Below are 72,089 nucleotides of genomic sequence, written 5' to 3'. Positions count from 1 at the left end.
ATATTTGGATTACTGCTACTGGTGTATATGCCTTGCCGTGGCGTAGCAGCTTGCGTGCCCTGATGATCCAAAGAGCTATGCCGGCCGGAGCCTTCATAGTGCTCCTGGCAGGTGTAACCACGCCGGACAGGTCTGAGGTGAATGGGGCCAGACTAAGTATACACCCTGGCCCTCCAGGTTGGGGGTTGTGCGAAGGGCTAACAACTCATCCATGGAAAAAAGTACTCGTTACAGAAACGTCAACAAGAGATACAAGGAACATGTCGGCCCTGGGAGAAGATGGATCTCCAGCTGGAGAGCTTATGAAGCACGGTGGCGAAAGCCAGATGCCTGTGGAAACCACCGAGCCGACGACCATCATGTCGACCAGGACCACCACCACTCTCGGGACATGGAACGTCCGGACCATGTTGAAACCGGCAAGACTGCGCAAGTGGCAGCCGAGATGAGGAACTACAACCTGTCCATCCTGGAAATCAGCGAGTCACAATGGACAGGCTCCGGACAGAGAAAACTCGTTACTGGAGAGATGCTGCTGTTTTCGGGCCACGTGGAAGAGGGTGCTCCACACACCAGAGGAGTGGCCCTGGATGTTGTCCAAGACGGCACAGAGAGCGCTCATTTGATGGGAAGCCCACGGACCACGGATTCTCACCGCTACCTTCAGAACCAAGAAGCGGAGGATTAACCTGCCCATCATCCAGTGTTACGCACCCACCAACGACACCGAGGAGGAAGACAAGGAGGAGTTTTACAACCGAATGGCCACCATAATCCAGAAATGCCCAAGTCGTAACATCATCATTGTCATGGGAGACTTGAATGCAAAGATCGGCAGTGACAACAGAGGCTATGAGGAGATCATGGGGCAACAGGGTTTAGGAGAGATGAATGACAACCTGGTCATGGAGGGAGTCTCTTCCAACACAAAAGAATCCACAAGGCCACTTGGATATCACCGGACCTGTCGACGGAAAACCAAATCGACCACGTGTGTATCGGGACGAAGTTCAGACGATCACTTCAGGATGTCCGCGTGAGGAGAGGAGCAGATGTTGCTTCCGACCATCAGCTCCTAGTTGCCAGACTGAGGCTGAAGCTGAGAAGGAATTGGACAGAGGGTTCCAGCCAACGTCAGCGATACAACACCACGGCCCTCAAAGACAACACTAAGATGCAGGATTTTAAGATCACTCTCTTCAAGAAGTTTGAGGTCCTGCAGGAGATACTTGAGGAAGAGACTATAGACAAGCAGTGGCAGGGAGTGAAGGAGGCCGTCACATCAACCTGCAGAGAGGTGCTAGGTCCCTTAAAACGCAGCCACAACGAGTGGATCACAGAAGAGACAATGAGAAAGATTGAGGATAGAAAGCTGAAGAAATCAGAAATCAACAACAGCCGCACCAGAACGGGAAAAGCAGAAGCACAGAAGAAATACACAAGCGCAAACAAAACCGCCAAAAAGAGCATCAAGGCCGACAAGAAAATCTACATGGATACGATGGCAACAGAAGAAGAGGAAGCCGCCTACCATGGAAACATGCGGGACCTTTATGCCACCATCAAGAAGCTGTCCGGAAAGTTCAGCAAGCCTGAGAGACCTGTGAAGGACAAGGAGGGCAAGTCAATATCTGATGAAGCAGGACAAAGGAAAAGATGGATGGAACATTTTGAGGAGCTGTTAAATAGGCCAGCTCCACGGGATCCACCAGACATCCCACCAGCCAACGGCGACCTCTTCATCAACTGCAACGCGCCGACAAAAGAGGAGATCAGCCAGGCCATCAAACAGTTGCGAAACGGCAAGGCGGCAGGACCTGACGGTATCCCAGCGGAGGCGCTAAAGGCTGATTTGGCGACCAGCGTGGAGATGCTCTATCCCCTTTTCTTTCAGATCTGGGAAGAAGAACAAGTTCCATCAGAATGGAAGGAGGGGTACCTTATCAAACTGCCCAAGAAAGGAGACCTGAGCGCCTGTTCAAACTACAGAAGGATAACATGGTTGTCTATCCCAGGCAAAGTGTTCAATCGGGTGCTACTGAACAGACTGAAAGATGCTGTCGATCCACAGCTGCGGGACCATCAAGCAGGATTCCGAAAAGACAGGTCATGAACGGACCAGATAGCAACGCTGCGCATCATCCTCGAACAGTCACAGGAATGGAACTTGTCTCTTTATGTCAACTTTATTGACTACGAGAAAGCGTTTGACAGCGTTGACCTACAAAGCCTCTGGAAACTGCTGAGACATCATGGAGTGCCGAAAAAGATCACCAACATCATCAGGAACTCATACGAGGGTTTGACCTGCAGAGTAGTCCACGGCTGTCAACTAACAGATGCCTTCCAAGTCAGAACAGGCGTGTTTTTCCTGTTCCTTCTTGTGATTGACTGGGTGATGAAGGCATCCACAGCCCAGAAGCGAAACGGAATCCAGTGGACACTCTGGACACAGTTGGATGACCTGGACTTTGCAGATGACGTGGCCCTTCTTTCCCATACCCAACAACAAATGCAGGAGAAGACCAGCACTGTGGCCAACAACTCCGCTAAATTTGGTCTCAACATCCACAAGGGGAAGAGCAAGGTCCTTAGGACCAACGCAACAGCCAACACGACCCCCATCACGCTGGATGGTGAAGCACTGCAAGAGGTAGACAATTTCACCTATCTCGGAAGCATTGTCGACAAGCAGGGTGGCACGGACGTTGATGTTAGAGTCCGGATTGGCAAAGCAAGAGCAGCTTTCCTTCGACTGAAGAACGTATGGGCATCAGCAGACCTGAGCATCAACACCAAGCTCAGGATTTTCAACACCACGGTGAAGTCAGTCTTGCTGTATGGAGCCAAAACCTGGAGAACTACAGTTGCCATCACCAGAAAAATCCAGACCTTCATAACAGCTGCCTCAGAAGAATCCTCCGAATTTGCTGGCCTGACACCATCAGCAACAAAGACCTTTGGCAGCGAACAAAACAGTTATCCGTAGAGCAGGACATTCTGCAAAGACGCTTCCGGTGGATTGGCCACACACTCCGCAAGACGACAACCAGCATCACGCGACAGGCCCTCACATGGAACCCGCAGGGCAAGAGGAGACGAGGCCGGCCGAGAAACACCTGGCGTCGTGACTTGGAGGCAGAGGTGAAACACATCGGCTTTCTTTTCTTACACATCGGCTACACCTGGAGACAACTGGAGAGATTGGCCAGGATCGGAGTGCCTGGCGAGCTCTTGTTGGCGGCCTAAGCCCCGGATGGGGGTCAAAGGCATAAATGAAATGAAATGAATATTTGGATTACAAACAAGCTCTGAAAATAAAAAAAATATGAAAATTATGATTAAAATTAATTTTCCGAAATCGAGTTTAAAACAATTTCATCTTATTCCTTGTCGGTCCCTGATTCCAAAAACATATAGATATGATATGTTTGGATGAAAAACAAACTCAGTAAGCTAAAAAGAATAGACATACAGAAAAGCGTGTAATCCTGCTCAGCGCGACCACTACCGCACTATTCTGCATGGCTTGTCGATTTGACTGCCTTTGCCACGAGCGGTGGACTGACGAAACTACGAGTATGTGGTCTTGGTGAAAAAAGCAGTGCGTTCAGTTTCATTCTGTGAGTTCCACAGCTTGACTAAATGTTGTTATTTCGCCTTACGCGACTTGTTTTCAATTCTTGTATTCTTGAACGTTTCAGCATCGCACTTACACACACACACACACACACATACACACACACACACACACACACACACACACACACACACACACACACACACACACACACACACACACACACACACAGCAATTTCATCATCATCACCATCATCATTTATTTATTATTTAACCCGTCCAGATGACCCGTGGTTTCCAAAACTCAGTGTAATATAACAACCATGGCTAGGCTTCGAACACTAACTTCACTGGCGGAATGACCGCACTGAACTTTTGACTCGAACACTAATTAAAATGTACCGCCTCTGCAGATCCAAACACTAAAAACCTAGGTGTCACTTTATCTCGGTCCCAAGGACCCCCTGGACTTGAAAGGTGTGCACTCACCAAGAACTAAACTATCCTGTGTCGTGAGCACAGGCATCACAGAGGTGAACGTCGTTTTGCACGTGTATTTAATTCACAGAAAGAAATAAGTCTCTGCAGCTGTGTATTTTCCACACACAAAATGACGGTGGTAGCATTTGTATTTAAGTACCATGAAACAATAATTAGCAAAAGAATTAGAGCACTGACTCTTCAAAGCAAGAGCGTTATCATACGTGGCCAAATACAAAATCGCACGAATGAACATGATGGTGTATGTAACAACATTAGTGTGCCATACAAATAGAGTAAAAGTTGTTAAACGTATGGTTACATTTGATACGCGTCATTCCATCCCTTCTTAGGTTTCGTTGATGATCAGATGCACGCAGACGTGGTAGAAACACTTGCATAACCAAGATTAAAGACTGTCCTTACCAGTGACATGATGTTTCAATAAACGACAACAGGGGCAAAAGCCGACACTATGACTAAAATTTGGCCAATGCTTCCACTACCTGTCATGTAGAATGAGAGCCTCTTGAAACATCTGGAAAGACGCTCGTATGCTAACAAACAGCGACTTTTGGAAGGAACTCCTCTTTTTCTATTAAATAGGTCCTACAATTTCGTTTTAACTTTCAGTGTCCCCTAGTTTTCAACGGAGGATGTAAAGGGGAACAACATTGGTCAGAACATTTTTTTCCGAGAGTAAATTCCCTTGACGACGTCCACAGCTATTTCTATTCACCCGGGAAAATTACATTCACTTCGTTTCGTGAGGGAGAGATTATTCTTGGCACTGATCACACTTTGGCATCAAAACTGCCAGGATGTACCAAGAAATACTTTTTGTCGCTATGCACAATGAAAACGCGCGCCTTTTACTTTGACAGGTGGGAAAGCAGTTTTACAAGGAATCTAATTCAAAAAGCAGAACTCTGCAACAATTATTTTGAAAGCTTTTGTGGTGCATTTCATCCATGCGAATAAAGCTTGGTGAGATTGGATACAATAGCTTTGGTACTCGAAAAAATACAATGGAAAATTGTGTAAGAAAAAAATCTAAGGTGAACTGTAAAATGGGTGTATACAAAATGTGTACAGACGTACATCGAAAGAGATTTGACCTCGATATTTTGCGAAAAAACAAAGCAGCATATCCGTAGATGGTGAGGACAATTATGACGATAACGCTTAAGAGGAGGAAGAAGGAAAGAAGAACCACGGCGACGACGATGTGCGACGACGACGACGACGACGATGATGATGATGATGATGATGATGATGATGATGATGATGATGATGATGAGGATGATGATGATGAGGATGATGATGATGATGACGATGACGATGATGATGATGATGACGAATAATGATGATGATGATGACGACGACGATCATGATCACGATCATGACCATCATGATCATGATCATGATAAGGAGGAGGAGCAGGAGCAGGAGGAGTATGCCGATGATGAGTTCATCGGTTGCCTTTATTATCGCGGTATTTTGCTAACGGCACTGTGTAAGTACGATACATGCAGTAGAAACACCATCATCATAATATCGAGACTCACAGATGGGCCAGACATTTACGCCAGCAGGTACCTCTCTCAGGAACCACGCGTGGTTTCCAAAACTCATTGTTCTCTAAACGATGCCTGCAAAAGCTGCCACTGCTACAACACAGTACAAAACGGAACAAACAACGACCTTGACGGAATGAAAATTCCAAATGGGCGGAATGCATGGGATGGGTGTCTTGAACGAACAAACAACGGCCTTGACGGAATGAAAATTCCAAATGGGCGGGGTGGCATGGAACGCGTGTCTAGAACGAACAAACAACGAGAACCTATCAAGATAGTTTTTCGTTAGGCATGTTCCTGTATCAAGAGGAAATACCTAGTGTTGCCGCAGACAGAGCGTTTCACGGTTACTTGTAAATTTAAAAGCCTTTCAGTAGATGTACACTGAGATACTTCGATAAACATTATGATAATACTGCGATACTTCAACAAACACTGACATGAACTGAACTCTTTGGGCTGTGCTTCGACAAGGACGATCTTTTTAAAGCGGTTTTCGAGTTCACACTGATTTCTTAGTGATAGCAGGTGCTTAACTCTTTTTTACATTTAGTCAAGTTTTGACTAAATGTTTTAACGTAGACTGGGAATCGAGACGAGGGTGGTAGGGTGTGTGTGTGTGTGTGTGTGTGTGTGTGTGTGTGTGTGTGTGTGTGTGTGTGTGTGTGTGTGTGTGTGTGTGTGTGTGTGTGTGTGCACGGTGTGTGTGTGCGCGCGCGCGCGCGTGTAGAGCGATTCTGAGAAAACTACTTGAATCGATCTTTGTCAATTTTGGACACTCTGCTTCTTCTGGTATCCATGTTCAGATCGTCAACCGTCTACTATCACGTTAATTTCACTGTAAGTAAAGCGCTACAGGTATGGGTTTATTGCTTGTTTTGTACAAAGGCTCTGTCACAGACTACAGAATATTATACCCAACTTGACGTTGGAAATTCATCCTGATATTGACGTTAAAAGGCGTCCACACATACTATGCGCATCCCACACATACACACAAAGAGGCGACAAAATCTATTATAGTACATGTACTGCGGCATTACTCAAAAACGAGCCGGAATAGGTTGCATACGGGCAACAATCATCTTTTATCCTTAGAAAGTTGTCTATACTGACCTCAGCACCCTAAACCCCTCCCTTGACTCCGGGCTGCTTGGACCACTATCAACACTGCTTTGAAAGTGGATAAAATGCACGTTGGGAAGACCTGTTGGTGGCACTCTTTCTCTCTCATCACACGCACAGGGAACAAAAGAACACATCCAAGCATCTATTCTCTCCTGTTACGTCTCCTTCTTTACTGAAAAGACAGAGGGTTCTAACTTGAGGCACGGCACATGTTTTCATCCTGCATCACCAAAGCAAATCCATGGCGCCACAATCACAGAACAAGCTGTCATCACCGAGACGATCACGTGACTGACTTACAGGTTGTTGTGGCAGCCATCTTTGTTCTCTAGCTTATACTCTAGCTATCGCTGTTAGCTTTTGTTTTCGCAGCTGTCGACGACAAGGTGGGTTCTTGTGATTCTTGCAGTGACCGTGCGCCCCAACACTACTGCAGAAACCTTTCGCACGTGCGAGAAAGTTACACTCAGTTTGACAGCATCAAAGAAAACGGTGTCTGGCGCGAGCTCAAAACTGACTGCTACAAGTATATAGTTCAGGGTGGATTTTTTTCTTCTGAGATCTGTCTCGAGATCACATTGCTCCAAAACGTTTTCGGAAGATGTTCTACGCCATAGACGTGCAACTGTACTGACTACGTTGCACACCCGTGTTTTTCTTCACAAATGTGTCATCACTGTCTGTGTGAAATAGTCATTGCACTCAGTAATGGTGCAGTTTTCTGTCTGGTATATCGTCAGCTAGAGACTGAGAACATGTTTTTTTGTTTGTTAGTCTGTAGAATTCCTGTACCAACCCCTGCAACATAGTGCCCTGATTAGCCCAATTTCCTTACATCGAACAATTTTTAAACACACAAAAGTCAGTTTGATGTGGGTATCTGACATGAAAGGTGTATTTTAAACGTTGAAAAATGTCATAGTCTCATATTTTAGAATTCTTCATAACTCATTTATATTTATAATTATGTATGTCTTTCACAAGTTTAGACACAGTTGGCAGTTGGTGGCATGTGAGTACATATGCATACAGGTCTTCCCAACGTGCATTTTATCCACTTTCAAAGCAGTATTGATAATGGTCCAAGCTGCACGGAGTCAAGGGAGGGGTTTAGGGTGTTGAGATCAGTATACACAACTCTCCATGGATGGGAGATGTTTGTTGCCTGTATGCAACCTATTCCAGAAGGTACAAGAAGATATGCACAGCACAGCTCTCGCTGACTAGCGTTGTAAGCTGCAAAGAGCTTCCCTCGAGTTTCTTATCAAATTTGAGAACAATGTTTTCCCCAACATGAGCCGGCATGCAGTAATCCAGGGGAAGCCTGCAAGCTTGCACTCTCGAGGCTCGTCGCCTTGGGAGGTTCTGCTTCTGGAGTCTGGAGAAGACCCAGCTAGATAGCTTGTTTGCTTTCCCCCGAATTTTTACTTCAGTATCACTAGTAAACTCTTATGTCTGTTAGTCAACGGAATGAAATAGAATATCGTATACAGCAATCTCCTTTTTATAATGCATATTTATGTGTCTTTTTTTTTACGTCACTTTACTTTTGTTTTTGTTTCTTTTCTGATGAAGCTGCGGAACGCCACCGAAGCAAAATGTGAACTGCCTGGCGGAAACGAACAAGAAAGTTAAAAAGGTTTTTTGACGGATGCGCCCATGGGGACTTCATGGCTGCCGCTCACATGAAGACATACTTTTTTGGCTGTGTAGCAAAACCGCCAGGTCCCATCGCAACAACAAATACAACAAAACGCACAAAAATCAAAATAACCCCTCCCCCCTCACCCCATACCCAACCTCAACCCTTGTTACCTGCGGATCGATCAAACAAGTCTTTTTATAATCATTATTCACGGACCTGCTTGTTGGGTATTTCGTATTGTTTTATTTTCACCAAATGGGTTGTCTAGCTCTATGTTGTTTTTCATTGCTGTTTCTGTGATTTCTGCCATTGTTAATTCATTGTGGCTTCGAAGCTCACTAAGTCACGAAGTAAGACGATTCATGTGTTCATTCTACTGACGTATAATGGACTTTCGTCACATATAGCCTTAAATGACGTCATCCTGCATCACGTGAAAAACAAATTCACCGAAGATCTTATCACACTTTCGAAAGTCATAAACAGCATGGTATGAACAGAATCTGAATACTGTTGGACATCTTTCACGGGGGCGTTTTCTACAGTGTAATCTTCCGTTTTGTTTAGAAGACATGGGCGGACCAGCATGGACGATGGTCAAGAAAGCTCTGCGCGTCCGACGCAAAATGTTCGCGCTGGCCAGAACGAAAGAGAACACCCTCCGAGAACTGGCCGGCTATCCTCCTCTCAAGTCGTGGTGGGAGAACTGCTACGGAGGTTGCATGGCGACCTTTCGCGTCACCATCTGCAGGGGATTCTGCCCGTGCTTCGTGGGAAGGTTCCGCTTCAAGTCCTTTTTCTGCCCGAGGACGACCTGCTGTGGGCGGTGCTTCTATGAAGGTACACACAACCGGCATTAGACTCGAGGGGGGGGGGGGTGGTGGTTGGAGGGGCGGGGGGAGCAGGCTGTGTGGTGTGAGCTTTCCTAATTGCTCAGTCATGGAGGCGCAACTCACCCCAGCTTCTACCCACCCTGTGTCAAGTGCCGGTGCAGTGGTAGTCCTACACATTTTGGGTAAAATTCAAGTTTAGTGTCTCAGATTAACTGTCTTTTAACAGTTAGCCGTTGCAGTACCGTCCGCTAAGCAAGAAATGCACTCAGACAGACAGACACACACAAGAACAGATTGACTGACAGAGTGATTTGCAGATGCAAACTTAAAGCATAAGGCCAAATAAAAATATATTTTGGTAACCCGCGGACCCTAACACTTTTTTTTCATTTATCAAAAAACAAAACTGTTGGCATATTTTGCGAACCATACCAAGACTAAGGAAAGTAACCTCCTTTAAAATCGACTAAATTTAAAAATTATAAATAAGAAAAGAAAAGAAAAAAGCCGACCTACCGACCCTATCTTTTTTGGTCGCGTTACCCTAAACCAACATATATTTTTGTTTGGCCTAAAGAGGAAGACGGGTGCAGAGGGAGAGATAAAGAAGATATCAGTCAAGCAGACAGACAGATAGACAGACAGACAAACAGACAGACAGACAAACAGACAGACAGACAAACAGACAGACAGACAGACAGACAGACAATCAGGTGGAAAATAAGACCTACTCACAGCTGTAATCCGTTAACTGTCTGTTGGGAAAAGATCATCGAAGATTTGAAAGGCTCATCTAAGGTTTAAGAAGTCGACCTTGGGGGATTTAAAGAGATCGTGTGGACAGTTTAAGGCAGAGTGGTTGTCAGTAGAAGCACAGTTAATTGCTGCTAATTGCAGAAAGCAGTCGACAGTCACAGCTGCGTCGTCCAGAAATATACTCCGCGTTGCACTTTTCCATACAAGTCCTACCCTCTTCCTTGTTCGCAGGTGCTTTCTTTATTTTGCCTTACTAATTTGCATTTTGTATGTTTTTTTCCGTACTTATTTCGATTGTAATTTGTATGCACCAAATTCATTTGTCTGAAAATTGTCAAAATCATTCCATTGATTAGTACAATAAAACATCCATCAATCCGTCCATCAATGTCTCTCAAATCAAACTCTGCACTGACCACAGTGTAATGATGCTCTTATTCCACGTGGAAGCATGAAAAGATCAGCGTTGGGCAACATGACTGCTTGCACGAGAAGTTATGTAGCTTTAACGAGTCTATATAAATTATGATTGTGTATTTCAGGTGATTACGAGAATGAGGTGTTGAAGAATTTTCTTGGGTTCTTATTGGGTGTGGTTCTCACTGTGCTGTTCTACGCCTGGCTGTGCCTACAGAAAGACTACCCCAAATTGCAGGCCGCGATCATCAGGTAGAGGATGAAACATATTAAGCAGATTATTTAACTGTTTTTCTTAAACCGACAGGTAGTGTGAATCGTGTGTGTGTGTGTGTGTGTGTGTGTGTGTGTGTGTGTGTGTGTGTGTGTGTTTGCGTGCCAGCCTGCCTGCCTGCTTGGGTGCGTGAGTGTTTACAAATATCAACATAAATTGAACACGCCATAGTATTAGTAAACATAATATATGGCCAAACAGGCATTAATAGCATGTCGGTGTTGCTAAGTTCTCTTAGGCCTAAGGCCTTTGATCATTCATGTTGAGGGTTAGCAGCATTAATTTGATATAGTTTCTGGTCTAAGGAAGATAATCAGTCATTGCAGGCATAAATGTTCTTATGGTGAAGTTACTTCCCTTGCACCAACACTCCATCTCTCTCTTTCTCTCTCTCTCTCTCTCTCTCTCTCTCTCTCTCTCTCTCTCTCTCTCTCCCTCTCTCTCTCTCTCTCTCTCTCTCTCTCTCTCTCTCTCTCTCTCCACGGATAGAAAAACAATGGTTTCGAATGTTAATGTGGTAAATTCTGGCATTAGTGATCATTACGTGACTTGCTGCTCATGGAACTATATAATCCCAAAATGTCATAAAAAAAGAACACCATCGAATATCGGAACTTTAAAAAATTTCACGAGTCTAAGTTTTTCATAGACTTATCTTCAGCTCCGTTTCATGATGTGTTAAATTGTACTGAGGCTGAGGAGGCGCTTAATTGTTTCTCAAGTATTCTCTACCCGATTATTGATAAGCATGCCCCTCTCAGCAACACCGAGTAAAATCCCCTACATTACCACCATGGCTTACTCCTGAGATTGTAGAAGCTATGGCATTACGTGATTTTTTTAAGGAAAATCAAAGGAAATCAGAATTTAAAGCACAACGCAATAGAGTTACCGAGTTAGTACGCCAGGCAAAAAGTAATCATTTTCATAAATTGGTTGAAGACAAAAAGGATGTTGCCACGCTTTTGCAAGCCATAAATGAAGTGTTAGGTAAATCCCAAAGAAGAAATAGCAGATTAAATAGCGAATTCAATGAGCACTTTCTGTGTTTGGCTGATCGATTGAAACAATCTAAAAATGTAAATGAAGAAGTCGAGGGTGGGGACTCCCTGTTGTTTAGATTAAAAGAATTTTGTATTCATAAATTGAAATCACAAGATTCATTCTCTATCCCAACTATTGCCGTACATGAAGTTGGAAAATTTATAGAAAACCTTCAGAATAATAAATCCATGGGGCCTGACAAAATCCCCCCGTCGTTGCTTAAATTAGCCCTACCGTACATAGTGGAATCCCTAACGTATGTGTATAATCTTTGCATTGAACAAAATATTTTTCCTGATGCATTTAAAACCGCAAAGGTCGTTCCACTTCCTAAATATAAAGATGTGTCTGACCCTAATAACGTCATGCCAATTTCATTGCTTCCTATTTTATCAAAGCCTGTAGAGAAGCACATCCAGAAGAATCTTCTGAACTACATGGAAAGGTGCAAATTATTTCACAACTTTCAATCTGGGTTTCGTCCGAAACATTCCTGTAGTACAGCTCTTTCATCACTATGTGATAACTGACTATCGGCAATTAATCGTTCGGACATATCAGGGGCTGTATTTCTGTATTTTAAGAAAACTTTTGATCTTGTAGATCACACATTACTTTTACATAAACTCGCATTGTACGTGAACAATCCCGCAACGTGTTCATTCTTTAAATCATATCTTGTCAACAGAACACAGTATGTTTCTATAAACGGTAAAACCTCTCCCAAAGGATGTTTAAAGAGTGGAGTCCCCCAGGGGTCAGTTTTAGGGCCTATTTTGTTTTGTGTATTAATTAATGACCTCCCCCTTCATATATCTAATTCAAAAGTTAAAACGGAATTTTTTGCAGATGATTCGACGCTTCACACACGCTATATGACTGTTCAAGAAATTGAAGTTTCCTTACAGTCTAGTCTGAATGAAGTCAACAATTGGTGTAACCAGAATTTTATGATAGTGCACCCAGGGAAGACAAAAAGCATGATTATTACAACAAGACAAAACACCAATCACGACCTCTTAATTTAAATATTTCTCTTGAATCACAACCTGTTCAGCAGGTAACGGAACATCGTGTTTTGGGTGTGATAGTCGATCAAGAATTAAAATGGCAATCTCTTGTACATTATATTTGTCAAAAAGTATCCAAGAATTTGTTTCTGCTATCAAAGTTAAAGCAATATGTCGATATCGCAACACTAAAACTATTTTATCATGCCCACATCTTATCCCATATTAATTACGCATCAACTCTTTGGGATGGCGTCTCTGATATTCACATGAAAAAATTAAACTCTCTACATCGTCGGGCAGCTAAAATCATGTTAAATGGTCCACAATTATCAGCGGATTTGAAGTTAAAGAATCTAAACTACCTACCGCTAGTTAAACAGTTACAGTTTAATAAGACTGTAATGATGTACAAAGTATATCATGGCGAAGTGCCCAACTATATTCAGGACCTATTTCACAGAGTCACTGAAAGGTACGGGTCTATCAATTTTCTACCACCAATACCCAGGATTGATCTGTTTAAAACTAAAGCCTTCTCTGGCTCTATGGTGTGGAACTCCATTCCGTCTGTAATAAGATCATTAACCTCACTAAAGAGTTTTAAACAAGCTCTGCATAATCATTATATGTCTACCTAGATGGCTACTAGTCTTAACATGTGCAAGTAGCTGTCAACAATTGGCAAAGCTATATGAATTACAAAAATATGTTCTTTATTACATGTATTATGTGGAATTTATGTTGCGATTTTCCATCATCATCATCATCATCATCATCTTCATCATCTTCATCATTTACACCATATAATCATTGTAAGCATTAGTGTAAACGTTGGTATTGTGTGAATTTTACCGTCGATCACTTTACATGTGTAACCTCAATTAACATGTTGCATGTTTCGCTTTTGATTTGTATGTTGCTTACTTTGTCATTTTGTTGTTTGTGTTTATTTGCTTGTTTGCTTACTTGTCGATTGTTTGCTGGGTCGTTCGTTTAATTTGTTTATTTGTCATGTTGCTTTACTTGTTTATCATTTATTAGACATTTGTATTAGAAGTAAGGACCGGTTGTAAGAAAAGGCGTCGCCTTAAACCTCTATCCTTGAAAAATAAAGTTCCATCATCATCATCATCATCATCATCATCATCATCATCTCTCACACGTGCTGAAGTTTTCCGACCTCCTTTTGTTGTTAACTTTTTAACTTTTTAATTTTAATTTTTTTTAATTTTATCATTGTGTGTCTGTGCGTCCCAAGGACAGATTGTAAGAAAAGGCGTAGCCTTTAATCTTAATCCTTGTTAAATAAAGTTCAATTCAATTCAATTCTCTCTCTCTCTCTCTCTCTCTCTCTCTCTCTCTCTCTCTCTCTCTCTCTCTCTCTCTCTCTCTATCTCTCTCTGTCTCTCTCTCTCTCTCTCTCTCTCTCTCTCTCTCTCTCTCTCTCTCTCTCTCTCTCTCTCTCTCTCTCTCTCTCTCTCTCTCTCTCTCTCTCTCTCTCTCTCTCTCTCTCTCTCTCTCTCTCTCTCTCTCTCTCTCTCTCTCTCTCTCTCTCTCTGCGCGTCTCCTTGTTCGTCCGTACATTCAAAAAAAAGTATAGAGAACGAAAAACGGTGAAGACGACGACAGCGAAGAGAATGGTGATGATGACGATTACGATCATGGATGATAATCACCGCATTCATTTCAATAAAAAAAAATCCCCGCTATATCGTTGGCGTGATGCTGACCCTTGAATGGTGATGATGAGAATTATGATGATGATAATCTCCGCATTCATTTCATACCCTTTCCCAGCTGTGTCGTTGGCGTGATACTGACCCTTGAATGGTGATGATGATGATGATGATGATGATGATGATGATGATGATGATGATGATGATGATGATGATGATGATGATGATGATGATGATGATGATGATGATGATCTCCGCATTCATTTCATACCCTTTCCCAGCTGTGTCGTTGGCGTGCTACTGACCCTTGAATTGTGTTGATGACGATTATTATGATGATAATCTCCGCATTTATTTCATACCCTTTCCCAGCTGTGTCGTGGGCGTGCCACTGACGCTTGGGATGGCCTTCGCCAAGACTGTTCGGTGCCTGGTGTTCCTCACTCTCCCTTCCATGTTCTCCAAGAAGGGCAGAAACATGCTGGTCATTTACGCCACTGTTCTGGTCTTCACATACCCTGCCACCAACGTTGCAACCAACCTCAAGGTGAGTCGGTCTAAGGGAGGTAATGACACAATAATCATGTTGTTACCTCCCTTATACCAGTGAGTCTGTGTGTGTGTAATTGTGTGTATAAAAAAATACCTACATAATGTTCGTAACACAGATTATGGCAGACAGCGCGACGTGTCGCCAGGGCCCGCTGTTCACACGACTGATACTGTTATTAATCCTTTAATAAACTGTATTCCTTCAAAACTCTCTGCCCCTGTCACAGATAATGGCGGACGGCGCCGCATGTGCCCAGAGCCTGATGATAAATTAGACGAATCAGTTAATCGCCATGGCCGCAGATCTAGAGCCGCGGTCCGTTGCAACAAATAATTGAGTTAATGCTTAAAGATCATGATGGTAAACCTTGTTTCCCTTCACACTCTTTTCCTCTGTAAAAGATTATGGCGAACAGCGCGACGTGCTCGCAAATCCTGATGATAAGCGAGAACAAGAAGGGCAAAGCCCATACGACTCACATGCTTGACCTTGACATGGTCAAATAACTAAACCTAGCAATGACATCATACACTAAGAACTGCTTTACACATTTTTCCTACCAAAATACATGTGACCTTGACCCAAGGTCAAGGTCATCCAAGGTCATGCAACACAAAGCTGTTAATTCAAGACATAGGAAGTACAATGGTGCTTATTGGCTCTTTCTACCATGAGATATGGTCACTTTTAGTGGTTCACTACCTTATTTTGGTCACATTTCATAAGGGTCAAAGTGACCTTGACCTTGATCATATATGACCAAATGTGTCTCATGATGAAAGCATAACATGTGCCCCACATAATTTTTAAGTTTGAAACAGTTATCTTCCATAGTTCAGGGTCAAGGTCACTTCAAAATATGTATACAATCCAACTTTGAAGAGCTCCTGTGACCTTGACCTTGAAGCAAGGTAAACCAAACTGGTATCAAAAGATGGGGCTTACTTTGCCCTATATATCATATATAGGTGAGGTATTGAATCTCAAAAACTTCAGAGAAAATGGGAAAAATGTAAAAAATAGCTGTTTTTTAGGCAACATTTATGGCCCCTGCGACCTTGACCTTGAAGCAAGGTCAAGATGCTATGTATGTTTTTTGGGGCCTTGTCATCATACACCATCTTGCCAAATTTGGTACTGATAGACTGAATAGTGTCCAAGAAATATCCAACGTTAAAGTTTTCCGGACGGACGTCTGGACGTCCGGACGGACGGACGGACGACTCGGGTGAGTACATAGACTCACTTTTGCTTCGCATGTGAGTCAAAAAGCAGCTGATGGCCATGGACCCAGATCAAGAGCCGCGATCTGTTGGGACAAATAAATGAGTTAATTAATGCTAAAGAGCTACCTGAAGGTAAACCTGCTTTTCCCTCGACACTCTTCACCCCTGTTCAGATTATGACGGACAGCTCGACGTGCGGGCAGAGCCTGATGATGAACGAGACGAGTCAGCTGATGGCCTTGGCCACAGACCCGCTGGCCGCTGCCGTCGACGCGCTTGAGGAGATGTACCGCAACATCAAGGCTTTCTCCAACGCCCTCATGGCGGCCTTCAAGGTCCTCATTCGAGCCGTCAAGGAAGTCGTGGCTGCCGTACAGGCGGTGAGTTAACTCTGTTTCTGCCGTAGGGGCGGTAAGTTAACTCTGTTTCTGCCGTAGTGGCGGTGGGTTGGCTCTGTTTCTGCCGTAGGGGCGGTGGGTTGACTCTGTTTCTGCCATAGGGGCGGTAAGTTAACTCTGTTTTTGCCGTAGGGGCGGTGGGTTGGCTCTGTTTCTGCCGTAGGGGCGGTGGGTTGACTGTTTTTGCCGTAGGGGCGGTGGGTTGACTCTGTTTTTGCCGTAGGGGCGGTGAGTTGACTGTTTTTGCCGTAGGGGCGGTGGGTTGGCTCTGTTTCTGCCGTAGGGGCGGTGGGTTGACTCTGTTTCTGCCATAGGGGCGGTAAGTTAACTCTGTTTTTGCCGTAGGGGCGGTGGGTTGACTCTGTTTCTGCCGTAGGGGCGGTGGGTTGACTGTTTCTGCCGTAGGGGCGGTGGGTTGACTCTGTTTTTGCCGTAGGGGCGGTGGGTTGACTCTGTTTTTGCCGTAGGGGCGGTGGGTTGACTCTGTTTCTGCCGTAGGGGCGGTGGGTTGACTGTTTTTGCCGTAGGGGCGGTAGGTTGACTGTTCTTGCCGTAGGGGCGGTGGGTTGACTCTGTTTTTGCCGTAGGGGCGGTGGGTTGACTCTGTTTTTGCCGTAGGGGCGGTGGGTTGGCTCTGTTTTTGCCGTAGGGGCGGTGGGTTGACTCTGTTTCTGCCATAGGGGCGGTAAGTTAACTCTGTTTTTGCCGTAGGGGCGGTGGGTTGACTCTGTTTTTGCCGTAGGGGCGGTGGGTTGACTCTGTTTTTGCCGTAGGGGCGGTGGGTTGACTCTGTTTCTGCCGTAGGGGCGGTTTGTTGACTCTGTTTTTGCCGTAGGGGCGGTGGGTTGACTCTGTTTTTGCCGTAGGGGCGGTGGGTTGACTCTGTTTCTGCCATAGGGGCGGTAAGTTAACTCTGTTTTTGCCGTAGGGGCGGTGGGTTGACTCTGTTTCTGCCGTAGGGGCGGTGGGTTGACTCTGTTTCTGCCGTAGGGGCGGTGGGTTGACTCTGTTTCTGCCGTAGGGGCGGTGGGTTGACTCTGTTTCTGCCGTAGGGGCGGTGAGTTGACTGTTTTTGCCGTAGGGGCGGTGGGTTGACTGTTTTTGCCGTAGGGGCGGTGGGTTGACTCTTTTTTTGCCATAGGGGCGGTGGGTTGACTCTGTTTCTACAATAGGGGCGGTGAGTTTGCGCTCTTTCATGCAATATTAAAATGATGATTTAAGGTGTGATGTAATAATAGCTCTGAGAAAGAGAGGCAAAAAGACAGACGACAGACAGAGAGAGGGTAGTTTGAAGTTGCAAAGAGAGATGGAAGACACAATCAATGGTGGACAGTCAATCAATCAATTAACAGGAAGCTTATATAGCGCGTATTCCGTGGGTACAGTTCTAAGCGCTTGTCGAAGAGTTGTCAACACAGGACTAACAAAGAAACTAACATCTACAGACGGACACGAACCCTATCACACACTAGCAAACCCTGATAAACATACAACAAACAACTGTTTAACAACAATGTACACATCAATAGCTAGGTCCAAACAAAATAATATTAAGCACAAAGAAAACACCTCTCACAGAGCACAGCACAAGAATATCTTTTGGGGCACAACACATCACGTCGAACATGAAAGTCGCAGCCAGCTACGGGAAGAACTGAGTCTTCAACCTACTCTTGAACGCGTCAAGAGAGGGGCTCTGGCGAAGCTCAAGCGGCAGGGAGTTCCAGACGGAGGGGCCCGCGGAGGGAAATGCACGCTGACCAGCAGATGCGAGTTTCGAGCGAGGGATGTGAAGGCGGAGTGGGTCAGCAGCAGAACAAAGGGGACGGTCGGAGGGCTGGGTGTACAGGTCCAGGGAGGATTGAAAGTACTCGGGAGCAGAGTCGTTGAGACACATGTAGACCAGAGTGGACAGTTTGTAGGAGATTCGGGTGTTGACAGGGAGCCAGTGCAAGGAGCGAAGTAGGGGGGTGATGTGGTCTCGCTTCGTCTTCCTCAACGTCAGTCTGGCAGCAGCGTTCTGGACTCGTTGTAGGCCATGAATGGATGAGGCGGGGAGGCCAGCCAGAAGGGAGTTGCAGTAGTCCAGACGACTGAAGATGAGGGAGACAACCAGCTTGACACAGGCGTCGTGGGTGAGGTAGCGACGGATGGAGGCGATGCGTCGTAGGTGGAAAAAGCAGGTCTTGATGATGAAGGAGATGTGTGTCTGCATGGAGAGAGTGGAGTCGAGAAAGATGCCAAGGCTCTTGACAGCAGGGGAGAATGGAACAGTCGCGTCATCCAGCTGGAGGTCAGTCACAGTGAGGGAAGCAATCTTCTGTCGTGTTCCAACGAGAAGGGCCTCTGTCTTCTCACTGTTCAGCTTCAACTTGTTCTCAGGATGCAGGAAGGCAGAGGGAAATTCGTGGTTTTTTTTTTATAGCGCCAACATTCCTTGTACACCAAGAACCGATCCTATTTAATATGATTATGAAATGTTATCTGGTTTCGGGCTAGGTCTGGGAACAAGGTCTGTTTGCGGGGTCTTAGAAGCAGTGAAATGTCTTTTCAACTCCCACGGTCGAAGACTATAGGTTAAGTTTATACCTTAATTATGTTCAGGCCAAAAAGAACAAGAGGCGAAGCCTTCAAGGCTCACGTAAGAAATCAACAAACAGTAACACAAACTCAATCCCTCCGTCACACATACACACACACACAGTAAGCATAGGTGACACGGTGCAAGAGTGCGAGACACTAGATCTAGATCTGTCTGTCTGTAGCCTACTTACGGGGACACGACTGCCGGATGGTATCTTCTTTATCTATTTTTCTGGAGCTACGAAACCGAACAATGTGAAATCGTCTTCTCCGAATCGGCGAACTGCAGCTCGGTGATAACTGTATCTATACCACAATCCTTCACGCGATCAGACCTAACCTTGACCCCTGACCTGGTCTACATACCACACACGACACAAACCAGTCACCTGTTTTTACCCCCCCCCCCCCCAAAAAAAAAAAAAAAACAAAAACACCACCCGTTTTCTTTGGATACACACTTTAACTACATACGTGCCGACGAAATGTTGATCATTGCTTTAATACTTTGAAGCTGTTGCTTGAATAATAACCAGGTAAAATTAGTATTTCGGTGTTCAGTCAAATGTAAAAGTTTCTACCACAGACACACATACATACATACATACATACATACATACATACATACATACATACATACATACATACATACATACATACATACATACATACATACATACATACATACATACATACATACATACATACATACATACATACATACATACATACATACATACATACATACATACATACATACATACATACATACATACATACATACATACATACATACATACATACATACATACATACATACATACATACATACATACATACATACATACATACATACATACATACATACATACATACATACATACATACATACATACATACATACATACATACATACATACATACATACATACATACATACATACATACATACATACATACATACATACATACATACATACATACATACATACATACATACATACATACATACATACATACATACATACATACATACATACATACATACATACATACATACATACATACATACATACATACATACATACATACATACATACATACATACATACATACATACATACATACATACATACATACATACATACATACATACATACATACATACATACATACATACATACATACATACATACATACATACATACATACATACATACATACATACATCCATCCATCCATCCATCCATCCATCCATCCATCCATCCATCCATACATACATACATACATACATACATACATGGATCCATCCATCCATCCATACATACATACATACATACATACATACATGGATCCATCCATCCATCCATACATACATACATACATACATACATGGATCCATCCATCCATCCATACATACATACATACATACATACATACATACATACATACATACAGACAGACAGACAGACAGACAGACAGACAGACAGACAGACAGACAGACAGACAGACAGACAGACAGACGCACGCACGCACGCACGCACGCACGCACGCACGCACGCACAGACAGACAAAAGTTAGCATCGCGTAGGCTACACTTACGTGAGCCAAAAATATGTCTGTTTCCGGTAACATCGCCGAAAAAAATTGGGTCGGTCGGTCGGCTTTTTTTAAAAAAAATTTTAATGTTGTTTTTTTTACCTTTTTCTTACGTTTTGTTAACGTCTTTTTACGTGTTTTTTTTTCCCCCCGGCGCCATTGGCCGCCATGTTTTTTTCGCGTGACGACGGAAACGGGAGGTAAGTCTCTTCGATTGTGAAGTCTCATCGACCGATTACCTCCCGTTTTTTTGGGGGGTTTTTTTTGTTTGTTTGTTTTTGTGCGAAAAGCGAAAAAAAACTTTAGGGTCGACGCTTAAAAATAAGGTCGGTCGGGTTACCGGAAACAGACATATTTTTTTCTTTTTGGCCTCATAGAGATTAGGTTACAGAATGAAAGACGAAGACTTGGAGAAAGAGCCTTGCCCATAACATGCCTTTTTAATCGGGTGGGATTTGTGCGTGTGCGTGTGTGTGTGTGTGTGTGCGTGTGTGTGTGTGCCTGCCTGCCTGCCTGCCTGCCTACCTGCCTGTGTGTTTGTGTGTGTGTGTGTGTGTGTGTTTGTGTGTGTGTGTGTGTGGGTGTGTGTTTGTGTGTGTGTGTGTGTGTGTTAGTGTCTGTGTGTGTCTGCGTTTCTCGTGTGGTGTTTTGTAAGTTGAACTACCTTTGGGCGTTACTAACTTATTCATTCTATTTGACTTATCCTTTGCGACAGATGTTCAAATGGCTTTTCAGTCTGGTGGACATTTGCAACGAAACAATGGGAGCGCCGTACCGCAAGTGCAAGAAGGCTTTTGACGATGCTTATGATGACTGTCGAGACCGTCTGGGTATCTTCGGCTTTCTGTGCGAGATTGTCACGGCTGCCTCCCACCTGTGTCAGCTTGCACGCATCGGAGAACTGTTGTGCATCATTGGTGGAGCCATCAAAGACGTAGCGCTCGACTCCGTGAAGAAGGCCACAGTGGGATCGGTATGACGTCATGAATGAAGAGGGTTAGAGATTGAGGGGGGGGGGGGGGGGGCGGGAGTCGGTCACGGGGTAGCTCGCAAGAGCTCTTAACTTGGTATTCATTTTGTAAGAATGCCTGGGATAAGATGTGTCTCAATCTGAATCAGAATAATACGCTGTTGATGCCATAAAGGCGTATATACACAACATGCGCAGGGCGCGGACTGCTGTCGTTTGAAATACGCAGGCCGTCGTTTTCCAAAATGTGCATGCTGCGTACTTTATGCTAATACAAAAACAAGTCGCGTAAGGCGAAATTACTACATTTAGTTAAGCTGTGGAACTCACAGAATGAAATTGAACGTAGTCCGCCGCTAGTGCAAAAGGCAGTGAAAATGACGAGCCTGTTTGGCGCGGTAGCGGTTGCGCTGTGCTTCATAGCACGCTTCACTGTACCTCTCTTTGTTTTAACTTTCTGAGCGTGTTTTTTATCCAAACATATCATATCTATATGTTTTTGGAATCAGGAACCGACAAGGAATAAGATGAAAGTGTTTTTAAATTGATTTCGAAAATTTAATTTTGATCATAATTTTTAATTTTTTTTAATTTTCAGAGCTTTTTTTAATCTAAATATAACATATTTATATGTTTTTGAAATCAGAAAATGATGAAGAATAAGATGAACGTAAATTTGGATCGTTTTATAAAAAAATTAATTTTTTTTACAATTTATAGATTTTAATGACCAAAGTCATTAATTAATTTTTAAGCCACCAAGCTGAAATGCAATACCGAAGTCCGGCCTTCGTCGAAGATTGCTTTGCCAAAATTTCAATCAATTTGATTGAAAAATGAGGGTGTGACAGTGCCGCCTCAACTTTTACAAAAAGCCGGATATGACGTCATCAAAGACATTTATCGAAACAATGAAAAACATTTCCGGGGATATCATACCCAGGAACTCTCATGTAAAATTTCATAAAGATCGGTCCAGTAGTTTAGTCTGAATCGCTCTACACACACACACACGCACACACACATACATACACACATACACACATACACCATGACCCTCGTCTCGATTCCCCCCTCTATGTTAAAACATTTAGTCAAAACTTGACTAAATGTAATGAGTCCACAAGACCTATAAAAGAACATGATTTGTAAAATGCGATATAAAAACGTACCATATGCCATCTATCACATTATTATGTTACTTGCTTCAGATCACCGACCTGCAGCAAATGTTTTTTTTCGAAATCGACATCGAGAGGCGTTACAACTACAACATGAACCAGTCGAGGCCCTATACGGAGATCAAGGACGCCATCATGGCCGAAGTCTCGGCCAAAGTGTCCGGCTACTCGGGCATCCTGAGTGTAGTGGACAATATCATGATGGTCATGGTCTTCTACGTCTTCGTCAAGGCCTGGAGGTATCGCCAAGGCTATCTCACGAAGGACGGGTGAGTTTGTCTACATTTTCAGTGTCTTTCTAGTTTTTTTCTCGTCCTCACTTTCTCTTCCTTGTTTCTCTTCATGCTATGCGGCTTTACAGAGTGGTATCTGTTTTACAGGTATCTGACACAATCTTGAAAGGAAAATTTCAGTGCAAAACGAAATAGCATTGTTTTAAAACTACTAGTTTGTCTGTGAGCTCGAAATCCTCATTTGATTTCGAGTACAACTACTACTACTACTGCTACTACTACTACTACTACTACTACTACTACTACTACTACTACTACTACTACTACTACTACTACTACTACTACTGCTGCTGCTGCTGCTGCTGCTGCTACCTTATATATGTAAATATAACTACTGCTACTACTACTACCACTACTCCTCCTCTTCCTTCTTCTCCTCCTCCTCCTCTTACTACTACTACTACTACTACTACTACTACTACTACTACTACTACTACTACTACTACTACTACTACATTGGATGTTATCTTCTCGTTTCCTAGCTTCGACAACTACTACATAACACAGCAAGTGTACACCATCGAAGAAAAGAGAAAAGAGTTGAGAAGGGACACCATTTTTCCCCTAAAGGTCCAGGAACAGGGCAAATACATCCACATATTCGACCGTCACCTCACCAGAAAAGAAATGCGTAAAATGATGAAGGTAAACTGAGAATTGTCAGAAAATACTTGAACTTGCAATGCTCTCGCACAGTGTGTCGGTCGGTCGGTCGGTCTCTTTGTCTCTGTCTCTCTGTCTCTCTGTCTGTCTCTCTGTCTCTCTCTCTCTCTCTCTCTCTCTCTCTCTCTCTCTCTCTCTCTCTCTATCTATCTCTCTCTCATACGCACCGACACATTACGCTAAAACAAGTTAGGACTTAATGTGGGATCACAAAAAAGCATTGTCACATCTACAAAAGACGGAATCATAACTAGATATACATTTTACTGACCCAGCCCTCTTTGGGTTCTTTGGGCTAAGAGTCCTACAAGTTGACGAATCATATTGTGACAGAGAGACTACTGCGTCACCCTTTGTAGCAGACTCTACATTTGTCTGCCGTTAAAGAGTGAGCTATTTATAGCTCGATGTTTCTTCTACGTAGCAGACACCTGTGAATTGTAGAGTTCTGTTTGTGATAAGGTTTTCTGCTGTCCTTACGATCTAGCAAAACTTTACGTGCCCACGACAGATTTTTAAGGGCTATTAATTCAGCTCTATGATTCTCAACACATAACGGGGCTTCGCCTTCAAAGGTGATTGTTGTTTATCGCCACTCGGTAACATTAATAAGAACGAATGATGATACGGTATTTTTCTCAATTTAAATAGTCAATTAAAAGCAAATCAAGCCACCGGCGGGTGACTCTAAAAGGTGTTTGCTATTTCTTTTTAACGGAAGACATGTCAAACTTTGTTAGATATATGGTACTGTGTTAATTTACAACGTATGCGTCATGTCACGCTTTTTTTTGCCCAAACCCAGCGGATCCTCATAGCCCTACATGTACTGTTCAGGGTGTTGCCTTTTGGTTTCTTGGCGCCTACAATGCTGGGTTCTACCTACTGATGGACTACGGGCTGTACTGGCTTCTGGCCATGGTCTCTAGACATCTCAACGTCAAGACTACAGCCGCCGTTCCGCCTTTCATGCAGCTCCATGTAAATGGTAAAAAAAAAATGCTCTCGACTGATCATGAAGAGCTTTTAACAAATGGAAGGAGTGTTCATGTTAGAAATGTGGGTTAAACATAATTGTATTTAAAATACATGACATGAGGTGTACCAGCTTTTAAAAATGTAAGGAGTTGTCATGTTAAAAATGTGGTTCAAACATCATTGTATTCAAAATACATGACATGTTACAATTAACAGTATGCAACAATTAGTAGTCGTGTCAACTTCGTGGGAGTGCGTAACACAATCGTGACATCTGCGTGGAGAGTGCGTAAAGTAGTTTAAGTTGTGTCACCTGCGTGAGTGCGTAAAGCAATCGATCGTGACGTCTGCGTGAGAGCGCATACTTAGTCTTCATGTTGCATAAGTGTGCGCTGGGGGCGCGTATGGTCTTCGTTATCTGAGGGAAAACGAATTCGTCACGCGCTGATTTCGATTTGCAAAAACGCGCGCGTGTCGAGTGCGTCTTTCGCAGTTAGAACGCATTATTTGGCGACTGCGAGACGCCGCGATTCGCTGCGCGTAATTTTGCTGGCTGGGAAGGACACGAACTCTAGCAAACAAGCATATATTACGTGACCAAAACATTACAATATTACACAAGCCTCCATGATGGTGGACTTGACAAGAATAAACCAGAAGAACAAATGTTGGAAATGTGTAGTTCGTTGTGTACAAGCAGGAAAGGCCTTTTTTAATTGAGCCCGACTACGCACAGTCTTCTTCTTTTTTTTATCGAACATGCAGTGCCAAAGGTTCGTGCTTCGAGCTTCTTGAAGTAGACTTCGCAAAGGCTTAAACCTCACCTTTCTGGGAGAAACCCTTCTTTATTGTTTCCCTTTCAGGAGAAGGGCCGCTAGCAGACATGTACCGGACGATGGTAGGCCTTCTCGACCCTCTAGCCAACTCCGGACTGGACATAGACACTTCATCCTGCCTGCCCATCCCCAGCAAGCCCAACTTGGACGCCTACCGCACCATCGTCGTCATCAACATCATCTGTCTTTTTCTGGCGGTGGGGGAGGCGTATGGTATGAGGCTGCGGAGAGCCGTAGCGGCCTGCTACTACCCGAAGAGGGAGAGGCAGAGAGCTGTGTGGCTCTACAACCAGATCCTCTTCAAGAGGGGTTCCTTCTTCAAGTTCGCCCGCCGTCAGATCCGGAGGAAGTACAAGGACGACAAGGAGATACAGGTCTGTGGAAAAGGATAGTGTTGCGACGTACTTGTTGTGTAGAGCATCAAGGACACAGACACACAAGGTAGCTTTAACATGATGAGTCGCGTAAACTATGGTAGTGTGAAACACGGGCCGCACAACGAATGTTTCACGTGCTCAGGAGCATCACTCACAGACACTTGTAACTAATTCCCAGATAGAGCTTAAAACGACAAGATGATGAAGGATTCCTCCGAAAACGGCGTATGGCTGCCTAAATGGCGGGGTAAAAAACGGTCATACACGTAAAATTCCACTCGTGCAAAAAACACGAGTGTACGTGTGAGTTTCAGCCCACGAACGCAGAAGAAGAAGAAGAAGAAGAAGAAGAAGAAGAAGGAGAAGGATAAGGATGGCTCACGACAATTCGATGTGCCCTTCGTGAGAACTAGAGGGAGCAGCTAAAAACATTACAGCGATGAAAGTTTGTTCAGCTTCACACGGAGCTCTGCCTCGGCCATCCAAGCATTATTTTCTCCCATGAGCTGATTGAGCAAACAAGTGAAATCTCGCGCGCGCATCAAGCGGACCAGGCGCCAAATCGAAGAGGGACAAAAGCGACACTGACAGAACTAGGTTGAAGGTTTTGAGCCCTCGGTCTCTCCTCCATCATCTTCTTCTTCTTCTTCCAGAAATGCTGGTGACGTGTGAGCTTGTTTGCCCATTTGGGTTCCCCACACTATACTCTGAGAGCATAGTCAGCTTCACTCCACTTTTGTTGGGTAGGCATGCTGGGTATATATTATTTTCATGTTTCCATAACCCATACGAACTCCGACATGGATCACAGGATATTTTCCGTGCGCACTTGGTCTTGTGCTTGCGTGTACACACGAAGGGGTTTAAGTCACTAGCAGGTCTGCACATAAGTTGACCTGGGAGATCGGAAAAATCTCCACCCTTAACCGGTCTCGAATAGCAGCTAGCATCTGCTGAAGGGACATTAAAACCCAAAAACCAAACCAAACCACTCTTAACCCACCAGGCGGCAGCGACCGGGATTCGAGCTCACGACCTCCCGATTAGGAGGCCGACGTCTTACCACCACGCCACTGCGCCCGTCAAAAATGTACTCTTCATAAGCTATTGAAATAGACCCCCCACCTCCCTCTTTTCCCGCCTTTTACATATCTCCTTACCCCTTCTCTCTGCACGTGAAGTTATGCTATTGTTTTCAACTGTCCACTATATTGTGGGACATCTTGTTGCTTTTTTGACTCACATGCGAAGCAAAAGTGAGTCTATGTACTCACCCGAGTCGTCCGTCCGTCCGTCCGTCCGTCCGTCCGGCCGGCCGGCCGGCCGGCCGTCCGGAAAACTTTAACGTTGGATATTTCTTGGACACTATTCAGTCTATCAGTACCAAATTTGGCAAGATGGTGTATGATGACAAGGCCCCAAAAAACATACATAGCATCTTGACTTTGCTTCAAGGTCAAGGTCGCAGGGGCCATAAATGTTGTCTAAAAAACAGCTATTTTTCACATTTTTCCCATTTTCTCTGAAGTTTTTGAGATTCAATACCTCACCTATATATGATATATAGGGCAAAATAAGCCCCATCTTTTGATACCAGTTTGGTTTACCTTGCTTCAAGGTCAAGGTCACCGGAGCTCTTCAAAGTTGGATTGTATACATATTTTGAAGTGACCTTGACCCTGAACTATGGAAGATAACTGTTTCAAACTTAAAAATTATGTGGGGCACATGTTATGCTTTCATCATGAGACACATTTGGTCACATATGATCAAGGTCAAGGTCACTTTGACCCTTATGAAATGTGACCAAAATAAGGTAGTGAACCACTAAAAGTGACCATATCTCATGGTAGAAAGAGCCAATAAGCACCATTGTACTTCCTATGTCTTGAATTAACAGCTTTGTGTTGCATGACCTTGGATGACCTTGACCTTGGGTCAAGGTCACATGTATTTTGGTAGGAAAAATGTGTAAAGCAGTTCTTAGTGTATGATGTCATTGCTAGGTTTAGTTATTTGACCTTGACTCTGAAGGTCAAGGTCATGTAAAGGTCAAGGTCAAGCATGTGAGTCGTATGGGCTTTGCCCTTCTTGTTTTTTTATCTCGTCTTTCCCTCTCCTTTTTTTTTTGTTCTCTCCCTTGTAGCTATGTTATTGTACTTGTACTGTTATCATATATTGTAAAAATTAGAGCGAAAAAAATATATACGTACCCATACCTTGTGTTACAATGCTCTCACAGAAAGTGAGTATTCGCGGGAGAATAGTGCGTCAGTGTCCCCGCCTGGGCAAGCTGGTGAAGATGTGTGGGTACGACTTCAAGAACTGCATCGTGTGTGGCAAGGATGGCAAGCCTCATGACATGGACAACTTCACGCACTGTGCCAACCACGGGTGCAATGCGGTCTACTGCAACGAGTGCTTTGTGGACCTCAACAACATGTGCTCCATCTGCATGAACCCTGTGGACTATGGTGACCTGTCGGACGCCAGCGATGAGGTGATGGTCAAATGTTTCCTTAACTGAAGCTGGCCGCACGGATCTTTAGTCGTGATTTTTCGGTAAAACGACTTCGCGAAGTCGACTTCGGGATCAATTAAGGACCGCTATAAGAATTGGTCAGGTTTTGACATTCAGTTTGACTTGTATATCTATGTAGAGCATGACTTTATTTCTGAGCCAATATTTTGAATGAATCAGAGAGCTAATGTTTCCTTTCTTGGCGTCGTCGTTGTCGTTTTTGCGTCGGTGTTGTAGTTGACTGTACTTCCTCTTCTTTTTCTTCTCGTTATGCTCTTCTCGAGTCTCCAAGTAATTAGTAGTCTCACCGAAGAATTCAACCAAGTTTAATGTTATAGATATCATTTATATTCCTAACCAAGGCCCTTCCCATCTGTAGCCATTGAGAAGAGTTTTTCAATAATAATTTTGTAAATGACAACTGCAAGTAACTATTGCATGACAATAATAATCATGACAGAACATGAAAGCTACACATCTTGGTTCGCTTCCAACAGATGGACTCCAGCGAAGACGAAGAAATTGTGGCGTTCAAGAAACGTAAGGCCAAGGAGAGACGGGCCAAACTTGAGGCCAACAGAAAGGAGCAAGAGCCCAAGAACACGATGGCTCAATTCAAGGGACTCTTCGGCGTTCCGGATTCCAAGACGCTGAAACAGATACAGCATGGTGATGATGAAGACGATGATGATGACGAGGATGAGGATGATAGAGCCCAAGATCCTCTATTGAAGAAGGGACATTCTGGGGGCAAGAGAGATCGTAATACTAATCAGTCTGCAGGTCTGTATCCTCTTCTTTCTACGTAGCTGTCGATTCTGAAGGAGGGGGTGTTTATCCTCCTCCCCCTTCTGCTCCTCCTCCTCCTCTTCCTCCTCCTTCTCCTCATCCTCATCCTCATCTTCCTTCTCCTCCTCCTCTTTCTCCTCCTTCTCCTCATCCTCATTTTCCTTCTCCTCATCTTCCTTCTCCTCCTCCTTCTCCTCATCCTCATCTTCCTTCTCCTCCTCTTCCTTCTCCTCTTCCTTCTCCTCCTCTTCCTCCTCCTTCTCCTCATCCTCATCCTCATCTTCCTTCTCCTCCTCCTCTTTCTCCTCCTTCTCCTCATCCTCATTTTCCTTCTCCTCATCTTCCTTCTCCTTCTCCTCCTCCTCTTTCTCCTCCTTCTCCTCATCCTCATTTTCCTTCTCCTCCTCTTCCTTCTCCTCCTTCTCCTCCTCCTTCTCCTCATCCTCATCTTCCTTCTCCTCCTCTTCCTTCTCCTCCTCTTCCTTCTCCTCCTCTTCCTTCTCCTCTTTCTCCTCATCCTCATCTTCCTTCTCCTCCTCTTCCTTCTCCTCCTTTTCCTCCTCTTTCTCATCCTCATCCTCATCTTCCTTCTCCTTCTCCTCCTCCTCCTTTCTCCTCATCCTCCTTTCTCCTCCTCCTCCTTTCTCCTCCTTCTCCTCATCTTCTTATCCTCCTCTTCCTTCTCCTCCTCCTTCTCCTCCTCTTCCTTCTCCTCCTCCTCCTCCCCTTTCTCCTCCTTCTCCTCCTCCTCATCCTCATCTTCCTTCTCCTTCTTCTCCTCCTCTTTCTCCTCCTTCTCCTTCGCCTCATCCTCATCTTCCTTCTCCTCCTCCTCCTCATCCTCATCTTCCTTCTCCTCCTCCTCCTCCTCTTCCTTCTCCTCCTCCTCCTTCTCCTCCTCCTTCTCCTCCTCCTTCTCCTCCTCCTCCTCTTCTTCCATCTCCTCCTCTTCCTTCTCCTCCTCCTCTTTCTCTTCCTTCTCTTCTTCTTCTTCTTCTTCTTCTTCTTCTTCTTCTTTTTCTCAGTTCTTCTTGGTTGCACTGGTTGAGGGGAGAGTGACACTGGTACTTATATCTGCCGTTGAGTGGTCTCAGAGAAAAAGAATGATCGTCGAATATATGGAACACATCTAAAGTGGGATCCCTAATTCCATTCAAGGCACACAACAAACATCAATGAGATAGACAGTTTGTTTGTTTGTTTGTTTGCTTAACGCCCAGCCGACCACGAAGGGCCATATCAGGGCTGTGCTGCTTTGACATTTAACGTGCGCCACACACAAGACAGAAGTCGCAGCACAGGCTTCATGTCTCACCCAGTCACATTATTCTGACACCGGACCAACCAGTCCTAGCACTAACCCCATAATGCCAGACGCCAGGCGGAGCAGCCACTAGATTGCCAATTTTAAAGTCTTAGGTATGACCCGGCCGGGGTTCGAACCCTCGACCTCCCGATCACGGGGCGGACGCCTTACCACTAGGCTGAGATAGACAGACAGACAAACAAACAGAAAAACATACAGAGGCGAACATGTTCCACTTTATCGCAAATGACACGAGTCTGTGTACACTTCATCAATATTTGCGACAGCACTATTACCTATACATACTTCATCACAACAGGTGGCTTTTGTAATAATGCTGATTTATTTAGCCAGACACTTTAACACATGCATCGATATGATGGAAGGTAATATAGGGAATATGCTATCGAAAGCGATCCGGTTTTTGTCTGTTTCAGTGTGTCGTGGATTGAAAGTATTTATAAATCTGTCGTGTATCAGATGCTCTTGACAGCTTGACATTTTATGGACGTCGCATTGTGTGTCCAACTTTACTGGCTTTGACATGCAAATACGCTTTATATACAGAAAGGTGTCCTTGTATCTTTATCTATCCACATGTATCTATCTATTTATCTTTAACTCTTGGTCAAAAGTGAGATGTGCAACGTGCATAAGTAACTGCTTTCAACATGCGCCATTAAGTTAACCAGGCCTCTTACTTACTCAGTTGTTTTTAAGAAAATGTCTTCGTATCTTATTTTTCTCTCAAGATAAATCAAGTTCCACTTCATCAGAGGAGGAATTTGATCAAAGTTACCAATACGCCAACAAATCACAGATACCCACCAGTGCCGCCGAAGAAACTCCGTCGGACGACGATTACACGGCAGTTGGAAATCGAAACAGGAACATGAACTGGCCAGGAAGAAAAATCCCCCAATATGAAACTCTGGACATTTTCAACGTGGAGCCAGAATTCACTGTGGTCACGGATGGTGAATTTAGCAATTCTTGTCGCGGGTCTTTTAGGTCAGATTCTGATAGTGTTCGTGTCGTTTGATTGTTAAATTTCATGAGAGAAAAAGAGAGAGGGAGAGAGAGAGAGAGAGAGAGAGAGAGAGAGAGAGAGAGAGAGAGAGAGAGAGAGAGAGAGAGAGAGAGAGACGTAAGAAATTTTATTGATTAAACACACAAGGTTCATTTCAACGGGGTGTGGGGGGGGGGTTTCAGTAATACATGCCGTGTGTTTGTATTTATGGACAATCACCCGGTTTTATCTCTTTCTCTCTAACATATACTCACACGAACGCACGTACGCTCTCACTCTCTCTCCCTCTCTTTCTCTTAAACCTAAAGATATATCCAGCGCATGTATTAACAATATGGATAGGTGCAACGACAAACAAGTTTACAGTGCTAACATACATTATCGGCTTTCAATCTATCGTTCCACGGCACAAACTCTCTCTCTCTCTCTCTCTCTCTCTCTCTCTCTCTCTCTCTCTCTCTCTCTCTCTCTCTCTCTCTCTCTCTCTCTCTCTCTCTCTCTCTCTCTCTCTTTCTAACATAGAAACATTTCCAGCACAAAAATCAACAATTTGAATAGGTACAACAACAACACAAGTATACTACACCTGCATACATTATTTGCAATCAAACCTGCTCTAACATTCCACGGCACAAACTATGTATAACACATCGCCGTCTCGTTCACCTGTTCCACATTGGGTAACTAGTCCAAAAAACTTTTTCTTTTTTTTAAAAAACACGATATAAGAATCTGGCCACATGCACCACTGAATCCCCTTTATCTCCAGACATAACACGTATAATACTGTTCGCATCTTCACTCTGTGTTTTTTCTCTTAATATTTTGACATCAAGTCTATAATCACAATATCCTTTGCATACAAACAATACATGTGTCTCGTCTTCCACGTCCTCTCTGCATACAGGGCAAATCAAAAGGCCCGGTACAACGTCAGTTCGATAGCGGCATTTTTGAGAGTTTATGGGTGAAATACCAAATCGAAATTGTATGTATGCATCTCGAAAACAGCGGAGCTGAATATGGTCTATATACACTTCAGCGCGAATTTCTTGTTTAAAGAGCGAATAAAATTCAAATCGCTCCGAGTTCATGATGCTGCCGTGCCAGTCTTGCTGGAAGCAATCAAACAATCGTTGTCTGAATACTGCTATAAATCGATTCAAATCGCCTACACATTGTTACAGCCAGACATCTCCAAAGCCGTACATACATAACATTTCTTTCAAATAATGAGACCATGCATGTTTTTTTGCCATAACCCTGTAAATGTTTCATCATGTCATATGCTTTCCTTGGGAGTCTTTCGCTTGGCAAATGTAACACTCTCAGCCAATACTTAATACAGTGAACCGACAAAGTGACATAAAGTGGGTAGCGGCCTAAGTCACCATATACCATCTTGTTTGGTGATTTGTCGTCCTACACACAAAAACTTCTTGCATGCAAACAAATGGGCTTTCTCAAGAGCTTCAAACCTTTGGAATCCCCACAGCTCAGATCCATACATTCAGATCGGGAGGACCTGTGAGAGAGAGAGAGAGAGAGAGAGAGAGAGAGAGAGAGAGAGAGAGAGAGAGAGAGAGAGAGAGAGAGAGAGAGAGAGAGAGACGTTTAAGTGCCTTGCATTCTCCTCTTTCTCTCGTACTGACTGAAAAAGGATAAGACGCAAACATACTTATAGCTATTACACATCGCACGCTGGTTTTATCACCCGACCGGGCGTAAAACTCCCGCGCCGCAGTTCACTTGAATGATTTCTGTCGAGAAAAGGATTTTGATAATGTGGGTGCGTCATTTAAATCGTGGCTGCAGATGTGTTCTCTGCGGTGAGAAAAACACGATTTTACATTTCGGGAAATTGAATTTTAAACCAAAAGGTCAATTCTCTAGATATGTCTTCTTCTTGTTTTTAAATTCACGTTAAGATGCATAGTGAAGGTTTATATTTGTTAAACTGAATTTATTAGTGTTTTTTTGTTGTTTTTTTCTTTTTTTGTTGTTGTTTTATGTCTTGAAAGAATCTTCATATGAGAACTATTCAAATGAATATGCGGGAAATACTAAGCGCTCGTTTCCTCTTTACACCCACCCACACTGACACACACACACACACACACACACACACACACACACACACACACACACACACATACACATGCACACATGCACACATGCACACAAACAAGCACGCACACAAGGAGAGAGATACTTAATTGCATTATTGGCGGTTTGGGTCATTCTGATAATCCTCGCTCCACGGCTATCGCCAGTTGTCTCTCTGACCGAACGCTACAGTCCTACGCGAATCTATCAAAACAAAGAATACAAGAGTTATCTCCCATATGTTTTTCGCGAGCACTGATCTAAATTTGAAATCAGTGTTCGCGAGACGAAAATGATTGCAGATTGGCCGACTTCGACAGTGATCTCCGTTCTATTCTTCACAGTTATGATAAAGACATCGTTCTAAGGTCAAACAAGTCGAAATTTTGGGACTGCTGCCGGAAGGAGACCGTAATATATGGTTGCATCACTGTCAAAAAAATCGTCTGCTCCAGCGAGCGCGAAACCAAACGGTTGATTACCACGTGACACTTATGCCATATTTAGAGTTGTTTGCACAGTAAATACACCCGCAAAAAATAGCTCGCTTGAAACTGTCTAAAATAAAAATTCCTCTGTAATTTAAAAATTACAAAACACCATGAAAAATCATTATCGACGATCGCGAATCTGCTTATATCAATAATACATTACAAAAAGCTCTAAATATGTTTTTAAAAAAAATCGGTTTCCTTGCGCTATGCCAGACAAGGAAACTCGAGGCATCCTGTCAGGGAGAGAATGAGCCGAACTCATTTTGACCTGAGGTCAGGATGGGTTTGGGTAACAAGCCGACCGCGTTTTATTGTTGATTATTACTTTGGTGCATTGTATTTTCATTGTGCTTATTAAACTACTGCAAGATCTAAGCGGCTTATTAGATTTTCTGACGTCATATCTGCCTGTCTGTATATCTGTGTGTCTGTCTGTTTGTTTGAGAGTGTGTGTCGTATCTGTATTGCGCGCGTGCGTGCGTGCGTGTGTGTGTGTGGTTGGCTGGCTGTGTCGTGTATGTCACAGTGTATAGGCGCGCGTGCGTGACTTTCTCTGTCTCGTCTGTCTGTCTGCGCGCGTGCGTATGTGTCATTTTAGGAACGTCTATGCAGTCCGTCACTGGAACATCTGTTTCATAATGCCTTCTATACTCAGTTCAACCTGCATGTCTTTTCCTTGTCTTTTCGTTTTTGATGTCAAGGCAGATCTACCTGCAATGTGTCACGCCGTGCTGCCTGTCGTAACTCACACGAAAAGGGTCTGTGGGCAACTTTCTTCAATGCAAACTCCTTCCCGTGAAAACATATCAGAACTGCCCAGGCTTTTCACACAGGAAAAGACCATCCCTCCACTTAAATACATACCTTTAATTCTTCTTCTTCTTCTCTTCTTCTTCTTCTTCTTCTTCTTTGTTCATGGGCTTAGACTCCCACGTTCACTCATGTTTTTAGCACGACTGAGTGGATTTTTACGTGTATGACCGTTTTTACCCCGCCATTCGGGCAGCATACGCCGATTTCGGGGGAGGCATGCTGGGTCAGTATTTTCGTGTTTCTATAACCCACCGAACTCTGACATTGATTACAGGATCTTTTCCGTGCGCATTTGGTCTTGTGCTTGCGTGTACACACAAAGAGGGGGGGGGGGGGGTTAAGTCATTAGCAGGTCTGCACATAAGTTGACCTGGGAGATCGGAAAAATCTCCACTCTTAACCCAGTATAGGCGGCAGCGACCGGGATTCTAACTCACGACCTCCCGATTAGTCTTACCACCAAGCCACACTGCGCCAGTCAAACACATACCAAAACTCAACATCCTGACTGCTTCATGTGCAGAGAGAGAATCGTTTATAAATTAATGTTAGATTGATACTAGTGTCCGTTTAAAAATGGATTCACACTGACACACACACAAACTGAAAATCCCACTGCACCGAAAATACTCATGCCTGTCGATTTTTTGGTGGCATGCATTGTCACAGTCTAAGTGGAAGAATGGTCTTATCTCATGTAAAAGCCTAACCAGATCGGTTAAGATAGTGAGTCGAAGGGTTAACATGGTAAGGGCTGTGCATTTCCCTGCCGAACTGAACAACCCGATAAAACGCCGACATAAAAGTGAAGGGCATGGCCACAGACTGTGCACACGCTGCGGTGCGACAGATGTCGACGGCGGCTCTTCTAGGCCTACAACGAACTTCATCTCTTGGGAAGCATCCCCCCTTCCCTCTACTACCACCTCCCCTCCCCTCTACCCTAAACCACTGTTGACTAGGAGTTAAACCGTTGGGCCACGTGGACCCATTGACGAGCTGCCGTGTATTTTATGTCAAGGGAGAGAGACTGCATTAGTGAAGTAACAGCCTGTTTACGGACTTGTTGACAATGTTCTCACAAATCAGTTTTATGTACCTGAGGTTTTGAAAAATGAAACGTAATCCGTGTTGACATATTACGCGTGTCTCGTTGAAATTGTTTAATGTTCACAATCTTCATGAATGTGTCTCGAATTTATAAGAACATAAACATTTAAAAGCGTAATCTTGATTCGCTGTCTAGCTTCTGAGGAAGCTTCAAACTGAGCATAAGACATACGCGTAACTTAGAGCCGCTCAGTGTCTGTATCAATCTGTCTGTATGTCTGTATGTCTGTCTGTCTGTCTTTCTTGTCTGTCTGTCTGTCTGTCTGTCTGTCTGTCTGTCTGTCTGTATCATTGTCTCCCAGATTTTCACTATGTTCTGAAAAGATTATGCCTTCTTTAATGATTTTTATTTTATATCAAGGCGACTGTTTACCAACGGATCCGACTCAAGTGGTTTGGGGTTATTCCTGCGCTCGTGGGTTTGTGAATCAATAAACAAACACATAAACACAGAGCTTAATAATGAAAAAGAGAGACACAATGCCGTTACCATCGATAGAAAAATAAAAGCGCCATCCAATGAATACATTATAGCTCAATCCAATATACAGTCACATTGTTTGATTGTCATACAATCTGGCAACATCTTGGCGAATAAATCAAGAAAGAAAGCGAGTACATCCGCCTGCAATTTCTCATTTCCATCGTCATTGCCAAAGTAATATCGCCCTGCAGGGCTCTCCGCCGGCCGACGCTCTATCTGGAGGCTCCTGGGACCCCAATTATAATTTTTCATCGAAGTTTTAGGGGGTTCCAAAACCGGGAGGACTTTTGGCACAACGTGTAATTTGTCATAATTATCGGGTTGATTAACTCCGTAAATTTAGGTCGGCAGAGATACTGCAGGACATTCCTCGTCTTCGAAATACAATAGTAGGTTCTTGTCTATTCTTTATGGAAACTATAGCAGACAATTAAATCAATACAGACGGTATACTACGCATAGTAACACACATTTGGTGCGTCCCGGGACCCGCTCTTTTCAAAGTTAGTGCATCACGGACCGGGACCCTTCAAGAATTTCTAGAACGTTTTGTTCTGCTTCTAGAACGTACAGGACAACAGCCTCGGGACGCACAGTTTTGGGAGCCCTCTGCTCTGTCGAAACATATGAACGCACTATGTCTTAGCTATGACTATGTAAACAATTTCTGTTAAGCCATGTGTGTGTGAGTGTGTGTGTGTGTGTATATGTGTGTGTGGGGGGGAGCGGGTGTGAGTGTGTGTGTGCGTGCGTGCGTCAGTGTGTGTGCGTGCGTGCGTGCGTTCGTGCGTGTGCCTGCGTGCGCGTGTGTGTGTGTGTGTGTGTGCGTGTCACAGTGAGGTTATGTGGGTGGTATTGTGTGTTTGTGTGTGCGTGCATCCATGCGTGCGAGTCACAGTGTACGTGTGTGTGCGTGTGCATGCGTGCCCGGCATGTGTGCGTGTGTGGCATCATCAGTGTGTGAGCGCGCGCGCGCGTGTGTGTGTGTGCGTGCGTGTGTGTGTGTGTGTGTGTGTTCGTGCGTGCGTGTATGTGTGTGTGTGTGCGTCGGCATGCGTGCGTATGATGTGTGTGTGTGTGTGTGTGTGTATGTCTTTGTGTGTGTCTGTGTCTGTGTGTGTTTAATACATGTATGTTGGTTATATGAACTGCACATTACGACCGACATGCAGCAAAAAGGTTCTACCCCGACCGACTAAATTATAAACTAAAACATTATTTAGCTAGATTTGCTTCTTGTTGGTTGAAGTGAAAGATCCTCCGTAATCTTGTGAGCCACACGTTTTACACACACAAACCGTACGTTTACACGTGGAGTTGTCGAATAAAGGCTTCTACTGAAAACCAATGTAATATGAATTAACTAGCTCATCAAACTGATTTGACGGAGGGGTTTCATAGGCCTACTACTGCTGTTTCTATAATCACACAATGATATGATCTTTACACTAATGCAACTACTAACTAAAGGGGGGAGTTAACGTCCTCTCAGAAAATGTTTCTATTTGGGACAAGAATTGGTGAAAACTGATGCAATCTGACTGAGTCTACTTTTATACTGCTTTAATTTACATTGAGCAGTACCCTTCAGATCTGGCTGATAGAGTCCGGCCGCATACTCTTTCTACTTACAATCTACTGCAGTTAATATTGTAACATCCATCAATTCATCAACCTCATAATGGGAAACTTTGATCCATTCAAGCGAGGCAACTCACAGCAAATTATTAATGTAACGCCGGTGTAACACGAAATTTTTACTCCACGAAAAATTTAGTCCGGAGTAAAAATGTTGTACGAAATTCTTACTCCGAGTAATTTTTCGTACGAGAAAAGAACTCCCCAAGGCACGAAAAAATTACTCCCTCCACGAAATTTTTACTCCCCATTTTGTTTACTTCCAGTAAAAATCTCGTACGCGAAAATGGGATGCGGGCGAGGGATAATGCCAATAATGTGATCTCGCGCAAACGAATGTCGCGCTACCCTCCCTCCACCCCTTCCACCACCAAGACTAACAGGGGACAAGGGAGCATAAATTTCGCACACCTGACATAGGAAGTTAAATTGCTCGTGTTTGGGTGAAGTAATTTATTCGTTTTTTTATTCGTCTGGGGAGTAACATTTGTGTTCGAAATGTTTACTCGGAACTCACCTGTCGTGGGGAGTAGTTTTCTCGTGTAATGGGGGAGTGCTTTTTTCGTAAAGGGAGTAAAATCATGTTTTCGTACGAAATGTTTACTCCGGAGTAAAAATCTCGCGGGAGTAATTTTCTCGTGTTACACCGGAACATTATTTTTCCTAGCACCCACCGCCTCGTGTCAACATCTGAGTTAAAACTGAATCTTGTGACATTTAGGTCGGAAGCAATAATGTAAAGCGGTTTTACCTTGACGGTCATATCTTGCTTGCACCGGATATCAACTACATATATTGTTACAGCCGCTGAATGCAAACGAAAGCAATTAAGCAAATTAGCCTGGATGTGACAGAGGGAGAGGATCATTAAAAGCAAACCAGAAAGACTAAATGAAAAGACAACTTTTTTAAAAAGTATTTTTTTATTTTATTTACTGTGACATTGCATAATTATATACAAGCTATATGGCCGTAAAAACCTCAGACTGAAACTGACACAGTACACACGTACCAAGGCTGTGACTGAGTATGCTGTAATATACCGTGACCTTTTTTTTCGGTAAGCACAGTGCATACGGAGTTCGATATAACACACACACACACACACACGCGACACACCTCTTTGGTAAATATGCCAATCGAAGTTTTATATTTTTGCTTCCAGATATTAAATGACAAAAAAGAAAACCGTGGCACAGAATGAACTGATAATTTAACTGTATTTAATTAATTAGAAAAAAACACAGTAAACACCAAGTTTAACTGTATTTATCACTCACACACACACACACACACAAACAAACACACACACACACACACACTGGCACACACACAAACACACCAGCACACACACACACATTGACACTGCACTGACACACACACACTGTGACACACACACACGGCACACCAGCACACACACACCGTTCACGCACTGCACACACACACACACACACACACACACACACACACACACACATTTAAATATTAAGGAAAGAGAAATGTATACATTTTCGGATAATTGACGATTATGGCCAAGCGGCCCCTTCATCCCTGAGACTGGCAATGTATTTCAACTAATACACGTGTATACAACATGTGTTTCCTGACTAAACGGCATTAGCGAGTAAGTCCAAGTACGAATAATTTCTTTGACAAACTAAGTATACACACAGGTTCTCGAACTACAGTTTTTTTGCATCAAATGTCAGTTTGTATACCATGCACGCGGAGAGCTTTTGCTGGTTAACAGTTGATATTTGTTTTCGTTGGTTTTCTCAGGTTAGAAGGAGGGGGTGTGACTCTGACAGCAACAGGTGTGACCTTAACCCGGAAGCAGTTTTCGAGGGAGCACACGCGTGGACCAATCAAATTTCGACAGCACAGAGAGGCTTTACATGTTCCTCTTGTGTCGCCTGCTTCTCATTTCTTTGCACTTCGTTCTGCAACCATGATTCGAGCTTTAGTTGTTCTTTCGTTTGCTGTGCTTGCCGTGAAGGCAAATGTACTTGAATTCACAGATTCCAACTTCAAGAGCGAAATCCAGGACCATAATGTGATTCTTGTCGAGTTTTACGCACCGTGGTAAGTTACAGTTGATCGTCAGCCGTGCTGTCACCGGTAGAATTTGTCGTCAGTGTTACCGGTTCACTTTTTTTCTGTCTTGTTATTTTTTTGAAATTGTGTAACGACAGCCTTGTTCTCAATGGTATTTTCATTAATTCTGTCGCTCTGATTGTCTGTCTGAATGCGTATTGGTGCTGTCCAGTTCGGAAATCGTTAGGCACAGAATCATGTGCTAGACAAAAACGAGCATTTTGGAGCAAGTGATTAGCCGGCGATGGTTAGATTGAGTTGAATTTTAAATCATATAAAAGTCCAGTAGAACCGATCTGCGCCGTTTTTGGAGAGCAGTAACTGTTGGCCATTTACAATCCGCCACAGTATGTTATGCTGGTTCTAAAATGCCTGTTTACTTACTTACTTACTTAGGCCATTATGAACCCCCGGGGGAGCATAGGCCATCGACGACAATTCTCCGTGTTTGCATGATGGTTAATACAATGATAGCAGCCAAAACAGTCGTCTGTCACTGGCAGTGCCAGTAGTGCCACACCTATTGACCTAAACAAAGCTACTGCTGATTGTAGTTGGAGTATGCAGGTGCATCATTCCGTGCAGTTTAGAATAAACAGACATTACAAATTGTTCATTCTCTCATTTTTATTTGAACACCTTTGATCTGTAACTGTAAAAAAAAGTGTAAACATTCATTCAGCCTTTCAGTTTCAATTTTCATTCACCAATGCAAGCCACTCAAACGGCAATAGGAAATTACAGTCATTCTCTTGCACCATTCCCCTTTTCAAAACATTTGACCTTGCAATAGGGCCTTTTACAGCTGACCGCGCGCTGAGTCATTTCGAGTTACTCCCCTTGGGTACGGGCAAACTCGCTGTCGATACTGTTACTGGATACAGACGAGATGGTCTGCTGCAACTTGTAAAAACTGCACAGCAGTTGGAACTACCGATCGATCCGGATTTTACAAGACAGGACGTGCAAGAAAAACTTTCCGAAAAACTTCGACAGATCGGATTTCCACCACGCGATCCTTTTACATCCGAAGAAAAAAGTGACCCATCAAACGCACCCAGGATCGGTGTTGTTGACATCCTGAACTATCTGATTGAGAAAAAGAACGATTTCGACCAGAAGAAGGCGAAAACTTACAAATCCTTTGAAGATATATCGCCTTTTTTATGGCCATGTGCTCAACTTGAGATACATACATGTGCAGAAGTGGACAAGTTTTTCGTCTACACCGCGGAGGTAAAACCGACACAGAGGCAGACAACCTACCTGCACACTTCCTCATATAAACTGTGCATAATCGTCAGCGAAGATGGGGACATTCTGCTGGGATTTTGCCAGTGTCCGGGGGTGGGGGGGGGGGGGGGGTGGGGGGGGGGGTGGCAAGTACTTACATTTCACAACGTAGGCATGTTATTATTCATATTGTTATTGTTAGTATTGTTACTCCTCACTGAAACCAAGCAAAGCAGGCTGTTCACCCTCAATAATGCTTTTACTGTATTTAAAGTACTGTCACAGTATGTTTGCATGCATACATGCAAATATTAGTTAGCTTCCATGAAATATTGAATATATCCCCATTTCACAGCACTAGGATGGGATGTATGGCACTTTGAATCACTAACAGTAGCACTGCCTCTTCAATACCCATCTCCTTTTTGAAACTGAAGAGTATACGTATGGACCAGTGGCAGTGAATGGTTAATGAACATATGGGTTGCTCTGATTTCATTCATGATCAGGTACATTTGGTTTTTTTTAACCACACAAACACTTAGACAACAATTATTAGAGTATGAGTTTTTCCGCGTTTTGATTTTCATTTAAATCCAAGTCACAGCTTCTGTTTTATGATGAGTGATGTAGTTTGAAACACTTGGACAACAATTATCAGAGTATGAGTTTTTCCGCGTTTTGATTTTCATTTAAATCCAAGTCACAGCTTCTGTTTTATGATGAGTGATGTAGTTTGAAACACTTGGACAACAATTATCAGAGTATGAGTTTTTTCCGCGTTTTGATTTTCATTTAAATCCAAGTCACAGCTTCTGTTTTATGATGAGTGATGTAGTTTGAAACACTTGGACAACAATTATCAGAGTATGAGTTTTTCCGCGTTTTGATTTTCATTTAAATCCAAGTCACAGCTTCTGTTCAAGTTATGATGAGTGATGTAGTTTGAAACACTTGGACAACAATGTCAATTATCAGAGTATGAGTTTTTCCACTTTTTGATTTTCATTTAAATCCACTCTGGAGTCACAGTTTCTGTTTTATGATGAGTGATGTAGTTTGAAGTGTTGGTATTAAATTTTCACTGACAATCATTCTGTGCTGGTATTCCCATTTTCACCTGCAGGGTTATGAAATATATGGGGAGAAACTTGGTCAGTAAAATCATCTTCACGCGTGAACTGAAAATTGTCTCTGTTTAAAATTACAATGTATTTCGTGAACACACCTGGAGAATGCCCTTGCGTGATTTAAAACTGCCTGCTGTGAATACTGTTGTCATACTATGAATTTTCTTTTGAGAAAAACAAAAGAATGAAAAGCTTTTAACTAGCTTGTGAATGAGCCTCTTACTTCTATGTGGGGCTAGGTGCTTTGAACTATTTTTAATGCCTGAAAAGGATAGTGATGGAAATCACTAGTTTAATGTCAGGTGTGACAAGTCACATATACTATTGATTGAACTATTTTTTTTATTAATCTGCAATTTTGTTACAACCTACTTTGTTTATTTGGTGACAAGCTAGTGAGAGGCACTTTTTAGTGCTTGAATAGTACTGTGATGCACATTATTTATCATTTCAGTCTAGTCGTACTCATGATTACAACCAATAGTTCTTGTGAGCTTGTACAGTTATGTGATGTCTCTCAAGTCTTTTTCCTTGAGGCAAACCATTTTTCCTTTGAATGACACATAGTTCAGTTTGACCATTATTTTTCATTTTTGTGTTCTTGTTGTATGCAACTGCAAGCACCGAGCTGTCATGCTTTTTGTCTGATTTCAGACCATATTCTTTGGGCCATTTGTATGCTGAAGTAGTTTTGTTTTTCTGCCACTTCTGTTAGATTGTGTTTTTGCAGTGAGATTCATGTTCAAAATTTTAGACAAGATTAAAAGAATGATCCTGTTTCTTAAATGCCTCCGTGTTCATTGGTTTGTAGACTATGTGTCACTTGCTGTCTAGTTTTTCGATGTTTTGCTAACTAGCTGCAGTATCACACTTTGGTTTATGGGGATATGAAAAAGCTACATCAAAACCATTTCTTCCTCTCTCAGCACATAAAGTCAAAGCATGGTACAATCTTTTTTGTTCCATTTATACTTATGAAGAAAAACAGCATGTCATTTTCAAGTGCCCCCCGACGAAGTTGTGCAAATGTAGGTGTCTTTGTTGACTTTTTCGATGTTGAACCTCTCGATCGTTCTTCCACATAGTTTAATCCATTTTCGGCACTTTTCTAAATCTCTAGAGGGTTTGGAAAACGGTACCCATCCAACACCGACCATGTGTGATCTCTCACGGTGTCTTAAATCACTTCCACACACGCCATAACAGCAATGTTTGTGCACCATCGTACAGCTCCACCATTCAAACAACGCGCAAAAGTGGCTGACTTTGCCCGAGGCACAGCGGGCCAAGGTCAAGGTCGCCTAGAATAGCCCAGGTGTAAAAGGCCCTATTAATGATAGGATTTGTATTGATGTCATGCAAACAGTTAGGCAAAGAATTGTAAAGTGGATTGCTACATATATGACAAAGTATGATGTCCAGGGCAGGGGTGTACTTTAACTTTTTGGCTACCATCCAGGGGGCCGCTAAGTAAGCAATTAGAACCCGTCCCCCAAAAATCCCAAACAGCCCCCAACCAGCCCGGATGTCTTACAACCACCTCAGCTGCTCGTACCGACATACGTTGCATTTGTAGCTCAAAGTCCAACGCGTGTACATGCAACTACAATGTGAAAGTTTAAAGATTGGACAGCTATTGGGAGAAAAAAGGTAGTCTCGAGCGGCGCGAGAAACATGGCGTCCAAAGCTGGTGTAAAATGTGAAAGCCTCTTTGCTCGCCTGTTCCGATTTTAAACAGCGTTGCGTAAACTTGCAGCTTTCTGGTCAAAGAAATTTAAGGTTGCCAGACGGGCGGGGGGAGAGGAATTTTGAATTCGCCCAACGTGGTTTGAATCCGCTGCGGGTGTTAAGGTACAGCCCTGATGTCAGATTATAAAAAAAACACAACTAAGTTTAATGCATTGTAATTTGTACATGCATGAATACTAAAATTCTTTGAATGAGGAATAAAACTTTTTCCTGCCAAAATAAAAAGTACGACCTAAGTAACAGGTAACTAGCTTTACATCGGTTTTAGGTGATGTTTTCTTCCATGCATTCTTTTCTTCCTGTATTGTTAATATTAATAATGATATAATGTGTGTTTGTCTGTAGGTGCGGTCACTGCAAAAAGCTTGCGCCCGAGTATGAAAAAGCTGCTGAAAGACTGCTGAAGAATGATCCTCCAGTGGGCCTTGCAAAGGTATTGTCCAATTATCTGTCTTGTTGGTGATAAACCTGTGTGTATTGTTGGCTTGTTTTGTGCAGTTATATATTTATTGCTTAGTCATGCAGTCACTCAGTTGGAGCAAAGGAATTTGGCAATGGCACTTCTCCCTTAACTCATTGTCTCCTAAGTACAGATATTTCCGTACCCAATCATATGGCTCCGGCTGACCAGGTAGGGATATCAGGCATGGGAATTGTCCGCCGAATGGCGGATTTCCGCTGAATTTTTTTTTTGTTCCGCCGAAAATGCAAAAGTGTCCGCCGAAAAAATAAAGGGGGGAGGCACACAAAAAAAGCACCGGTTACTTTGGCCTTTGCGCAAAAGCCCGCGAAAACTTTCCGTACTTTGTTTACGCACTGCTACCGCCCGCCTCAGTTATTGAACTATTATGTTTGAAAGTAAACCAGATTGCACAGATTGTGTTACAAGTTACATTTTCCTGTTTGTCTCAACAGATAAAAAAAATTTCAAATTTAAAGGCAGAGTAAGCCTCCCGTAAACCATCACAGATACGGTCAGGCTTTTACACACAGTACAAACACCATTTCATTTAAACACTCACCAATTGAGAACATCCTAGGTGCCCTCCGTAAAGAGCGAACAATTTTCAAAGAATTTATTTTTGCGTGGTTTATCTTACCCCTGAGCCATCGTGAACCCGTGTGATCCAGTTTTCCCTTTTCACAATGCAGTCGTCATAGTTAGTCATTTGAATGCGACTCGACGTGAGCTTATCTACAATAGCACGTTTTTTTTATGCACGAAACAACGGCTGTGGTTCACAAGAACTCTAGCGATGGCTTTTGACTGTTGAGAGGAACGGCGATTTGCACTGATAAACCGGCCGTCGTCTGCTACGACCCTTGCGTGACCCTGCTTCCGGGCTTTTCTTTTTTTAAACTTTCACAACTTCGAATTGTTCTGATCTTGTCTTGATGAAAAACGAATTCTTTTATGATTAAAGAATGTTTCTGTAACAAGCTGTCAATTTATTATTTAGATTTTAAAAGTTAGGTCTAGCGCAAAAACGAGGCGCCGTTGTTGTTAACGGAACAAGTCTACGAAAATAAATTCTTTGAAAATGTCTCACGCTCGACAGAAAGCAGCCAGGATGTTCCCGTTCGGTGAGCGTTCAAATGGAAGTGTGCTTGTACTGTATTTAGACGCTCGGGGAGCTCTGTGATGGTTTACGGGAGGCTTACTGTGCCTTTAAACCATATATATAATACATGTAAGCAAAATTTGGTACATTTTTGTACTAAAAACTCTGATTCTAAAAACAGAATTTAATGGCAAACTTGGAGCTCAGATGACACCAGATTGCACCATCTGGGTTCTTTGGAGAAAAAAAATTTCCGGGGGGGCATGCCCCCGGACCCCCCTAGTAAGGCTAGGCGCTTCGCGCCGTCGACTTGACGCTTTGCGTCTTCAGTTATAAATTTTCCGCCTTTTTTACAATTTTCAATTCCCATGCCTGGATATATCCGCTCAGACTGTTAGCTTCAGTCGCTTCCTGTAACGTCCATCTAACGCCTGCATTCCAGCATGTTCAGGCATGAGCGAGATCGGTCGCCCACTCGCCACAGGCGACCAGAAATGAGTGTGGGCGAGTAGAAAGTCTTATAATGTTCGCCCACTTGGCGAGTGTAAATTTTGGGTCTGTGGTATTATCATTTTCCGAGCGACGATTGTTTGATGCAAAGCACGTTGTCGTCTACAATTGCTAAAATTAGATGTCGTCGGAGCTCCAGTTCCAGCTGATCGGGAAATTCTCTTTAGTGACCATGAACCAATCAGAATGACCATATGATTTCAGGGTTATCAGGACTTTTTGTTGACGCGATTTTAACCAATCAGAATTGTCAACGCACCACGTGTGTCTCAGAAGCCTAGGCAGATCTGAAGCTGTAAACATGTAGAAATACTTGCACAACTGCCAGCTCCCCCCCCCCCCCCCCCCCCAAAAAAAAAAAAGCCAAACCAGAGGGACCGGAGTCCCAGAGATTGACAAAAGTATGACTCCGAACAGAGGAAGCATTCCTTCCAGGCAGACTATACAAAATCTGACTGGTGAGCAGAGAGACTGGCTAAACTATGAATGATCGGGGAAAAAAACGTCATGTTGTGTACTGCTTGCGAAAAGCATGCCGCATCTGAGAAGGAGAGAAAGGGGCCATTCATTGTTGGTACGGACAAATTTAAGGTAGAAAACATACGTGCACACGAAACATCAAAGTCTCACCAACAAAACACCAAAAAATGGGTAAACTCAAACAAAAAAGTCAAAAACACCGAGGGGGGACACGCTATGCACCAGCTAACGCAAGACCAGCGTGCTCGTGTCGCACAACTGATGCGATCTGTACATGCGCTTGCAAAGACCTGCTCGCCTTTCACCACGTTTGAATGGATGGAATCTCATTTTTGTGGGCGAGTGAATTTGTTTGTGGGCTAGTCAATTTTGAATTTCCCTAGCCCACAAGGCGAGTGAAAATTCTGGAACTTGCTCATGCCTGATGTTGATACACAGTTACTACATTTCTGAGTGACCTGCTGCAGCACAGCTGGTCTCGGCTATAAAAAAAAACTTGGTCAACATAGGTGGGGTAGAAAGGGATCCAAACTTTTTGTGTTTATCGTCTGTGTCCAGCTGTTCTGTGTATGCATGACAGATCGGATGTGTGTTTTGCATTTGAGTAACTAATACATGTACTTCAAGTTCAACAACTTAATATGTCTGTCTGAACAGGTCGACTGTACTGTTGAGACTGAGATCTGCAAAGAATATGGTGTGTCCGGCTACCCAACTTTGAAGATATTCAGGAATGGAGAATTCAGCAAGGATTATGATGGTCCCAGGGAGGCTGGTATGTGTCATGTACTGTATCAGGATTATGCTTTGAACTCGGTAAATCGTTACCAGAGTAAGCAGAATCACTGCTTCAAGTTCAAGAAACATTTTCAAGTACATTAATTTTACTTCCACATGACATACATGTTGTACTAGAGGAATACCCGGCTTCGCCGGGGTGAATCGCGAGACAGAGACAGACAGCGTGGCGGTTCATCACAATCACCTCTGCAGGCGAAGTCCTGTCAAACGGGATTGAGAATTTTAGAGCTTATTTCTTAGCCCTATATTATCTGCTGTGGCTTCTCAAATGCCAGAACATACAGACAGACAAAAGCCGCTAGACCCCATCACAAACAGAACTCTATAATACATAGGTTTTTGCCTACACACACACACAAACACACACACACACAGAGAAGCCGTATATATATATGCATATCTGTATCTATAAATATATAGAGATAGGTGAGAGTGTATTTTTCGCGTGGCTATAAATTGATTCGACCTTTTCACTTTGACAGTAAGAACAACTTACGGGTGCAAGGGAAGCGTTCTGGACAGCGCAGTGACATTCTAAAAATAGTCACTCTCAGACACGGGAATTTGGGGTGAACGGCGCGACAGAGACAGACAGCGTGGCGGTTCACCACAATCACCTTTGAAAGGCGAAGTCCTGTCAAACGGGATTGAGAATTTTAGAGCTTATTTCTTAGCCCTATATTATCTGCTGTGGCTTCTCACATGCCAGAACATGCAGACAGACAAAAGCCGCTAGACCCCATCACAAACAGAACTCTATAATACATAGGTTTTTGCCTACACACACACACAAACACACACACACACAGAGAAGCCGTATATATATATGCATATCTGTATCTATAAATATATAGAGATAGGTGAGAGTGTATTTTTCGCGTGGCTATAAATTGATTCGACCTTTTCACTTTGACAGTAAGAACAACTTACGGGTGCAAGGGAAGCGTTCTGGACAGCGCAGTGACATTCTAAAAATAAATAGTAACTTACAACTGAACGGGAAAGCCACACGAAGGAAGGGAGATAAACGCCAAACACTGGAGAAGATAAGGAAGAGTTACTTATAATGGTGAAATGAACACAAAAACGAACATGAGTTTAGCGCTGCGCGCTGAGAGCACGTGTTGAAATATCTCATCGATGATATTGTGTCCGGGGTGTAGCTGAATACGGTGTCCAAATTTGAAAAAGAACCACCGAGAACTTTGGCGTTGTGATGTGGTGTAGCGGCTATGGTGTGTCGGTATGGGGGCCCGGGTAAGCTGAGGTGGAACCAAAATAGCTGAGGTGGAACCAAAATCGGTTCCGCGCAGCGCGCTGAGAGCACGTGTTGAAATATCTCATCGACCAGGTTGTGTCCAGGGTGTACCTGAATATGATCACCAAATTTGAAACAGATCCATCGAGAACCTTGGCCGCGCATCGCGCACAGACACACAGACACACAGACACACACACACACACACACACAGACACTAGTCGTATATATATATAGATGTATAACACTGCTCAAATAAATAAACTACAGCAGAGAGACAAATGATAGAAAGTGTACCGTTGAGCAGGTGTAGAGTGTCGATTTTTTCATATTTTCTAACCTTCGTACATCATCAGTGATTAAAATCATTTAGTATTCACAACTGTTAAGAAGTGCAGTTCATATACTACTCACTAGCGATTTGCAGCGCTAACTTTTGTGCAAAGTTTAATGCAAATGTGGCTGACTTTATTCTTTTTATTTCCAGATGGCATTGTTAAGGTCATGGGGAAGGAGGGTGGGCCAAGCTCCAAGGAGCTGAAGACAAAGAAAGAGTTTGATGACTTTGTTGCTCGTGAAGGCGGAAGTGTCGTGGGTGAGTTTCTTTTGTTAATCGTCTTCTCAATTTTATGTAACTGCCAAGCATTCTGGATTTCTGAGGATCGTTGCGGAAGTACATTTGACATAACGAGTTATGGAATAGACGAATTCCGAAAATAACTGTCGGGTTTGTATGGGTTGTGAATTCCCTTGCTTTTGATTTGACTCTGACAAACATTGGAGGGGCCAATAACTAGCATGGGGTGTGTTGGAAACATGTGGACAGGAGCATGTGTGAAGTTATTTGTCAGAGGGAAAGCAATCCATACAAACCTTAGTTATTTTCAAAAAACGTCTATTAATTTAAAACCCCCCTCAAGTGTTGTTCCCAGGTCATGACATTTTGAACAATTTATTTTGAATCAAGGGCCTACTGAACAGTGAACTTGTCTTCTGTGTCTGGTAACAACACTACCCCTCATTTGGTTCATTACCAGTGGTTCACTGGTTAGCAGTGTATTTGTGTGTCATTACTGTCAAACAGCACTTGTGAACTCTTCACTTCTAGTTGGAGTTTTGTTTAATTTCATAAAATTCAATTTGCAAAACAAAGGGGGTTACATGCAGTTTGTTTATATGTTATGTAAACCACTTGCAATTTCATATTCTCACGCTTTGAATTTTGCAGGATTCTTTACTGATGCTGACAGTGAACAGGCAAAAACGTTTCAGAAGTTGGCTGACAGTTATGATGATCTTCGGTTTGCACACACTTATTCTTCACAAGTCATGGACAAGTTGAAATACAAAGAGTGAGTTCTGCTATTTCAGCTACAGATGTATAACTTTTTCTTTATCTTTGTTTTCAGAGTGTAGAGCCTTAGGTGTTGATTAGGACCAGCTGATGTACTGTTTGAGAAAGTTGGATTGTCTCACAAAGTCTCATGATACCAGCTGCTCAAGATATTGCAATCTGTGTTACTACGTCCTACAATTCAAACATTAACAAGAATGACGCTTTTGTAAATTAATACCTTTTTGACTCACATGCAAAGCAAAAGTGAGTCTATGTACTCACCCGAGTCGTCCGTCCGGACATCCGTCCGGAAAACTTTAACGTTGGATATTTCTTGGACACTATTCAGTCTATCAGTACCAAATTTGGCAAGATGGTGTATGATGACAAGGCCCCAAAAAACATACATAGCATCTTGACCTTGCTTCAAGGTCAAGGTCGCAGGGGCCATAAATGTTGCCTAAAAAACAGCTATTTTTCACATTTTTCCCATTTTCTCTGAAGTTTTTGAGATTCAATACCTCACCTATATGTGATATATAGGGCAAAGTAAGCCCCATCTTTTGATACCAGTTTGGTTTACCTTGCTTCAAGGTCAAGGTCACAGGAGCTCTTCAAAGTTGGATTGTATACATATTTTGAAGTGACCTTGACCCTGAACTATGGAAGATAACTGTTTCAAACTTAAAAATTATGTGGGGCACATGTTATGCTTTCATCATGAGACACATTTGGTCACATATGATCAAGGTCACTTTGACCCTTATGAAATGTGACCAAAATAAGGTAGTGAACCACTAAAAGTGACCATATCTCATGGTAGAAAGAGCCAATAAGCACCATTGTACTTCCTATGTCTTGAATTAACAGCTTTGTGTTGCATGACCTTGGATGACCTTGGGTCAAGGTCACATGTATTTTGGTAGGAAAAATGTGTAAAGCCGTTCTTAGTGTATGATGTCATTGCTAGGTTTAGTTATTTGACCTTGACCCTGAAGGTCAAGGTCATGTCAAGGTCAAGCATGTGAGTCGTATGGGCTTTACCCTTCTTGTTTTTCTGATCCATATGTTCTTGTCCATTTGGGAATTTCAATGGAGGATTCTTGTGAACATGAGTTTTCAGGGGCATATACTGCAGAATAAAGTCATGGGATCTGAAAATGAAACATTGGTGTTTACTGTTCCTTGTGTGTTGCAGTGAAGTTGTCCTGTTCCGACCCAAAGTGATGGCGAGCAAGTTTGAGGAGACAGCTGTCAAATTTACTGGTGACGCCACCAAGCTGCACGAGCTGAAGGGATTCTTGACAAATGAGGCGTATGTTTATTTTATAATCTAAACAGGGGTTCTACTCATTGCAAAATGTTTTGTAAATGTCAAAATTTTTTGGTGCCATGGGCAGACCTGTTTTGGAGTAATTTATTACTATTTTTTAGGATTTTGGGGGGAAAATACTCCATTTGAGTCCAGACTACGATATTCTAATGTGCTTCAAATTAGGTTTATGTTGCTAATGTTGGCGTTTGTAACCACTGGGTTACTATTTTGGTCATCAGATTACTATTTTTTTACTTGACCATTACTCTTGTCAAGTTTTGGGGGTAAACAGGTCTGCATGGGTATTTTAGCTGTATTTGGCCAATCAAAGCTTTGCAACTCAGTCAGTCAGCCCAGCCTAAATTATAAACACTGATCACTGCTTCATTCTTTGTATATATATCGATATACATGTATACACCAAAAAAGAAAAAAGAAGAAACATTTTATATACATGATAATTGATATGTTAAAACAAGTCGCGTAAGGCGAAAATACAACATTTAGTCAAGCTCAGTCGAACTCACAGAATGAAACTGAACGCATTGCATTTTTTCCGCAAGACCGTACTTTCGTAGCGTTGTATGTCCACCGCTCGTAGCAAAGGCAGTGAAATTAACAATCCAAAAAAGCGCGGTAGCGGTTGCGCTGAGGAGGATAGCACGCTTTTCTATATCTCTATTCTTTTTAACTCTCTGAACGTGTTTTTAATCCAAACATATCATAACCCCCCGCTGGTTAGGGGGAAGAATTTACTCGATGCTCCCCAGCATGTCGTAAGAGGCGACTAACGGATTCTGTTTCTCCTTTTACCCTTGTTAAGTGTTTCTTGTATAGAATATAGTCAATGTTTGTAATGATTTTAGTCAAGCAGTATGTAAGAAATGTTAAGTCCTTTGTACTGGAAACTTGCATTCTCCCAGTAAGGTCATATATATATTGTACTACGTTGCAAGCCCCTGGAGCAATTTTTTGATTAGTGCTTTTGTGAACAAGAAACAATTAACAAGTGGCTCTATCCCATCTCCCCCCCCCCCCCCCCCCCCCCCTTTCCCCGTCGCGATATAACCTTCGTGGTTGAAAACGACGTTAAACACCAAATAATAAAGAAAGAAAGAAACATCATATCTATATGTTTTTGGAATCAGGAACGAACAAGGAATAAGATGAAATTGTTTTTAAATCGATTTCGGAAATTTAATTTTAATCATAATTTTTAAATTTTCAGAGCTTAGGGTAGTCAGTGAGGGAGAGTGAGAGCGGTTTGTGTACAGTCCGACTGAAGAGTGAAAAGTCACTGCCACAAGATCGGCATGCAGTCAATAAAGCCAGACAAGAAGAATGATTATGACATGCGGCTCTATCTGCTGGTTTTTTATTCAAACTGGTTTTCAACGCTTATTCTCACAAAGCATCTGCACACCTGCCTCTGCCTGTGCTGTGTTTGTGTGGCTGCTTTCGTATGATGTCAGTGCATGGTGAGTGCGTTCACTGCCTTGTCACCACTTCCCCACCTTTTTCAGAATGTTTTCTTGGAGTTGGATAATTCTTTGAATTTGCGATTTTCCAACATCAAGACTTTTTGCAATCGCGATGGCAGTTTCTCCCTTTTTGTGTCTGTTCACAACATTCACTCGATTTTCGAGAGTTAAATATTTTCTTTTCTTTGTAGACGCCATGTCGATCTCCACTGCTCTTCTGTCCAAAGACTGTCTATTCTGACTGAATTGAACGGTGTGTGTTGGTCACGTGAGTTTGTTTTCTCGATGATTGGTTTGTGATGTTTACTCAGCCCACCCAACCATCACACCTCTCAGCGGTTAATTAGTGCCTTTGCTTACGCAAGACTGGTTATAACCGGTTTGTCAGTGATGCGTTACGCTGACTGAGTCTTGGCTTTGTCTGACAAAGTCGTTACACAAGCTGTTAGGTCGGTCCTTAGACGTTAGAGCGGGGTGGTCGCTACACTGGTGACAACTATATAAGGAAACACATCGGTTAAAAAAAAAAGGGTCGTTGTGGCGGGGTAGTCCTTAGAGAGGGGGGTCGTTGTGAGGGGTTCCACTGTACGCAAAGAGAGGAGCCTGTGCGAAGACCTCAACGATCGTGGTCAAGTTCAGCGATGCAAGGCGAAGAATCATTCATATGAGCGGAAAGATGATTCGGCGTTACCTTCACCCCGAACCTAACATGGGGGCCACACATCAAAAACCTTGTCGGCAAAGCCAAGAAAGCACTTAGTCTCCTCAAAGTGTTAAAACGAGAGACCTGGGCCTCAAATAAAGACAGCCTGCTTCACATTACGAAACAGCTATTTTTCACATTTTTGACTCACATGCGTAGCAAAAGTGAGTCTATGTACTCACCCGAGTCGTCCGTCCGTCCGTCCGGACGTCCGTCCGTCCGGAAAACTTTAACGTTGGATATTTCTTGGACACTATTCAGTCTATCAGTACCAAATTTGGCAAGATGGTGTATGATGACAAGGCCCCAAAAAACATACATAGCATCTTGACCTTGCTTCAAGGTCAAGGTCGCAGGGGCCATAAATGTTGCCTAAAAAACAGCTATTTTTCACATTTTTCCCATTTTCTCTGAAGTTTTTGAGATTCAATACCTCACCTATATATGATATATAGGGCAAAGTAAGCCCCATCTTTTGATACCAGTTTGGTTTACCTTGCTTCAAGGTCAAGGTCACAGGAGCTCTTCAAAGTTGGATTGTATACATATTTTGAAGTGACCTTGACCCTGAACTATGGAAGATAACTGTTTCAAACTTAAAAATTATGTGGGGCACATGTTATGCTTTCATCATGAGACACATTTGGTCACATATGATCAAGGTCAAGGTCACTTTGACCCTTATGAAATGTGACCAAAATAAGGTAGTGAACCACTAAAAGTGACCATATCTCATGGTAGAAAGAGCCAATAAGCACCATTGTACTTCCTATGTCTTGAATTAACAGCTTTGTGTTGCATGACCTTGGATGACCTTGACCTTGGGTCAAGGTCACATGTATTTTGGTAGGAAAAATGTGTAAAGCATGTGAGTCGTATGGGCTTTGCCCTTCTTGTTCCCATTTTCTCTGAAGTTTTTTAGATTGAATACCTCACCTATATATGATATATAGGGCAAAGTAAGCCCCATCTTTTGATACCAGTTTGGTTTACCTTGCTTCAAGGTCACAGGAGCTCTTCAAAGTTGGATTGTATACATATTTTGAAGTGACCTTGACCCTGAACTATGGAAGATAACTGTTTCAAACTTAAAAATTATGTGGGGCACATGTTATGCTTTCATCATGAGACACATTTGGTCACATATGATCAAGGTCAAGGTCACTTTGACCCTTATGAAATGTGACCAAAATAAGGTAGTGAACCACTAAAAGTGACCATATCTCATGGTAGAAAGAGCCAATAAGCACCATTGTACTTCCTATGTCTTGAATTAACAGCTTTGTGTTGGATGGGTCACATGTATTTTGGTAGGAAAAATGTGTAAAGCAGTTCTTAGTGTATGATGTCATTGCTAGGTTTAGTTATTTGACCTTGACCCTGAAGGTCAAGGTCATGTCAAGGTCAATCATGTGAGTCGTATGGGCTTTGCCCTTCTTGTTATTTCTTCTCGCGATAGTTGGAGGAGCGAGAGCCGCCATGTTGTGTTTTCGTCTGCTCGAAATATGCGCAAAAGTCGTAAGTCGCGTTTTGGGTCATTAATACACAGGATTTGCGTCTTCCCGACTCCTAAGGAAGTCGCCGCGGATTCTATCGTGCGCGAGATTTAATTTTTTTTTCGTCTCTCGATAGTTTGAGGAGCAAGAGCCGCCATGTATTGTTTTTGTCTTTTCGAAGTTGCGTTTTCATGTACGTATTGTCCGTTTGTGACAGTGTTTACACTTCCTACGGTCCGAAAAATCGTGTCCTCGTCCGTAAGTGGCAGGTGTCCGTCCGTTAAAGGTTAGTTATTGTTGAAATCGTGTTCGTTCCATGATAAACTGTCCGTATGTAGCAGGTGGCCGTTACAACAAGGGTCCGCTAGACTCAGGTTTTACTGTACCAAAGTCCGGCCTTCGTCGAAGATTGCTTGACCAGAATTTCAATCAATTTTATTGAAAAATGAGGGTGTGACAGTGTCGCCTCAACTTTTACAAAATTCCGTATATGACGTCATCAAAGACATTTATCGAAAAAATTAAAAAAAACGTCTGGGGATATCATACCCAGGAACTCTCATGAAAAATTTCATAAAGATCGGTCCAGTAGTTTACTCTGAATGGCTCTACACACACACAGACACACACACACACACACACACACCACGACCCTCGTCTCGATTCCCCCCTCTATGTTAAAACATTTAGTCAAACTTTACTAAATGTAAAAAGAGGATGTGCAAGGTCACTGACCCGATAGAGTGAAATAGAAGGTAGACAACTGGGCAAGATTGAAAGATGATCAAAATGTGTGGGTGCAGACAAAAGGCGAGGCATGAGCAGCTGTGATTTGCCTCAGTGGATTTGTATTACTAAGCTGGCAAACTGTGAAATAGAAATGGATTCACCCAAACAGTAACAAGTAGAAGCACTTAACTCTGGTATCACATACAAGCACAAAACTCTGGTTTCTGTGCTGTTTTTAATAAAGCACTGCTTCAAATTGGTTCCTGTGTGTTCATGTCTTAATCATGTCTTTTCAGATTTGGTCTTTGCGCCCATAGAACACTTGGTAATGCTGGCAACTTCAAGAAACCAACATTCGTTGTATTTTACGAAGTAGACTACGTCAAGAACCCTAAGGGCACCAACTACTGGCGTAACAGGTGTGTGTGTGCAGCTTTTCCATTGGTCTCTTGTTGGTGATACACCTGTGGGGTTGGCATTCTCCAAAACAGAGACTAAGTAGTATTTTCATTGAGGTTTGTTGCTTATGGAACAGCTAGGTTAGCTGTAAGGTATAATAACTAAGGTAGAACATTCAGATGCAGTGAAAGATAATGGGAGTCTGACAGATTTATACATGGAGGGATACAAGTTCATTAAAGGGTGTGTACTTTTGCCAACATAAATTACTTATGTTGTAGTCTCTCGATCTCAATTCTCATGGATTGTTCTTGATCGGTTTCTATTTAAATCTGAAAATGTGGTTGCTTGTTTTTTCTCTGTACAGGGTAATGAAGGTAGCCAAGAAGCTGCGAGATGAGGGCCTCAGCGCCTTCTTCGCCATCAGCGACAGGAAGGAGCACAGGGACGAGCTGCAGGAGTGTGGCCAGATTGATTATAATACTGAGAAACCTGTTGTCTGTGCCTATGATGATCGCAGCCGCAAATTTAACATGGAGGATCCATTTTCGTAAGTCCCCCCCTCCTCCACACACACACATACTCACACTCCTATCTCTGTAATTTGTTGGCTCCCTTACTTTCCCCCCTCTTGCTCTCTTAGTTTCACTCTCACTATGTCTCTGAATATAATGATGGGTGGGACGACAAGGTAAGCCGGGTTTGCCCGTGTAACATGCCCCTAATGGCTTTGCCGTGAGGGCGTAAAGCTTACATTTTCTCAAGGCATGATATAAAAATGTTATCCGTATGAGACAAAGATTTCTCTGTAAGATCACGTTGGAAGGCAATGCGTGGTACTTTGAAAGGTGCCTTAGTTCCTGCATGAAACATGAGGTACGCCATCACCAAGCTGCTTCCCGTGCAGACCAACGTTACTTTGCTGAATTTATTTCACATATTGACATAGAACGTGTCATTTACAAAAGCCGTTCGTCCAAAAGAATTCCCTCTTTGCACAAAGAAGTCGGGCTGTAGATTTGTTATATGTATCCAAGTGAAGGGATTCCAGTGCAAAAGCTTAAACAGATCTGTGGTGATTTCACAAGACCGTTTGCAGGAAAAGAAAGGTGTATTAAACCATTTCATCTTTACAACATGACTTGCACTCTCCCTCTCGTCCTCTGTATCACTCTTCTTCTCTCTCTTTCTCCATCTCTTCTTCTTTCTGTCTCTCCCAACTACTTCTGAAATTTAAATTTCCCCTGTGATACAAATTCCAAGGACTGATTAGAATGTATGTTAACATTATTTGTGTGCAAGTCTTAAAACCCAGCCATGAAAACTGTGTTGCAGCATGGAGTCATTAGAGAAATTTGTACGTGATGTGCTTGATGACGCTGTCGAGCCCTTCCTCAAGTCAGAGCCCATTCCAAACAATGACGGTCCACTGAAGGTAACTCTTTTTTCTTAACATTGTGATTGGAAAAGTTCACAGCAAGCTAGGTAGGCGGCAGACGCATTAAAAACTCATACCTGAAAAACTCAGTGATTGAATATGCTAAGAAAAGGAGCATCAAAAGAGCAGATATGTTTTAAGAAGACAGATTACTGAATAATTGAGAGTTGGGGAAGAGAAGTATCTAGTGGAATTGTAAGTGAGTTTGATCTAGGAGGTGACATTAGGATGTGTGCAGAATTTTGAACATGACCAGTTTTGTCTTCAGGAATGGAAACAATCGGCTGATGAGTATTTTCAAAGACTTTTCAGTCTATCAGATTTGTAAGAACTACTCATTCTTACATTCCTACACTAACCAGACACGCTCAAGGAAAGTGTATGGCTTCATGAGAAGAAAGAATTGGTTCGACAGAAAAAACAAATTTCAAGAAAAATAATGGGAGGGGCAATCATTGCGAGTCAAGCTGCCAAATCTAACCTCCTTTAGGCTAGTCATCTGCAGCAAACTACCCACACTTTCCTGTTGTTTTTTTGGTTGGGGTTGTTGTTTCCTCCCCCCCCCCCCCCAAGTCATTAACGGATGTTATCAAGTTGACCAGCAAAATACTGATGCTTACTAGAAATGACTGTTTTATTCTAAGTTAAATGTCTGACTTTTCTCTTCTGTTTTTGACAGACTGCTGTCGGCAAAAACTTTGATGACCTTGTCAACGACCCAGAGAAAGATGTCCTCATTGAGTTTTATGCTCCCTGGTGTGGACATTGCAAGACCCTGGCTCCTAAGTTTGAAGAATTGGCTGAAATGGTGAGTTCCACGACATTGGTTATTTATCTAGGGCTTTGATCATAAAGGATCGAAGCACCAGCACTTCACTTTTAAGTCAAGCATGTCAGCTGATATGCTAGTTTCAGGGGAGAGACGCAATGTTATTATATAGAACAACAGACACAACCTTTTCCTTTGCTGAATCATGCTCTCGACTTCATAGTACGAAGAATGTTAGCTACATTAGCTCTGTACTCCATAAAGGAGAGTTTAATGTTAAAAGTAGTTGTCATATACCATTAAAATCATTTCAAAAATGTAAACAGAGTATAAAACACTGCGATTCCTACACAAATTCCCCAAGGGTTATATGCAGCTCAAACCAAATGGAATCTGTAGTTTTAAGTTACATCATTGTGTATTAACCAGTGAGAATATTGGAATGTAGTAAGCAGAAAGGTGGTTGTTGTTGGGTTTTTTTTGGGGGTGAAGAATGCACTCATACGTGTCCTTTATCTGTGAAACCAGAAAGGAGAGGAAATGCCATTTTATTTACTTGCATATTTGTGTTTTCAAGTTGAAAGACGAGCCAGAGATCACCATTGCAAAGATGGACGCCACAGCAAATGACGCTCCTTCTCCATATGAAGTTAGAGGGTGAGTACAACAAATTGAAAAATAAACTGTATGATTTTTCTCCCTTTATCACATGTTTATATAGACTGCTGAGAACACTTAACTAAAAGAATTAAGATACAAAAAGGTTTCACTCTGTGTTTACAGTTTTTTTCTCACTTTTATGGAACTAGAGACTATGCTTATTATATTTATTTCTGTGCTATTTAATCTGTTACTGAGCTAGCCATTGAAAAACATAATGTCCGTTGCCGTGCTGTTTTGAATGTTTGTGCTGATACATTTCTTTTAACATTTTTGATTCAGATTCCCAACACTATATTTTGCTCCCAAGGGCAGCAAATCCAGTCCCAAAAAGTATGAGGTAAGTTGATTGTTCATTCTTCGCAGTCCTGAAATGGTACATTCATCTGCGTAACAGCTTCCATCGGCGATAGTTTATTCTCAATTGGCGTATTCTTATTTGGACTGAATGTTGCTTGTACGAAATTTGCCGAGTAGAACCCGAGGATGATAAGAATGCTGTCGGAAACAGCCCAGCAAGTGGTTTTATGCTTGTTCCTAAATTTGCCGAAGATTTCCGAGCGCTTTCTTTGTTTTTACGGATCGTGCAGTTTCTAGACCACGCGCCATTTTGGTCACCATGCATCGACGAATTACGAAAAGCGATAAGGCCCTTGCGGCTGAAATCGACTCAAGTGTGAAAAACAAATGGAATTTTGGTTGGCTTGAGGAGAGAGTGAAGACTTCGATCTGGTTGACGAAAGGCAAAGTCTAAAACGAACACACAGTGGAGCTCTCTGTTAACGATTTTGAACACGTTGGTGAGAAATTACTGCAGCTTCACGTGCACTGTTTTGTAAAGTTATGGTGTCTCCTGGTGCACGTTTTAGGTGTGGAAAATGCCAAAAACCCTCAGCTTCAAGGGTCAACGCCCCCAGACCCCCTGGCAGGGGCCTATATCGGCCCCCGCATCCCCGCATTATTTTCCTCCTTTTTGATGATTTCCTGTTCCCATGCCTGAACTTAAACCAATCCAGTATTTGGGAGGTTTGAATGATGTGTGGAGTACACTAATGTTTCTGAAAATACGCCAAATTTCTTTGAGAATGCTACAAGTGCGAAACAGGGGTTCCCAGGTCTGGTCATGTGTCTACTTAAACATGGAATTTCTTTTTTGGGGTATGAGATTTTTGTTTTTTCTCAATGCCAAAAACATTGCCATTTTAATGTATAACATTGATGTTTCTTTCTTCAACAGGGTGGGCGAGAAGTTGACGACTTTATCAAGTATCTAGCCAAGGAGGCAACCAACGAACTGGAAGGATATGACCGCAAGGGCAAGAAGAAGGGTGACAAGAAGAAGAAGAAGAAGACTGAGCTCTAAATAAATTCATACATACACATTTCACTTACAAGTACACAAACTGTCACCCTTAGCACACACGTTTGGAATCGTATGCTCAAGCAGATCTCAGAGAAAAGCATAACACCAACAGGCACACAGGCACAATTATTCGTAGATAAAAAAAAATTATGCTGATAAATTCATAGTAGCAATGCATTATGAATAACACGCACTAGTCATCCCTGCACTCATCTGACATATTCCCTTCATACTTGCCTTATTTGTAAAATTCCAGTCTTTTTATAAGCTGATTATTATTCTCTTCATTTCTTTATGCTGAGAAGTTTGCTTGTTGCTGTGCGTTTCTAGATGGTGTTTTAACTGTTGATAGTAAACAAAAATCTCGGGCCACACACAACTTGAACTGACTTGAATGGACTAGTTGCTTCCCTTTAGCAAACAAACCGCGTGACCATACCAGGAGTTTCATACAGGAGTCACGATAACTTTGAGTGACTTACGTAGGTTAATGCAATGGCATTTTAACCCTGAATTGTGTGAAAGGTACTTTTGGCCTTTTGACAGCAGGTACAACCACTTGTGATGCTGGACACAATTTATTGGTCGGTCTGTTTGGTAGCTCAGAATATCTTGAAAATTAAACATTCTCAGCCATGCCAGCTACTTCTTTTTTTTGAGTCTGACGTATGTGTTGCATCAACAAAAAGTCTTACGCCTCAAGCAGGATAAGTCGGATCTGGCTGTGTGTGGTCTGCTTTACATGCTGTTGTCTGTATGTGTGACAGAAGAGAGTTGTTTGATGCGAAAGGGGTCTGGGGAACATCCTTCATATCATATTTATCATTCATCGTTTGAGACATCTGCTGAGAGAACTCTTGTTTGCGGATAATTGCATCGAGTGGCAGGGATTTTAGAGGTGACAGGGGGAACAAATCAGTGTTTGTTGCATACACCAAATGCAGATATTTTTTTTTCATCTCAGTATCTGTTATCAGTTATGTTGTTTGAGCGTTACACTTGGATGATATGCCTCATTGAGAAGGCTTTTCAATAAAATGAGTAAATGTTATTACCACAGGACATTCGGGTTTGGTTTGTCTTCAGTGTGTGTGTGTGTGTGTGTGTTGAGACTTTCACATTTATGACAAAGCTTGTGCCAGATAATACAGTAGTGGGCATGTGCTGAAGAAGTACTGTAACCTATGCAGACAGCTGACAAAAAATGAAACTTTGAATTATAATGAGTATTTACTGTCTCGTAAGAATTCACTTGCACATTAAATTGCTTTGTTTAAATGCAAAAAAATGTGTCATTACTCCAAACATTATGTATGCATTTTACATTAGCTGGGAGAAAAAACAACTTGGTGATGTTTGCAGAAACACTTTGCTGGATAATAAACTTTACAGATGTAATGAGGCTTCTGCTACATAAATATCCACAATTTGATGTAACATCTACAACACTTAATCATTGCCATCAACTGCATGCTTTCCACACATCTTTAAAGATAAATTGTAGTTGCCTTGTGCAACATCAAAAGATAAGAATGGTAAGTTATTGGAACGTTTAATTTATAACAAAACAAAACGATCGCATGATAACACATTTGTGATTGTTTTGGTTTGTCATAAAATAAGTTTCCATAATTTACTATTTTTGTTTTTTTGAATTTTGGAACGTTAGCAGTGTATCTATTTTTGGGCTTGCTTTGGAATTACTGTTCCCTTTATGTCAAATTTTGAAGGATTTTAATTTTTTGTGATTGCGAGTACAAGCTTACACATTGAAATAACAAACGCTACAGTACTCCTCGGATAAGGTGACCCCCCTTGGGACCAAAAAATATCGTGATCTTATCCGAGGGACACGTTAACCGATCCTCGGATAAGATCAATTTCAGTAGAACAAAATTGATCTTATCCGAGGAGATCAGAGTTTAGTTTGAGGCCCCATAAAAGACTTCCCGCCAATTGAAAGTCAATGACGTGATAATGGGCACATCCGGACTTTATTGTCCATTTCCATAAAACACAAGAAAGGACTTTTTTCTGTCCGCGTAACGCATAGCTCATAAAATAATACTAAAACACAACAATTCATTATCAAAATTATACATAGATCTATACATCAATCAAAATACATCAATCACAATGCTCTGACATTTAAATACAAAATTATGAATAAATATTTATTTATTTATTAGTGAGTATTTCTACGCACATACCCTCTCCTATTTGGGGAGGCTCATGGCGTTTACAATATGCCGTGTGAGATGGAATTTTTTACACATTATATCACACATTCACATCGGCCAGTAAATCTCAAGCGTGTTAGGCGAGTATATACTTTTCACGGCCTATTATTCCAAGTCACACGGGTATTTGGTGGACATTTTTATATATGTCTATACAATTTTGCCAGGAAAGACCCTTTTGTCAATCGTGGGATCTTTAACGTGCACACCCCAATGTAGTGTACACGGGACCTCGGTTTTTCGTCTCATCCGAAAGACTAGCACTTGAACCCACCACCTAGGTTAGGAAAGGGGGGAGAAAATAGCGGCCCGACCCAGGGTCGAACACGCAACCTCTCAATTCCGAGCGCAAGTGCGTTACCACTCGGCCACCCACTCACAGGCGCTCTTATATACATAGAGCACCCACTAGACAATTGCATTTTGCACACACACACACACCAAAGACCCCTATAATTATTTACCCATGCCTCATTTTTGGACACCCCCCCCCCCCCTCTATTATACTTGATCCAGGCCTGAGTGTGTGTGTGTGTATGTGTGTGTGTTGTGTGTGTGTGTGTTTGGGTGTGCTAAAGAACCGTATCATCTCCCCACCCTCTTTCTTTCGCTCTTATTCTCTCTCTCTCTCTCTCTCTCTCTCTCTCTCTCTCTCTCTCTCTCTCTCTCTCTTTCTCTCTCTCTCTCTGCACCTGTGACATAATATTAACAATAACAGCACTTTTTTGTCCATTAAAATATTACATAACAAGTCGCGTAAGGCGAAAATACAATATTTAGTCAAGTAGCTGTCGAACTCACAGAATGAAACTGAACGCAATGCCATTTTTCAGCAAGACCGTATACTCGTAGCATCGTCAGTCCACCGCTCATGGCAAAGGCAGTGAAATTGACAAGAAGAGCGGGGTAGTAGTTGCGCTAAGAAGGATAGCACGCGTTTCTGTACCTCTCTTTGTTTTAACTTTCTGAGCGTGTTTTTAATCCAAACATATCGAATGTATGTTTTTGGAATCAGGAACCGACAAGGAATAATTTGAAAGTGTTTTTAAATTGATTTCGACAATTTAATTTTGATAATAATTTTTATATATTTAATTTTCAGAGCTTGTTTTTAATCCGAATATAACATATTTATATGTTTTTGGAATCAGCAAATGATGGAGAATAAGATAAACGTAAATTTGGATCGTTGTATAAATTTTTTTTTTTTTTTTTACAATTTTCAGATTTTTAATGACCAAAGTCATTAATTAATTTTTAAGCCACCAAGCTGAAATGCAATACCGAAGTCCGGGCTTCGTCGAAGATTACTTGACCAAAATTTCAACCAATTTGGTTGAAAAATGAGGGCGTGACAGTGCCGCCTCAACTTTCACGAAAAGCCGGATATGACGTCATCAAAGACATTTATAAAAAAAATGAAAAAAACGTTCGGGGATTTCATACCCAGGAACTCTCATGTCAAATTTCATAAAGATCGGTCCAGTAGTTTAGTCACACACACGCACACACACACACACACACACACACACACACACACACACGCACATACACCACGACCCTCGTTTCGATTCCCCCTCGATGTTAAAATATTTAGTCAAAACTTGACTAAATATAAAAAGAAAGAAAGTGTACAGTGGGAAAGTAAATTGGTGGACGAATTCTATGGAGCAGCAGAACCAGAACTTCAACTCTCAACACCCAATAAGAAAGATAATGTATGCTCTCATAAGAAGAGTCACCTCCTTTACATGGATACAAAACAAGAGTTACCTCCCTTGGGTTCTGGAACATTCCGGTAGTTTCGCCGGAGTGCAGTTGTTTTCGTTCATTCATTCTTCTGATAAGGGAAATTAAGAAACTATAATGTCATATATACAATATATAAATACAATATATAAATACATATGCACACACGGCAAAGCGAAGTGTCTGCAGTTTAGTAGTACTGCTATTGTCACGTAGCGCTATCGACACGTAGCGCCGTATTGACACGTAGCGCTACAGTACGTTGGTTTTTCCCAAAATAGTGATATCGACACGTAGTGCTATTGAGACGTAGAGATAATGGCACGTGTGAATTGTGTCAATAGCACTACGTGACGATAGCACCACTGTTTTCGGCAATTTGTGTCGATAGCACTACAGAAAATAGCGCACACTATCGATACGTAGCACACATGACACGTAGCGCTAGCGGGACGCACCGGCTAATGACGTCAAACATGTACATAAATGCCTTCCCTTTCGAATGATTTACAGTTATAGAATTTTTGTCAAGCCGTTTAATTTTTATGTCCGTTTTATGAACCCAACCCTCTAAACGAGAATAGTAACGCCAATGAAGGAAAAAATACACACAAACCAACGTTTTTCTCACCGGTGGTTTGGAATATAGCTCCACAACTTTAAATTTAGTGTTGTGGTGTTAAAATCTATCAGAAAAATGTGTTTGCTAACGTGACGCCAAAAAGTAATCAAAACGGTCCTTAGCCGACTGACTATATATTATACGTCCGGGGGTTTAAGGTATCAGTGTGAGGATCACCTTAGACACAGGCTTATAATTCAAAAAGTGTTCGCTCTTTTCTAAAACGGATTTCACAACTGGATAGAGTTTCAAAATCTCTTTTAGAAAATGTAAAAATATTAAAAATTATGCAAAGGTGACATGCGACTCATTCCGAGGTGGAGGGTCACATATACAATCATGTCGAAAAAAAACCTCTGTCAAGGCCACAGGAGCTTGTATCCAACCACCGGTCGATAATTATTTACTCCTTATTCCATTTATTTACTCCTTATTCCATACAATCTACTACTACTATTTACTACTTATTATTATTTATTTACTAATAAATAGTAGAAGTAAGGGTAAGCATGCATCACTGAGTAAATAATACGCATCCAGGAGTAAATAATTATCAAGGCCGCAAAATTGGGAAAGTACGTTGGAGTAGCCTCCCTTCTACGTTGGAGTAGCCTCCCTTCCCGGATTTAGAACGCGTTTCGTGTCGTAACAGATTATCCACTTACTAGCCATATCCGTATGCAAAATAATGAAATAAACATTAGGAAATGGCAGACGTTTACAAATATCGACATTCTCTATCAGTGCAATAAAAAACAATCGTTAGAACTTGCATTTACGACATGTCGTGCGTGAGAACGTGTCAGTAAACAAGCACTTTTTGCCTTGCTGAAGAACCCCACGAGTCAAGCTAAAACAGACGACAAGTAATGGAAAGCAGTCTGCGGATAAACATAACAAACTACTGATGAAAAAGTGTGTTCATCCCTGCTCTGGATAAAAGACATCGGACTGATGACAACGTGGCAGCGTTCACGCGAAAAGATTTTTTTCAGATTATCGCTTCTACATTTTATTGCACGTACTTGGGGCAGATCTGAATTTCTGAAAGATGACAAATCGGTCTTGTGAGTTGAGAACCACATGTTCTTTGCCGACAGAAATCACGATGGGACAAGATGTAGATTGTGTTGAAGAGATGTTTGCAGATTATCGCATCTACATTTTATTGCTCAGATCAATGCACGTAGTTGGGGTAGATCTGAATTTCGCAATGGAAGACGACAAATCCGTCTTGTGAGTTAAGCGCCACACGTTCTTTGGCGGCAGAAATCACTATGGGACAAGATGAGGATTGTGTTGAGGGGCTAATACTGACTGACTTTAGATGAAGAGTTCCTAGACTGCCTGGTTTTTGTAGAGAGGCATCATGATGATATCCTGGGGTTTTTTTACGTTCTTGGTGACAACGCGCCAGAATCGCACGAAGATCGAACTCTCGAAGAAAACAAGTTTATCGCTGAACATCGGAAATGTGAAATGCTCTTCCTGTCTGACCAGTCTCCCCGTTAAATCCACAGGCTACATTATTTATCAGGTAACTTACCAAACCGGAGTGTGTGTGTGTGTGTGTGTGTGTGTGTGTGTGTGTGTGTGTGTGTGTGTGTGTGTGTGTGTGTGCACCGGATTACCACCATCAACGCACCCTTTTGGACTTTTCTACTATGCCTGCTGTGACATTCACGAGGATTATTGTGATTCTTGGACAATCGTGTGCCTATGCTGGACTTGCAAGAAGACAAACGGTGCCGGAACGGTATACGTGCTGCCAAGTGTGCACGTCCAGAGCGCAGTGTGAACCGAGAGTGAGTGTGTCATTGTGTGGAAGTTTTGCTTGATTGATTTATTCATGATTTAATTTGCTTTTTGGTTCAATAGTAAAATCTGTGTACGTTATACTTTGTATTTTGTGGTGTGATTCGCCCGAGTGCGAGACCCCCATCCCCGAACGCCTCTGTGGGTGGAATTGTATATATATATACTTGTGTAACGTGAGTGTGTAGATGAGAATGTGAAAGTTGCTTTGGACCCAGATACACACAGCAGACACCAACGCAACAGCTAAGTTTCAGCCTGACAAAGAAATTCGAGTGACACAGCTAATGGCTGTACTTGTTATTTCTCTATTAAAACAAATGTTTCAAGATCTTTAGGCCAAAACAAATAAATTGTCTGTTTCTATTAACATGGCTAAAAAAAATAGGGTAGGTTGGTAGGTGTTTTTGTTGTTGTTGTTGCCAGGATAGAATTCTTGAAAATAAATGACACAAAGAGACAAGACTCGCTATAGATAGATTTATAAAAAATTTAAAAAAATGTGACAAAGGATATAAAATGATTGTTTTACCTGGTCTGGAATCTTCAGTAGTAATTGCATAAAAAAAAGTCTGATAATTATATCAATTATCATGTTAACTTTTTCTTAAAATGGGTGCGTTAAATCCTAGTCTGTTTGTTTTTAATGGACTAAGCAATCCTTGGACTGACAGAAAAGATGTATTTTAAAAATGTCCAGTTGCTTTTACTTATTTTTCTAATTGGAAGAGAATACAAATTATGCACTCTTTTCTGTTCAAATGGGTAGAGGGCGGGGGTAGTAAAAGGATCACAGTTCAAGATTTTGCGCGACAAGAGGTGTGTTTCTTTTATAAAGAGCAAAAACTCAACTTGGTATCTAACACTATTTCTAAACACTGTAACCACTTTAGCACTTTTTTTTTTTCTTCTGTCTTCCAAACTTCTAATTCAGCTTCAAAAATGATTAAAAAAAAGGGTTTTTTTCTTCTGAAATCTACAGTTAAATCACTATTTTGGATTTTCTATTTTGCTTCCCTATTTATCTTCTTAAGTTTTTGATCATCTGACTACCCTGCTTTTCTATTTGGAAGATAATATGCACTCTTTTCTGAAAAATGGTAAGGGGGTGGGGGTAGTAAAAGCAACACAGTTTAAAATTTTGCGCGTTAAGAGGTGGGTTTTTTTTTAAATTGGTAAAGAGGGATAACTCAACTTGGTATCTAACACTATTTCTGAACACTGTAATCACTTTAACACTTTTAATTTATGTTTGTCTGTGTTCCAAGTTTCAAATTAAGCTTCAAAAATGGGTTAAAAAAATGGTTTTTTAATAATTCACAAGTTAAATCATTATGTTGGATGCTCTATTTTGCTTCCCTCTTTCTCTTCTTTAAGTTTTTGATCATCTGACTACCCTGCTTTTCTATTTGAAAGATAATATGCACTCTTTTCTGAAAAATGGGTAGGGGGTGGGGGTAGTAAAAGCATCACAGTTCAAGATTTTGCGCGACAAGAGGTGTGTTTCTTTTAACTGTGATGAAGAGGGATAACTCAACTTGGTACCAAACACTATTTCTGAACACTGTAACCACTTTGGCACTTTCATTTTTTTTCTCTCTGTCTTCCAAGCTTTAAAATTCAGCTAATAAAATGAGTAAAAAAGTGGGTTTTTTCAGAATTCACCAGTTAAATCACTATGTTGGATGTTCTATTTTGCTTCCCTATTTCTGTTCTTCAGTTTTTGATCATCTGACTACCCTGCTTTTCTATTTGGTAGATAATATGCACTCTTTTCTGAAAAAATGGGTAGGGGGTGGGGGAAGTAAAAGTATCACAGTTCAAGATTTTGGCCGACAAGAGGTGTATTTCTTTTAACAGTGGTAAAGAGGGATAACTCAACTTGGTATCTAACACTATTTCTGAACACTGTAATCACTTTAACACTTTTAATTTATGTTTGTTTGTGTTCCAAGTTTTAAATTAAGCTTCAAAAATGGGTAAAAAAAAATAGTTTTCTCATAATTCACAAGTTAAATCATTATGTTGGATGTTCTATTTTGCTTCCCTCTTTCTCTTCTTAAGTTTTTGATCATCTGACTACCCTGCTTTTCTTTTTGGAAGATAATATGCACTCTTTTCTGACAAATGGGAAGGGGGTGGGGGTAGTAAAAGCATCACAGTTCAAAATTTTGCCCGTTAAGAGGTGTATTTTTTTTAAATTGGTAAAGAGGGATAACTCAACTTGGTATCTAACACTATTTCTGAACACTGTAATCACTTTAACACTTTTGATTTATGTTTGTCTGTGTTCCAAGTTTCAAATTAAGCTTCAAAAATGGGTAAAAAAAATGGTTTTTTAATAATTCACAAGTTAAATCATTATGTTGGATGTTCTATTTTGCTTCCCTCTTTCTCTTCTTTAAGTTTTTGATCATCTGACTACCCTGCTTTTCTATTTGAAAGATAATATGCACTCTTTTCTGAAAAATGGGTAGGGGGTGGGGGTAGTAAAAGCATCACAGTTCAAGATTTTGCGCGACAAGAGGTGTGTTTTTTTTAACTGTGATGAAGAGGGATAACTCAACTTGGTATCAAACACTATTTCTGAACACTGTAACCACTTTAGCACTTTTAATTTTTTTTTTTCTGTCTTCAGTTCCAAGCTTTAAATTAAGCTAATAAAATGAGTAAAAAAGTGGTTTTTTTTTAGAATTCACCAGTTAAATCACTATGTTGGATGTTCTATTTTGCTTCCCTATTTCTGTTCTTCAGTTTTTGATCATCTGACTACCCTGCTTTTCTATTTGGTAGATAATAATTATGCACTCTTTTCTGAAAAAATGGGTAGGGGGTGGGGGAAGTAAAAGTATCACAATTCAAGATTTTGCGCGACAAGAGGTGTATTTCTTTTAACAGTGGTAAAGAGGGATAACTCAACTTGCTATCTAACACTATTTCTGAACACTGTAATCACTTTAACACTTTTAATATATGTTTGTCTGTGTTCCAAGTTTCAAATTAAGCTTCACAAATGGGTAAAAAAAAATAGTTTTCTCATAATTCACAAGTTAAATCATTATGTTGGATGTTCTATTTTGCTTCCCTCTTTCTCTTCTTAAGTTTTTGATCATCTGACTACCCTGCTTTTCTATTTGGAAGATAATATGCACTCTTTTCTGACAAATGGGAAGGGGGTGGGGGTAGTAAAAGCATCACAGTTCAAAATTTTGCGCGTTAAGAGGTGTATTTTTTTTTAAATTGGTAAAGAGGGATAACTCAACTTGGTATCTAACACTATTTCTGAACACTGTAATCACTTTAACACTTTTAATCAATGTTTGTTGGTGTTCCATGCTTCAAATTGAGCTTCAAAATGGATACAAAAGGATTTTTTTCCGAATTCACAAGTAAAATCACTACGTTTAATGTTCTATTTTGCTTCCCTATTTCTCTTCTTCAGTTTGTGATCATCTGATTGTTATTTTGTTTACATTTTCACAATACAATATTGCAACTTATTCAGTAGTGTTTGCGTGAAAAAATCTGATACCTATGCTTAAACTTCAGTCGTTATCTTAAAATTTTGCGCGTTAAGCCCTTTATATTTTGTATTTTCCTGATAAAGCAAACATTGAACTAACAGAAAAAGTAACTTTTAAAACTACCTAATCACTTTGAAATTGGGCCTCCAAAGTGTTCTCCAGCCTTAAGCGGTGGTCTTCTGCATTTAGAGACCAGAACGGGGGTCACCTAAAAAGAGGTGTTCCCGTATCCGAGGTCACGCTAAGCGAGGTTTTCTTAGTAATACAAAGAAGGCTTTAGGTCGGGACCAACACCCTGATTGATGTTATCAGACGTGTGACCTTAAACGGTAGTGACGTTAACCGGGGAGTACTGTATACCATACCCTTTCACTCCTCGTGTACTTCTATTCATAGATCCTGTATCTGCAAAATCTCGAGTTCTATTACAGCAACGAATGCTGCAGGGGAGGTAATCTGCAACCTGGATCCGCTCTGTGTATATGTGCGGACTACCTCCCTTAGAGTTCTCACACGCTTGCTCCTTTCTCCTTCGTTAAACATTGTTTTCTTCCATTGAAATTCTTCACACTTATGTTTGAATTCAGTACTTACAAAAGGTTATGGTTTTCCCTTTTCGTTGCATATATCTTGACATGATACAAATCTGAGCCATTGAGGTGAAAAAGCAATAGTGTGCAACCGTATCATCAATACATGTAATATCATTTTGTAAATAAAATTTTTAAACAACCGTCTCGTTTTGCAAAATGCAGGTTTTATCAACAGCGCATTTTTCTCTTCTTCTATTTTCTTGCATGATTCTGTTAAAAAAAGAAAAGAAAAGAAAGCTGCACATATATATCACATGATACGGAATTGGTTATATTCAGTTCACTTCTCGGTGGTAGGCTAATTAACTTTCATTATTGTCTTTTGTGTAGCCGCACACATGAAAGCCTGTGTCAGTTCCAATTCATTAAAATCAGCGGACACTAAACTATTCTCCGGTTCTTGTTGAAATGAGAAGAGTGCGAGAAAACCAATTGTTTGTTGGCATTCACTGTGACTTTTTTTTTTATTCAATTATTATATGAATAGACTCATTTTCTGTGACAAATTAAATCAAGAGACTGTGAATTTGTGAAATCTTACCAACATCAGACCCACACATAAAATATGTATGACTGACACAGGCAAATCTCCTGTAGGCCTACAACTTCAAGATATCAAACGAGATTGACACCTCAGTGACGACGTCAAGGGGAGAGATTGCGGGC

General features: G+C 42.0%; 2 protein-coding genes across 2 annotated transcripts; both read left to right on the top strand.

The window, feature by feature from the left end:
• The first annotated feature begins 8,854 nt into the window (after positions 1 to 8,854).
• Positions 8,855 to 31,865, top strand: LOC138977009 (DC-STAMP domain-containing protein 2-like). Its single transcript, XM_070349901.1, has 12 exons — positions 8,855 to 9,253; positions 10,545 to 10,671; positions 14,799 to 14,973; positions 16,379 to 16,585; positions 21,501 to 21,758; positions 22,967 to 23,205; positions 23,712 to 23,874; positions 24,730 to 24,880; positions 25,734 to 26,080; positions 28,326 to 28,583; positions 29,102 to 29,387; positions 31,452 to 31,865. Exons 1-12 carry the CDS (start codon positions 8,986 to 8,988, stop codon positions 31,739 to 31,741), a joined length of 2,769 nt encoding a protein of 922 aa, XP_070206002.1. The 5' UTR covers positions 8,855 to 8,985; the 3' UTR covers positions 31,742 to 31,865.
• An 8,384-nt stretch (positions 31,866 to 40,249) lies between these two features.
• LOC138977000 (protein disulfide-isomerase A3-like) lies at positions 40,250 to 61,931 on the top strand. Its single transcript, XM_070349893.1, has 13 exons — positions 40,250 to 40,456; positions 44,926 to 45,013; positions 47,790 to 47,907; positions 49,679 to 49,786; positions 50,420 to 50,543; positions 51,726 to 51,842; positions 56,548 to 56,670; positions 57,018 to 57,200; positions 57,986 to 58,085; positions 58,768 to 58,896; positions 59,435 to 59,514; positions 59,800 to 59,857; positions 60,755 to 61,931. Exons 1-13 carry the CDS (start codon positions 40,323 to 40,325, stop codon positions 60,878 to 60,880), a joined length of 1,488 nt encoding a protein of 495 aa, XP_070205994.1. The 5' UTR covers positions 40,250 to 40,322; the 3' UTR covers positions 60,881 to 61,931.
• Positions 61,932 to 72,089: the final 10,158 nt, after the last annotated feature.

This window comes from Littorina saxatilis, linkage group LG1, assembly GCF_037325665.1.
Source record: "Littorina saxatilis isolate snail1 linkage group LG1, US_GU_Lsax_2.0, whole genome shotgun sequence".
Taxonomy (NCBI): domain Eukaryota; kingdom Metazoa; phylum Mollusca; class Gastropoda; order Littorinimorpha; family Littorinidae; genus Littorina; species Littorina saxatilis.
The sequence above is the reverse complement of the archived record's forward strand: the minus strand, read 5'-3'. Positions and strand labels throughout refer to the sequence as shown.

Bases quoted from the DNA above. Each gene is read 5' to 3' on its own strand.
- LOC138977009 (XM_070349901.1), top strand. From the start codon at position 8,986: ATGGGCGGACCAGCATGGACGATGGTCAAGAAAGCTCTGCGCGTCCGA. The intron at 21,759-22,966 runs GTATGACGTCAT...TACTTGCTTCAG, and splicing joins AGAAGGCCACAGTGGGATCG to ATCACCGACCTGCAGCAAAT. The intron at 28,584-29,101 runs GTGATGGTCAAA...CGCTTCCAACAG, and splicing joins TGTCGGACGCCAGCGATGAG to ATGGACTCCAGCGAAGACGA.
- LOC138977000 (XM_070349893.1), top strand. From the start codon at position 40,323: ATGATTCGAGCTTTAGTTGTTCTTTCGTTTGCTGTGCTTGCCGTGAAG. The intron at 47,908-49,678 runs GTATGTGTCATG...TTTTATTTCCAG, and splicing joins TGATGGTCCCAGGGAGGCTG to ATGGCATTGTTAAGGTCATG. The intron at 58,897-59,434 runs GTGAGTTCCACG...TGTGTTTTCAAG, and splicing joins TTGAAGAATTGGCTGAAATG to TTGAAAGACGAGCCAGAGAT.